The sequence below is a fragment of the Agelaius tricolor genome, unplaced genomic scaffold (assembly GCF_023055355.1).
Source record: "Agelaius tricolor isolate 1412-34295 unplaced genomic scaffold, bAgeTri1.0.p SCAF_18, whole genome shotgun sequence".
NCBI lineage: Eukaryota > Metazoa > Chordata > Aves > Passeriformes > Icteridae > Agelaius > Agelaius tricolor.
This window is the reverse complement of record NW_027269278.1, coordinates 10,044,939-10,109,116: the sequence shown is the minus strand read 5'-3', so window position 1 is coordinate 10,109,116 and position 64,178 is coordinate 10,044,939. Positions and strand designations below refer to the sequence as shown.

Sequence of the window (64,178 nt, the reverse complement as noted above, 5' to 3'; positions counted from 1 at the left end):
GCTTAAGTCCCATCCAACCTGGCCCTGCCAACAGCCACTGGCAACCTGGAAGAATTTCTCCCAAATACCCCATCCAACCCTGCCCTCTGCCAGTTTACAACCACTCCCCTCTGTCCTGTCACTACATGCCCATGTACAGGTACTGTTTGTTTGTCTCTCTTCTCTGATTAACAGTGAGGATACTGTTGTAGGTCTTGTTAGGTCTGGCCCAATTAATCTCCACTGAGCAGGGCTGAAGTGCCTCCCCCAAGCATTTAAGCAGGGTTGTTGCCCTGAGCTGGATGGGACAGGCACCCCTTGTCCTGTCCTCAGGGGCCTTGGGAATGCTGGCCAAAAAGGCAATTACACACAATATTCTACTTCCTTTTAATATATCATTATGATGGATGAAAAATGTGCTTTATCTTCCCTTGTATAAACAAAACAATTCTCTTACTTCATCGTATAAACTTGCAAGTATCTTCCCACATTAGATACTTTGAGAAAAGTCTTTTTAAGAACACCTCTCTGTTGCTGTTGCTCTCTCATTTGCTGACAGGCACACACACAAAATAAACCCACTGAATCTCAGGAGCAGAGCTATGGGCCAAGCTGGTATCTCGTCACCTGTTTTCTATTTTCCCCTCCTTCCCATTGCCCAATATTGCAGATATATGATACAGTAGATTTACAGAGCAGGAAGTCACAAGAAGTAGCAATTCAACTTTCAGGGAATAATTCAGGGCCACTTATTCATATCATCTATGTATATGAAAAATAAAAAAGAGAGATAGAAAACCTTTCCCACAAGGCATTTCCAGCTCTTGCATGTTCTCATTTTATTCCTTATCCTGCAATTTATCTTCTTACTTTCAGCAAGCCAGCAATGAAGTAGAGAACCCCTAAGAAATCTTATTCTGACATATCTTTCTGGGGAATATTCATTTCCATGCATAGCTGCATAAGCCATGGAGAAGTCTGTGGCATCACTGGAGAGCAAACCACTTGACAAGCAGAGTCTGCAGCCCTTAAAACGGATAAAAGCAAGTTTTTTCTGGCCTGCTCCATCTGATTTAAAGGCCTGATAGACGCCCAGCATCAGCACAGTAATCTGCTGAGCTTGGCCCCAGGCCATGTTGTAATGCAGGAAGAGAGCAAACGTTGGAGCATCCTGAGCCAAATTACAACTGACTGTTATTTTGGGATGCTAAGCTTTGAAATCTGAATTCATTTAGTTTATTATGATATATTGGAACTTCCTTAAAAAAAAGAATAAAAAGGAAAAAAACCAAACAAAACCCAAGGTACTCATTAATTCTGGTTGAATAGAACAGGCAGAAGAAGGCATTGCCTGCCAAAAAGATACACAAACTCCATTATGTCAATAGACCATCTCATAACCAGAGCTGTGTAGCCAGAAAGCTGCTCCTGTTGGCCTACAGACTCTGGATGAAGTTCAGCTCCCTGAGAACATGACAAAACTCTGGCTTCAGGGCCAGCCTCAGAAAGTGCCTATGTGGCTCAGAACAATAATTTCAGATTTCCACATTTTATACTGTGCTAGACCCAACATGGCAAGGTGGGAATTGCTCACAGAGCATGAGGCCTCTGCACAGGAATCTCTCCATGCATTGCATGTGTTATGGAAGAGAAGAAAAAGAGCCTTAAAGCACAAAAGTGCCATCATGTTCCCTACTTTACATTTTCCAACATATTATCCATACTTCTGAAGCAATCCCAAAGGTTTATCCAAGCCCTGTGGGTTCTTGCAGTTAGGAGCATATTAAAAATATTTAGAATCATTAAGTTCTGGGAAGGTAAGAAACTGGAGAACACCAGAGTGTTTCTCAGGGCTGCCTTGCCTTGTTTGAGTCACACCTTAAGAAGAGATGCTGCATCTAAGAGAAGAAATAGGGTTTGAAATAATAATGAAAATTTAAAAATGATTGGTATCTGTTACATGTAGTATGTAACAGCCCTGATATCCCAGTTCTGGAGAGTTATACAAGTGTTCAAGAAAGGTGCTGATGTGGCCCTGTGACACTTAGGGACATGGTTTAGTGGTGGGCCTGGCAGTGCTGGGTTAATATTGGGAAGTGATGATCTTAAGGTGATGATCTTTTCCAGCCTTAATGATTCTGTTTGATACAGATCTGACACTGGAGAGGCCCCGCACAGCTGGGAGGGAGAAAATTGAGAGATCTCTGCTCTTGGTTTCTGTAAGAGCTTGGAAAGATGTCACTGGCCACCTCCACACTGATCCCCACAGGGCAGGACTGTGTGGGTACGGGAGCAAAACAACCTCATGTGCTCTCCTGCCTGGCATCACACCATTGGCAGCAAAACACCTCCTCAGGCCTTCCTTCAGCTTTGGCATCACACTCTGAAGGTGATTCTGTACCTCAGCAGCTCCTTCATGTCTGGATTTCACCTTTTCCTTCTGCTTCCTCAGACAGAGACACCATTCACCACTGTCTGCTTTGGGGCTGCATGCCCAAAGAGCAGTGCTTTCCCCCAGCCCATGATGCACATGCACCTAGAAACCCCAAAACCATAGGGACACACACTTGTCAATGAGATATTGCAAGTCCACCATCACCATGAGGAATTCTGGGGGACTTACACCTTAATTGAGTTGCAGTGGTTTTCTCGTTACAGCTGAGCAGATAACATGACAAGGCCAGCGACTGCTTCTAGGAGGGAATGATTTAATGATATAATCTGCAGTGCTTGCAGAGGCTCCTTGATAAAGGGCCAGGCAAACCTGGAGGGGTTTGGATCCATTTCCTCACCACTGCTGAGAAGCAGCATTGCAATGTGTCAGGAGGGTTGAACGGAAAATAATTGCCTTCATTGTGCAAGTTCAATGTACAGACACATGTTCCTGGATAAAACACCTTTACAGCCAGCCAGGGCCATGTCGTTTATTTTCCATAAAATATGAGGAGCAGCATTTTTTACAGGTTTCAGTCAAGTATTTGAAGCAGGCACACTCTGATTTGTCCTGCAAGGCGCACACACACACATTTCTGAGCTCACATGCACGTAGGTTTATGGCTTTTTACAAGAGATGCACGTGTGGGAATAGGTCTTGTAGAGGATGTCTGAACATGCACCAGGACTTTGGCATAGCCAAGGCAGTGAGAAACTGGAGACATGGATTTTATAGGAGACATAGCACGTTGTAAAGCAAGACATCTTGGGCTAAAATCCAGTTCCTCTTCTTCAGATGAACTGAGCTCTTGATTTTGGTGGGGCTTCTCACTCAGAAAGAGTCAACAAACTCAGCTTTGGTCACTGATGGGAAGAGTCAGAGAAGTGATTTCTTTGGTGTGATGCAATAGGAGTTTGTATTCCCATTAGCCCCAAGTGCCTGGAAATCTGGAATTCAAATGAAGCAAAACCTCACTACAAATAAAGATTTTCTTAAAGCCAAAGTAGTTTCCACCACTACTTTTAAACAGCAGAGCTGCCAGCTACTGAGAAAGTGAGTAAGTGATGCTCTGGCCTGGGAGGATTCCAGTAGGATTAGTCTGGCAGTTCTAACATGACCAAGATGGACTAATTTCTTCATTATTAGTTTTTGATTCTTCTAAGTCTGCTTTTCACAATGGTTTGGCACTGTCCACACTCATCACTCTCCAACTCTGGAGCTGGCAAGTGGACACATTTGCTTCTTTTATTGCAGCCCAGAGAGGGGCTGATTTACACCAGGAGCCCAGAGTGCTGGCAGAGCCAGGAGGAGCAGGAGGACAACATTCCCTCCTCCAGCTGCTGCAGGAGAGATGCTTCATCCATGAGCAGGAACAAATATTTATCAGATGGGCTTTCCAGTCATATGGTCCTAATCCTTGCAGTAATGTGAAACTCCCTGGATGAGGTCATGCTTGTTGAATCCCAGACTCTCCTGTTTTTTCTAGAGGCCAGGTCAGGTAGGTGGAAGATGGAGCACACTTATCCCTGCCTGGGGCTGGCCAGGAGTAAAACCACAGGGGTTTAGGGACATGATGTGCAAATATGCACCTATGAACACGCACAAGGGCTTGCTCCAGAGCACGTCAGGGCTGCCAACACTGAATTTCCAGCACCAACTCTGGGCACTTGTTGCTCTAACTTTCTAGAACTTGGCAAAATCCAATTGTCAAACTCCCTGAAAGCTCTTTTAAGCACAAATCCTTCTCAAAAGTGAAGAGTATGATAAAACAGTTTTTTAAAGGTCATTTAAAGGTCCTCTGAGCTGATTACTGCTGGGAATATTTGTTTAGCTGGCTAAAGTATCTTTGACTTGCTCATTAGCTTTCGCTGGCCTTTGGTGATTTACACTTTAAACTGAAGAACCAGGGAATTCCCTGACCATTTTCCTCCAGTGACTCTTTGAATCCGAAATTGTCCAAATTAGGAATTGTATGTGAATCCTACTGAGGTCTGAGCTCATGGGTCCTGCACAGACCCTTATTATTTCAGCCCAGATGGTACTAAAAAAAGACCATCTCAAAACCATGAGACATCCAATGGTATATTTTTGGAATGCCATGCTTAAGATAATCGTCCAAATAATGTGTCATACTCCTAGAAACAACTTCAAATATGTTGCTCATCAGTACACAATGTATAGCAGCACCATGTCTAGGCATGAGGTTATCTTGAGCAGGACTGAACCGAGGCAAAGAACACAACCAACTTATTGTGGGTGGCATTTGCAGCTGGAAGGTTTCCCAAACCTCAGTCAAGATGAAATTTGAGTCACTCAGAAGAACCTGACAACCAAGTAGTCAAGAGGTTGAAAAGGCAGATCATGTCCCTTGTTTTGAAACAGCCTTTAGCTGTGCATTTTTCTGTAAGACTGGGTGATTTCTGAGCATGACTAACCCAGCGCAGCCCCTTTACCTGCAGCCAAGCTCGGGTCTCCCACAGACGAGCTCTGTCCCAACCACCAGCCCCCAGATCTGACTTTGGGAAATCTCTCTGCCAGTTTTTGCCATAACTCTTCTTTCTTACATCACAGGAAGATGAAGCCAACAGTTAAAACCTCTGGGTCCCATTGGCTCTCCCCCAGGTCTGCAGCAGTGGGAGGACTCCCACGTTTGTCTGGGCTCTGCTGGGGCCATCCTGCACAAAGGCTGAGCCTCAGAAGTACTCACAAAATCTGGGTGAGAGTTTGTAGCAGGAGGTGATTTGGGGTGTGGCTCAAGCTCTGCTCACCCCCTCTGTGGGGAAACATCACTGAGCCCCAAACACCCCATCCAAGAGGGGAAGGTGGCTGGGGAGCCAGAGAGGGGAGAGTCCCTGAGCTCCACCAGCCTGCAGAAATCCAAACCCTGTGGGTCTGAGTGTGTTTTGCTTTTGGCACACTGCAGTTAACTCCAATAAACAACTGGAGAATGGAAAAGCAAGAGAAAGTGGTTGATGCTGCAGAATGCTGTTGTTTACTCTCTTCCCTGAGCAGGTCCTTTATTTATTTCACATGTGGGAAGAATCAGCCCTTGGATCTTCAGTTTTCTCCTTCCACCTCATTCCCTTCAATCCATCAGCCAGGGAGATTAGCAGTGTCACAGGATCCAGACCTTTCTGCTAAATCCCTTCCAGATGTCCAGAGCCACAAACATGTCAGTCACTGACAAGAGCCTAATGACAAGTGGCTCCCTGTTCATCAGGGCTGGCTACTGTTTCCTGGCAGAAGAGCTCTCTCTGCCCTGCCTCCAAAAGCAGGGAGGGGTTTGCAGGAGGGATTTTATTCCTTCTCCAGAAACAGGGCTGCTTTCTGGTGGGTCATGAGGAGATCCCCATCCCAGCTGGTCTTGAGACCTGCCCTGGAGCTGCTGCTGGAGCACTGGCACAGGGCACCACCTTGCACGGGCGTTTTAGGATCTACAGAGAGAAAACAAGCAGCAGATCTGTCTCCAGCCAGTGGGGCTTGACAGCCCCAGGCTGTGAGGTTCTCCAGAAATTTGGTGGCCTGATTTCTGTGTTGGTAATGGCAGCCCCAGGGAGCCAGGCAGGAACTCAAGCAGGCGCTGAGGTCAGGCTGGCTTTGGAGAAAAGGAGCAGGTGGGAGGGCTGGCTGGGAGCAGTTCAGGATAGAAGAGAGGGAATTCTTCTGACTGTTCCTTCCCCACAAGGAGGAGAGCCCTGTGGTGGGGCTCTTGTCCTGCTCATGGAGAAGGCTGTGACTGTGATGAGGGGCTCTGTCAGGCACAGAACACAGCAGGATTTTGATTCCAAGCCTGCCTGCTAGGTCCTTTTCTTTGCCCAAAGACATGTCATGGTTTTCTTGACCTGTTGCAATACATCAAATTTCATCCCTTTCTTCAATTGCATTTTGATCAGTTTGTGACTGCTGTGTTGGATTTGTCTTATACCTCCATCTCCACACAAGCTCAAGAGGTGCTCTGTCAAGCTAAATTATCCTCAAAAAAAATCAATACTATCCATTGTGGAGATTTCTGAAGGTTGTATTTCCTCCTCCTTTCATTGCAGTTAATGGACAGAATTTTTGAAGTACAGCTGGACAGGAAAGACTCTTTCTTCCATGGAAAGTGCCAGTCTCCTTTCTGGGATGGGCAGGCAGGACTGATGCAACATCCTTTGCCATGCTCCCAACCACAGCACCACAAGGAAATGTAATTCAGCAGCCCAGCCCACCTTGGCACAGAGACTGCAGTGAGATGCCAAGCCAGAACTTGGGCTGAAGCCTCTGAGAACTGTTCCTTCAGTGCAGCTGCTTATTAACATGACCCTACTTGGGGAGATTTCTTCCTTTATCCTTTGAATTACAAAAACCATTCCAAAACTTGATCCCCATGAAGGCTGGGCATTGTGTCAGCTCTAAGAAGCTGAAAATAGTGATGGGTTCGTTGCAGTGAACAGAAAAACCCACTTGGAGTCTGTCATTTGGATTTATGGATATGAAGTCTGCTCTTTTGACATAATCTTCTTGATTTAAGCTTGTGGTTTCTGCACACAGTTTCCATTAAAATTAATGTAAGTCATCTGAGCAAATCTCTCCCAGGTTGACAGGATGAAATGCTCAACTCTTGGAGATTTATTCCTTGTCCATGGGCTTCAGCACTGACCTGTGCAGGACCCAGCCCACAGCTCCCTGTGTTGGAGCTCAACAGAACCCTCAGTGAGGGGTACAAGGGGCCCAATGGGGACACACAAAGCACCAGGGAAGGCTGGCAAACACTTCTGAGTGTGTTAAACTGAGTGCAGCCTCAGAACAAGCTCCAGATGTGCTAGATAAAGCAATAAGTCAGGCCTTGCTCACCTCTTTGTGCTGCAGAGATGCCATGGGTTGGGATGTTCTGCCTGGTGTGACACCAGCTTCACCACCAGCATCACTTCCACAGCAGTGTACCCTAAATGGGTGGAGCAGAAAACAGAGCAACTCAGCAAAAATCCTAAAACACAAGGTTTGATTGCAAAACAGCACAACTGTGTGCTGTAAAAGAACACAGATACCTCCTCAGAGACATTAGTGCCTCATTTTAACTCAAATCCACTAATTTTGCAGAGGATAGCTCACATCACATCCATTTGAAAAGCAGCTGGAGGCTGAGCCCTTCCCAGACTCACATCAGCCAGGGGAGCCCAGCATGGCCAGCACTGCTTGGAACCAGTCCTCCAAATTTCCTGACACAAAACCACCAGAAGATGTGTCTGTGTGACACTGAGCCCACAAGGGCTGACTCAGCTCATTGCCTCTCACACAGTTCCCAGGGATGATTTATTTCCTTTTTCCTCCACTGCTATCAGATCCTTGGCCCTAGGAGATGACCACTGGCTCTCTCCAAAACGAGATCTCAGACGTTGGGTGCTTCAGGGTTTCCCTGAGGAAATCTGGGGAAGCCCATCTCCCAGAGCCCTGTCCCTCCTCTCCCCAGCCCAAAGGTGGGTTTGCTTCCCATCCCCTCAGCCTTTCCCTGCTCCCTGCTCCCTTCCCCAATGCCCTGGGGAGTTGCCTCATAGAAATTGTTCCTTGAAGTAAATGGAAATAAAGGAAATCTCACCAAAACCCCAGAAACCTGCAAAATTGGGGTCCCCTGTGCTAATATAACAGCATGCCTCCTTTCCCTTGAGCCCTGTGCATCCCCAAGGCTGCACCCAGCACACCTGACACCCAATGCCTCCCAGCACCTCCCTCCTGCCCACCTCAGCCTGCCTCCACCTCCTCCCACAGCTCCATTGGTGATGGAGACCTTGGAGCCCGAGTGCAGCCCTCCTGAGGAGCAGACAGTATGGTGGAAAGCACAGGTGTCACCTTATTCCTCCCCAATGAAGGACAAAACCAGGAAATTATCTTCCAGTGAGGGACAGGGCTGGTCCAGAACACCCAGGAACCCCCAGGCTCTGGCTCCAGCAAGGTTGGATGGAAACAGAGACCTTGAGGGGAAAAGGAGATGGGTGAAAGTGGGGAGCAAAGCAAATGTTTAGTTCTGACACTTGTAGCAGTGGTTATTCATTTTCCAGTAAGTCCATACTGCTCTCAGCCAAAATAGTCATTGCACAAAATTGGCATCATGAGCCCTGGAGGATTTGTGTGAAGTGTTTATGGCAGAGCACTCATGTGTGGAGTGTCCTGCAGTGGCTGTGATTGCTCCATGGCCTGGGGACAGCCTGCAGATGGGGACACTGCCACCAGGAATGGCAGCCCTGGCCACAGCCCCTGACTGGCACCACACAACTCTGAAAACAGGGCTGGTGACCTCCACCAGCAAAGGTGAGCATTGCTTGGCTGGGGTAAGAAGAGCTTGATATTCCTATATATCCTGATTAGTGGATTAATCAACAACTGCATTAAATTATTATTTTTTAACAATGATTGATTTAATATTTTTTCTCCCTAAAGTTTGGAAGGCTCTAAGTAACCTAAGGGAAGAAAGGAGGATATGGGGCAACACTGATTTTAACAGGACAGGTCCAGTGCTATCTAAGTACTGCATTTAAACCAAAAATCAGAGAAGTAAGCAGGCTCCATACCTGCCATGGGCTATTTAGTTCTCATTGCTCTGCTTTCCCTGCTGCCCTTCACTCCCTTGGCTTTTACAGAGCACACACTGCACTATTGTCCCACAAAAGCTTTAGTTCAGCAAATGAGGAATAGATTGCAGAGTCTGACATTATCACAGCCCATGATTCACCTCACCCTGTAGCTACCTGTGGAATGCTCCTCACTGCCATTGAGGCTCCTTTGCATTCCCAGCCACCAGCAGAGGGGACCTGGGGTTACCTGTGGGAGGATGAACCCACCAGCAGGAGCAGTGAGAGGAGCAGCCAGGGGAAACCAGCACAGCTGCTCATTGCTGTGCCACATCTGGAATTAACCTGTCACATCAAGCTGTCACCTGCAAGCCCTGAGCTCTCTGTGCTCCCCAGACTGTAAATCCTGGTGCAATCCCAGCACCAAGGAGCTGGGGATGTCTCACTCTAAATCCTGGTGCAATCCCAGCACCAAGGAACCAGGGATGTCTCACTGTAAATCCTGGTGCAATCCCAGCACCAAGGAGCCAGGGGTGTCTCACTGTAAATCCTGGTGCAATCCCAGCACCAAGGAGCTGGGGATGTCTCACTGTAAATCCTGGTGCAATCCCAGCACCAAGGAGCTGGGGGTGTCTCACTCTAAATCCTGGTGCAATCCCAGCACCAAGGAGCTGGGGATGTCTCACTGTAAATCCTGGTGCAATCCCAGCACCAAGGAGCTGGGGGTGTCTCACTGTAAATCCTGGTGCAACCCCAGCACCAAGGACCCAGGGGTGTCTCACTGTAAATCCTGGTGCAATCCCAGCACCAAGGACCCAGGGGTGTCTCACTGTAAATCCTGGTGCAATCCCAGCACCAAGGAGCTGGGGATGTCTCACTGTAAATCCTGGTGCAATCCCAGCACCAAGGAGCCAGGGATGTCTCACTGCTGCTCACAGATCCACACACACCAATGACAGCTGAGTACCTGGCCCATGCACTGCACTAAGCCCTTGGGCATCTTCAGCCAGGGTTTTTCATATTTTTCAAGTCAGAATTTGACTTTCCTGTTTTGTCTGCCCACAGGGAAATGTCTGGCACTAACGTTAGTTCCCAGTTCTATTGCCTCATGTTCTGCTCAGTCTGTAAAAAGCAGAAAAGAAGGAATACAGGGGCCTTCCCATTTAAAGGAAAAAAAAAAGAAAAGAAAGGCAGAGTGGGAAGAAGAAAACACAAAAGCATTGAAATAGTGAAATTTAGTCTGTAAAAAAGTCATCAAGAAAATTTCCTGCCAAGTCATAGCTCCAATTTCTGTTTATCTAGGAAAAAACCCTGTTTCTCTTCCTTCCAAAGGCTATCAGATTTTTTCAGAATAAAAAGCAAATAAAGAGCCTAATGTGAGGAATCTGAGCTAATGTTATAAACCCTGTAAGCAGTTAAATAATTAGAGACCTTCACTGGTATTACATGGAGATAAATGATTCCATACAGCCCAAAGCTGAACCGTAGTCCTGCTAAGTACCTTAGTCTTAACTGCAGGAATATAGGAGTACCATATATAAATCTCTCCATCGTCTTTTCATGTGGAAAAACGAAGTGCAGTTGGTTTTGAAGATCAATGGAGTTGCTGTTTTCATTTTACTTTATTATGCAAGCATGCTACGTGGGAATTTTGGCAGCAAGTGATCCGAGAAGCCTAAAAATACATTTGTTGGCATTAGAGTAGCAAGCAGGACTTTTGATCAGTGATAAGGTATTATTTGTTCATATATATACACACATGCATCTGCACATTTATTTCCAACATGTTGCCATAAATCATGTGAAAACACAGAGCAGATGTGGTGCTGTTCTCGTGGGGCTGTCGTGCCTCGGTTGTGCTTTCCTGGGAGCTGACCCACAGCAGGCTCAGCAGAACATGCCTGGGGGATAAAGTAATGCTGCTACTGGAAAGGAACATTTATACATGGGGCTAACCTGCTTTTTAAACAGGAGAGGTGGCTTGTCTGCTTTGCCAGCTCCTGGATGAGTCAGGCTGCACGCAGATGGTTTCAGTAGAAGAGCATTTTCCAGTAAGTGGTCATTTGTCATGGTCTGTACATCCAGGTTTCCTCAGACATTTCCTGGCCCATGCAGGGGCATGCAGCAAAGCATGGTCGTGTTTGAAACATTGCTGGACCCAAAAGAGGAGCAACCAGAACAGAATGAGTTAAAAATGACTGGTCAGGAAAAACTGTTTACAGATTGAGGTTTCCATCTTTCCTTCTCATGGGGAGTTGCACATGGGGTGGAAACTGGTTGTATTTATCCCCACTGTGCCCAAGCCAAAGGATTTGTGTATCCACATCCCAAATATGCAGCCTGAGGCAAGATCTAAATAACTGTTATTTCTGAATAAACTCTTTAAATTCTGCTTGGCTCACTGCCCATATTTCTAAGGGCAGCACAGTGACTGCTGCAGAGATACATTGCTTTGCCATCCCTGTTTCCCTACACCAGAGGCTGAAGGGACTAAAATAATAATTCTCTCTATAGATACATAGCAATTTATTAGAAACTGAGGATTAATGCAGCAAAATCCTCAGCAGCAGCAAATAAAATACAGAAACAAATGCACCTTTAAGCAGCATCAGAAGGACTGTAGCACAAAGCAATTCCAGAAGTATAGATACCTTATAATACACATTTCTTAGATTTTTCCAGGCTAATCCGCCAGCACAGCTTCCATGTTTGAAAGAACTATCAAAAAACCACCATAACTGGGTATTTGTGAGGAACTGGGCACAACAGGAGACCAACAGAGAGGTCCAATAGAAAGATTTATGTATGGAAAGAGAGGTGATGGGCAAAGGAACGGGTCACACAGGGCCAGTTTGGCTCTTGGCAATATTTCCAGCAGCGTTTCCCACATATCTGGGGACCTTCCCTCAGGACATGGGACTCTGGGGGTGCCAAGAGCACATTCCAGGGGTGGAAGGGGCAGAGGGACACCTCACCCCAGTGGCACTCAGGGAGAGGCCAACCCAGCAAGGTGAGGCAGGACCACAAGAGAAATGTGGCAGAGTTTGCAATGCCCCTGCAAGTATTTTCCACTTCTCAGAGCAGGAAGTCAGCAGTGAATGAAAAATCAGAAACCCAAACCCACCAGTTTCTCTGCTGTGCTTGCCAAGGGGCAGCTCTAATTCATCCCCTTGGCCATCTCTGTTGAGTTTTCCTCTGTACAATTTGCTAAACAGAGGGATTTCCATGGCTACCACAGCTTGCCGTGGACAGGACTCCAACACTCAGCACATTTTGCTGGGGGTGCAGCTGAGAGCCCAGTGAGCCCTGCTGGGGGCACAGAGGGGTGTCAGGCACTAACCCAGGCCAGGGGTGATTGATGGGGAGAGGCTGCTCTGTCCCTGCTTCTCCTTGCTCTGGCCTAGAGACACAGACACGCTGTGGCCTCTTGCTGTGGCTGTAAACACTGGGGCTGACCCTCAGCTCCCTGCTCTGGGATTACCCCTTGTGCATGCACCAGCACCTCCAGCTCAGGCATCAGCTCAGCTCAGGGTGGCCAGCTGCCAGCATCCAAATATTTTCCCCCATCTTTTCTTTTTTTTTTTTTTTTTTGGCATATGCATACATAAACAAACACAGACATATTGCATCAGTGGAGGGTTCATAGGAGGGAATTGCTGTGCTAAATTCAAATATTTTTTTCTTAAAAACCAAACCAGTGCAATAATTATTTTCCACCAAGATCATATATTTTCCTACTTTTGATGTCTAATAAGCTAATTTCAATCAAGAGGTGGTATAATTTCCTGCTTTTGAAGTCTAATGAGTAAATTGCATGGAAACCTCCATAAAACAGAGAACTCATTAATAAATGTATAGTCTCTTTGTCCAAGACTTCCAACTTTAAATCAAATGCACAACAACCAGATGTTTTTCACATTACTGCATTTCAGGATTTTACTGGAAGTGATCTCATCATACATACTTAATGCAGGTATCCAACTGTGCATGTTATTTGTATCACGAATCAGACCTTGCAGCTTTAGGACACTGTGTGGCAAACACAGCTATTGTTTAAAGTGGATAAAATTTATGTTAAGCTTGCCACAGGGAGATGAAGGAGCCCATACTGGATGCAATATGCTGATTTTGATGAGTGTCAGAAGTGAGGAAATTGTATCACTCAAATGTTTGAACTTATTTTTAGGAAACACTGAGCCACTGTTTCTGGAAAAGATATTGAATTTAGGCAATCTAGTAAATCAAAGGCTTTTCTGTTTTTCTTTGAAGTAGGAAATTAACTGCAAATGCAAAAAAATTGAGACCAGGACAAAGCTGAAACAAGATGTATTTTTTTTCAAGGAGAGTGAAAATGAAGGCTCGCTTCAAGGGGGAGGGGAGGTGGAATAACTTTTCAGTTGGAAAATACTGCTTCATCATTCTGAAGAACGTACATACAGCTAGGTTGGGGGTTGAACTCTTTGCTAGGAAGCATGTCAAACTGGGGGAACAGAGTTTCCTTCCCTGAAGGGGTGCAGAGCACAGGATGCAGCTCAGCTTGCACACCATGGCTTCAGCTTGCTTTGGCCATTAGGGAAATACCCTAACGGAGCAGTGAACTCAATACCCTGTTGGAAACACCCACTGTGGAATCATGTTAATTGGTCACCTCTTAATTGCCAGCAGGAGCTGGCTGAAAGCTTTCCAGGACTGTTCATCAGCAGAGCAGGGCAGTGGGCAGCCCTTTGCTCAGGGCAAGCTCACAAGTCCTGCTCGTTGCAGAAGAGCCTGAGCAACTCCCCTTCTGTTCCCCTCAAGTCCAAGTAAGACTTTGAATTTACTCAAGAGTTTAGGAAATGACACAGGAAGGTGTCTCAGGGGACTTAATTTTTTATTTGTTTTTTGTTCCTTTTACTACATTTTTTATTCCTCTTTTTCCATTGGAAATTTGCTGAAACAGAGTAGCTGAGTCCCCCACCCACCATGTCTCCAGCCTGAACCAAGGGGCCACTGGAGACAAGCAAGAAGAAAACAAGGAGGAATAGCTTTGAACTGCCAGAGGAGAGGGTTAGATCAGATATTAGGAAGAAATTCTTCCCTGTGAGGGTGGTGAGGCCCTGGCACAGGTTTCTCAGAGAAGCTGTGGCTGCCCCATCCCTGGAAATGTGTAAAGTCAGGTTGGATGGGTTGGAGCAACCTGATCTAGTGGAAGGTGGCAGGGATCTTGGAACAAGATGAGCTTTAAGGTCTCTTCTAACCCAAACCATTCCATGATTTAATTTGATAAATATATGAAAGGATCTTATCTTGCCCTCCAAATCAATCCATCCCACCTGCACTGACACCACCCTCCTGCAGAGATCTCCTCTGCTCTGCTGCTGCATTCCAGGCCACCCTCAACAGCAAATGGGGGGAGTCTCAGCCCTTCCACAGAGAAATTACCTCCAGAAATGAAAATGGTGACCTTCACACAGGTCAGCTTTGACCCACAGCACCAGTAATGGGGAAACTGGAATACTGACCAGCATCTGGCTGGTTTCCTCTTTGACAGGTGTGGGAAGTTTATCCAATCTCTCAGACCATTCATTGGGATGGGGAATTTCTCATTTTCTCTTTCTAACAGGGGAACAGTGACAAGGAGCTGCTGCATTTGTGCCTCTTACTTGCAGCTGAATCATCTCACCCCACCACATCTGAACAGGTTCAGTGGAAACTTTCCAAGCCTGGTGTAAAAACAAGGATCATTTTGGCACATAGAAACACAAAGAAAGGTCACATTTAAATGAGGGAATTTAGAGAAATAATAAGCTTTTCAAACAAATTAGCAAGCCCTTTAGTGATGCCTAGAGACAGCTCAGAATGAGGAGACCAATCAAGGAGCCATAAGCAGGAGAGCTCACGGTCCCAGGCTGTCCCCAGAGCTGAGCTGCCCATGGCAGCCCAAGCCTGAGTGTGGCAGCTGAAGGGCTCAGCGTGGCTCCTGCAGGAATTAGATCACTCTTTGGCCCTCATCAGATCAATGGCCATGGCTGCTGCAGCAGCCAGGGGGGCCCTGCCTGGGTGCACCAGCACATCCAGCATTGTCCTGCTCTTGGCTCTCCCTGCCTTTGCAGGAAGAATAAATCTGGAGCATTGCTCACAACACACACACTGATATCCCATCAATAATCTCTGTAAGATCTGTAGCTCATTATGAAGAGAACACAGTCTTAAATTAGGAGGCTGAATCCAATTAGGCTGCATAGAGTTGCCATGTTGCAGGTCTTAGGGAGAGCACAGAAGCCCCACCCCAGTGGAGATGTACAGTTTACATGCTGGGTGTTCAAAGAGCAGATTCTGCAAAGCCCCTGATCATTTCTGCAGCACTCTTCATTATCCCCATGCCAATTCCTGTCAATCATAACTGGCACTGTGAAATAAATAAACCCTCAGACCACTGCAAAGAGGTTGGGAACCTTCTGGAGACTTGGCACTCCTGTCTCACTGCTCTCCACTGGGGGAGCTTGGCACAGAAGCTCCTTGCTATGAGGATATCAAGGCCTTGATCAGCACAGCCTGTAGCATCAAACCCTGGTCTGTAATCCAGGGAAATGATCCTCTCCCCTCTCACCAGGCACCAGCACACAGAGGCCACAGCCTGCCTGGGCACCGTGTGGTGAGGCTGCCCTGCTCTCACCATGGCTGTTCCTGCCTCACCTGGGCCAAAAGTCCTGCAGGCTCTTTGGAGGACCAGTGATTGGGGGCTTTTGTTCTTTTGTTCTTCTTTATTTTTTTTTTAATTTAAAAAAGCATGAAACCAGACTTTGCTGACCAAAACTGACCCCCAGCAGTTCTCTGGCACAGCTTAGCTGACCCTTGTTGGCAGGGGAATTATTCACAACTGGTTGATATCAGGATCATAACCAAGCTGATGCTTTGGAATGGCTGCCTAGAACAGAGGCTAGACAAGGTTAAGAGAATAAAGTGGGTGTTTATTAAAGGCCTTCAATAGGTTCACCCTGGGCAGTCAGAAGCCTCCCAGAGGCTCAGCCAAGATGGACAATGGACATGAGTTGTTCAGACAAATAAAAGTTTGGTCTATTTGCATATCAGGGGTTAATCTTCCAATTACAGCTTCAGGTGATGAAGTCATTCCCCCAGTTTGCTTCCTGCCAATTCACTTTTGTTTATACTTTTCAGGGCCTGAGGCTGCAGGCTGTCCTTGAGCTTCAGGCCCAGAGGAATTGTTTTGTCTGCCCAAAATGTGAAGACAGCAGCTAACACTCTATGTGGAGTTTAGAGTTAGGCACTAATGCAGTACAGGATTTGAAAAATATAAAGGCTAAAATCTTAAAGCATCAAAGTGACTTCTGAACCCAGCACCACAAGGGAGAGCTTCATCACTGTGGCATCAGGCTCCTGCCACCCAGCTGTGCACAGAGCATGGACACATTTCAAAACTTGCTGTTCTGAGGGAAAAAGCTCACATCAGTCTACAGAGACACTGGAAGGAGCAGACTTTGAGCACTGGGACAGGTTTCATTCTTGCTGTAAAGGAAAGCTAATTTTGCACAATATTTGCATTTTGGAAGCAAAAGTCTAAAGTTCAGGTGATGCACCAGATAATGGTCTCCTGTGGCACCTCTGACACTGGGAACTGGTAACATGAGGAAAGAAATATCCTGCCCTCACTACAGACAGTGCTCAGCACATCCCAAAAAGTATTACAAAGTTTTAACAGCTGCAACACAATTTGATAGATAAAGGCTTCATTAAAAAATATAAGATTAAGTATAAAAGGACTCTTATAAGCCTCCCATCTGTTGCCTATTGACAAAAGTTTCAGACAGCTGGATATCAGACTGTTTGCTGAATGGACTATAATACTGAAATATTTTTCTCCAAGATTAACTAGAGATTGTTTTTTGTTATGGGCATTAAACAACTTCAGTTTTCAGGAAGCAAAAGGGCCTTGCAATCAAACAAAAAAAGGATAAAGAGAAGGGTGGGAAGACAAGCTTCCCTAAAAGCTGGTTCTGGAGATAGGAAAAGCCACTGCACCCTCTGCTGGAGCCTGGAGAGGGGACTCCTCGAGTCTGACTTCAGGCAAGCTGCACACATTATGTGTTGTCCTGTCCAACAGAAATCAATTTTTCCTGACAATGTCTTTCCAGTTGTACAGCACAGATGAAAGCACAGCATGGCTTTCATCCCAATTAGGGATGAACAGTGGTGCAAATCGTGCTCTAGATAGCAGGAATTATAAATTCAGTGTCAGCCACACCTGCAAGGCAATAGGGCAGCAAACAAGTTTGTTTCCAGCAATAATTACAATTAAACCTCTTTTTAGCCCAAGTATCCAAAGTGCTCAGGGACAGACTTGCAGCAGCATCCAGGAGCAAATGGGGGAGATCCAGCACTACTGGTTTGGGAATATCTGGGTCAGAAATGCTGGAGAAGGGCCAGGCACCCTTTGCTGCTGGGGTGAGGAGCAGCCACAAATCAGCTGAAACAGCCCTGGGCAAGCTCCAAACACAAACAGCTTTTGGGGATCCTCAGCCCCTGATCACATCCCAGTGCTCTAGGAGGGGCATGGCCAAATTCTGAGGGGCAACAGAACAAAGCAGAGGCATCATCCAGCTCCAGAGCTGGACATGAGCATGGCCAGAGATAGAGCACTCCTAGTTTCCATTACAAACCATTAGTCCATGAGGTTTTCTAGAGCCACAGGTGTTCCCCATTTCACAATATGATCAAAGCTGTGTGTCCAAGAAGGACCTTGCAAAAAAATAGGAATTTCTTATTAGAGATGCAGGAGCATGCAGACTACCTGCAGACAATTGATTATTTTCTAAAAGGGAAAAAACCCTGGCCCATCCCTCATTGCAGTAAAGTACCAAATCCTAAGGATGTTTTAATTAATCCTCACCCACCAGTGAAAGGAAACTCTTAGCAGGAAACACTGTTTTCAGAGGGAACTCATAGAGGAGAGTTATCAGCACAAAGGTAATAAAACCACAGGGAATGATCAGTGAATTTAATGGCACAGGAAGGAATTATTTACAAACCCTCTGTTAATGGAGAAATTGAGTTATCAAACCTGGAGCACATGTTCAGCAGCAGAGTGCTGGTACCACTGTAAGTGGCATTTAAGGTATCACAAAGCAGCTGTGACCCCTCAAATGTATCAAGGGAGGCCCTGCTCATGCCCTCCACTCTGAGGGATTGCTGCCCACAATAAAAGCTTGCTGCTGGATACTCATTGGCGGGTTAAAATTAAATGAGATGTATTTTCTAGAATTTATTTTTAATTAAATTAGAACTTGGATGATTTCAATAATGCACTCTGGCCCCAGCATTTGTGGCTCTGCTGTAGAATATCTCCTCACTCAGAGGAGCCCAGGCTCATTTTCTGGCTTGTCAGCATAACCACATCACTCCTCTCTCTCCATGGCTCCCCTGTTATGTCAAACTCATCGATTCAGCTTCATTCCACAGCTCCTCAGCTCATCCCCACGCTGGTCTCCTCCCACGTGCTGTCAAACCATCAGCACCCACTGCAATCTGCCAGCCCCACTCCCCTCCCCTGGCAAAGGCAGACCCCAGCCAGTGCCCTGCCTGGCTGCCTGCAGGAGAGCTCCTGTCCATCACCCAGCTACCATCCTCATGCAGGACAGCTCTGCTCTGTGGAAACCCAGGGCACTGGCAATATTCCTCTGCCTGCTCTGGGGTGCCCTGACCCCCAGGGCAGCTCTGACTCTGACCCTCATCCATGGAGAAAGTTTCCCAGATGTCAAGGTAGACTGGAATCCGCACAAGTGTGAAATAGATTATAGAGAGCAGTGCAGGTGCATCACTTGGTGAGAAATTTAGGGTTTGGGATTTTTAGTATGTTGTAGATGGGAGCAAGATGGAGGGCACAGGGTATCGTCCTGGGTTTGTTCTTCATGCTTCTTCTTCATGGGTTTGGGTGGCATTTTGTGGAGGGATAGAATGTAAGAAAATCAAGATAGTGCAGAAGGCAGTCTCACCCCTGAGGAGTTGCAGCTGTACTGATCACCAAAGATTAGGAACAGGCCTGCCCTTAACAGGGCACAGCTGTGACAAATAAGAAGAAGAAGAGGGCTATAAAAGAGTGGGTGAGCTGGGTGAGGGGAGAGCTGGAGTTTGTGAAGAAGGAGTCAGTGCTGCAAAGATCTGCCCATGAGAAATCACCAAGAAGGTATGGGAGCTTTGCAATAAGATGACAACAGCATTTTGTAATTGGGCAGAAAGGTCCACATTGTGGGCTCTTTGGGATCATTATTGGGTTAAAAGGGAAAATAATCCAGGTGTCAGTTCTTAATTGGATAGTTTAGTCTTAAAAGACCTCGGAGCAAGAGATTGTTGGCCATTTTGGGCCTTCTAATGAAAAGCTGCTGAACTCACAGCAGTGAGACTGTTTTACTGATAAGAAATAATAAACACTTGAGTCTGAACATGAACTGCTGTCTCAAGTGCCTTCAATCCAGACCCAGAGAAACCCACAACTGGGACCCCCACACTTCTTCCCCACCCAGAAACCCTCCTCAGCTGTCCCTGTGAGTTTCCTCCTGCATGGAAAAGCCAGCTGAGCTCTTCCTCCAGTGCTGGCCACCGTGGTGTCCCTCTGCTATGTCCCTGCTGTGGGTTCAGCCCTGTGAGTCCCCTCTCAGTGTGGCTGTCACACATCCCTGCCCATGAGGGGCACGAGGGGACCATCAGCCATGGGACACTGAGTCACTGGACACACAGACAGCACCACAAATGCCCTGCAAGGCTCCAGCTTGTGGCTCTTGTCTTTGCTGTGTGAGTGACAGCCTAGCAATGCCTTCCCTGCATTGTGTCACCAAGAGGCTCCTGTGTAAAACAAACAAATCCAAGCTCTTGAGCCAGCTGTGCTGCACAGCTGGATTCCTGAGCCCCAAACAGCCTCAGGCACTCTGTATGGAGGCTGCTTGCCTCCACTCTGGGGAAATCCAGCACAGCAATGGAAATAGGTAAGAGAAATGACATTTAGACAGAGATCTACATTTCAGCAGTATCAGACTTTTCTACTTTGAATGCCAGTGTAAGCTGTTTTTATTCTTCATGCCTGCAATCCAGGCCCAGTCCCCTCCCATGGGAAAGCTGGGCAGGGAGAGAGGCTTCACTAGAACAAGCCTTTAACCAAATCTTCCCTGAATCAGGACCATAAACCTTGGGAGAGATTACTTGACCTGGAGTCAGCAACTTTCTCCACCAGCACTAAAAATACCCCTGAATGAGCTGTGGAAATGTGATAGCTCAAACATTTAGCAGCACTCCAGGCTAGACAGTGGTTTATAATGATATGGTTCTGTTCTGGGACCTGCCAGGAGGCCGTGCCCACACAGTTTGTATTTTAGTGGGGACAGGGCTCTGCCAGCCTGAAGGGGAGGGGAGAAGGTGGTGTCTGCCTATCAGCAAAACCAGCCCCACTGCAGCACCACATTTCTGTCTGCACTTTCCTAAATCCATCAACAGCTCCTCTTAAAGGGTAAAAGAAATCTGCTGAACACAAAAGAGTAGCAGTCACCACAATAGCTGCATGGCTTATTTTTATAGTCTCCTTTATGTGTTTTCATAATTAGATATCCAATCTATAGTGAAATAAGCCGGACCCATTAACAGAAGAAAACAGAAGCAAAATAATTTTGTAATCTGATTTCTTCTGTCCTTCACCCAGGCAAGCAGCTTGAGGTCGTAACCCCTGAATGCCAGGTGCTTTGGAAAAGGGACAGCATCCTTCCAGGCAGCAGCTTCCGTTTGTGATCTGTTCTGGCATTGATTTTCTCTCAATAAACACTGGGTGCTGCTTCCTTCACCAAGATGAAACATTTCTGTGGGAATGGCAGCGAGGATGCTCTGCATGGCTCCTCATCCTGCACCCCAGCTGAGCACAGCACAGGGAACAGCCCTGTGCAAAGGGTGAGCACAGCACAGGGGACATCCCTGTGCCCAGGCTGAGCACAACCGGGCACAACTGGGCACACTCGGGCACACCCGGGCACGCTCAGGCACACCCGGGCACACTTGGGCACACCCAGACACACTCATGCACACTCAAGCACACCTGGGCACACTCAGGCACGCTCAGACACACTCAAGCACACCCGGGCACACTTGGGCACACCCGGGCACGCTCAGACACACTCAAGCACACCCGGGCACACCCAGGCACACTCAGACACACTCAAGCACACCCGGACACACCCGGGCACGCTCAGGCACACCCGGGCACACTTGGGCACACCCGGCCACACCCGGGCACACCCAGACACACTCATGCACACTCAAGCACACCTGGGCACACTCAGGCACGCTCAGACACACTCAAGCACACCCGGGCACACTTGGGCACACCCGGGCACGCTCAGACACACTCAAGCACACCCGGGCACACCCAGGCACACTCAGACACACTCAAGCACACCCGGACACACCCGGGCACGCTCAGGCACACCCGGGCACACTTGGGCACACCCGGCCACACCCGGGCACACTCAGGCACGCCCGGCCACACTCGGGCACACCCGGGCACACTCAGGCACACCCGGGCACGCTCAGGCACACCCGGGCACACCCAGACACACTTGGGCACGCGCAGACACACTCAAGCACACCCGGGCACGCTCGGGCACACTCCAGCACGCTCAGGCACGCCTGGGCACACCCGGACACACCCGGACACACTCGGGCACGCTCAGGCACACTCGGGCACGCTCAGACACACTCAAGCACACCCGGGCACACTCGGGCACACCCAGGCACACTCAGGCACACCCGGGCACACTGAGGCACACCTGGACACACTGAGGCACGCCCGGGCACACTTGGGCACACTCGGGCACACCCGGGCACACTCAGGCACAACCGGGCACACCCGGGCACACCCGGGCATGCTCAGACACGCTCGGGCACACTCAGGCACACCTGGACACACTGAGGCACGCCCGGGCACGCTCAGGCACGCCTGGGCACACCCGGGCACACTTGGGCACGCTCAGGCACACCCGGACACACCCGGGCACGCTCGGGCACACTCCAGCACGCTCAGGCACGCCTGGGCACACTCGGGTACACCCAGGCACACCCGGACACACTCGGACACGCTCAGGCACACCCGGGCACACTCAGGCACGCTCGGGCACACCCGGGCACGCTCAGGCACACTCGGGCACACTCAAGCACACCCGGGCACACTCAGGCACACTCGGGCACGCTCAGGCACACCCGGGCACACTCAGGCACACCCGGGCACACCCGGGCACACTCGGGCACGCTCAGGCACACCTGGGCACACTCGGGCGCGCTCGGGCACACCCGGGCACGCTCAGGCACACCCGGGCACACTTGGGCACACCCGGCCACACCCGGGCACGCTCAGGCACACCCGGGCACACTCAGGCACGCTCGGGCACGCTCGGGCACACTCGGGCACGCTCGGGCACACCCGGGCACACTCAGGCACGCTCGGGCACGCTCGGGCACACTCGGGCACGCTCGGGCACACCCGGGCACACTTGGGCACGCTCAGGCACACCCGGGCACACTCGGGCACGCTCAGGCACACCTGGGCACACTCGGGCGCGCTCGGGCACACCCGGGCACACTCAGGCACACGCGGGCACACTCAGGCACGCTCGGGCACACCCAGGCACACTTTGGCAGTCCCATACACACTCATGTACACTCTTGTACACTGGGCACACCCGGGCACACCCAGTTCTCTGCCCTGTTAATGCCAAAGCACTGAGGAGATGTTTGTGGACTGATCCCAGAAGCTGAGGCACCCAGACAGGGGAGATTTGGGATCCTGGGCAACCCAAGACCTGTTTGAGGATTTTGATTTGTACAACTCATGGTGAGATTAATATTTCGTCCTTCTTCAAGATGAAAGCAAAGGTGCTAGAGCATGACCTTGGATGCCAGGAGGTGCAGGGATAGACAGGTGTTGAAATGGCAGGGAAAAAAAGCAATTTTTCCATTTTGCCCACAAACATCTGCTATCAGCAGGTCATCATTTCATGTCAAATAAAAAGCAGAGGAGGCAAAGGGACTTCTGCACTACACAGCCCTTCCTCAGCACACACAAAACATCCCCATAAACTTCAACACTGGGGCTGAGCTCCCCTTAACCAGGGAAGGAGCAGAATAGGTGTCAAATATATACATATATGTGTGTGTGTATATATATATGTATGTGTGTGTATGTATGTATATATCCATATATACATACACATATATACATATATACACACAAATATATATATACATACATATAGATTACAAACATACATATACACACAATATATACACACACACCAGAGACATTTTATCCCACACAAGGATCGAGGGAGGTCAGGACAGGCTGCTCAGTGGAACTGCCTTTGCCTGCCCTCCATGTGAGGGAAGGCACAGCCCTGCCACTTTCCCTGTCCCCTGCACAGCCCAGGCCATCTCAGCATCACCTGCCTGCTCTGGAGCACAAGTTCTGCCCATCCCTGGCTCTGCAGTGCCCAAAGCCAAGTCCTGGCTGGGATCAGGTTTCCACAGGCTTGTCCTGGCTGAGCCTTGATGTGCCAAGGTGAGCTCTTGCTCAACAAGTACTTTGGGAGAAAAAAGCATCCAAAAATACTCCCCAGCCCAGCAACAGGACAAGAGCAGAGACAGGACCACTAATGGGGACATGAGATGGTGACCATTAACCTGGTGGGACAGGAGGGACATCTTGGGGCTGATGTGGCACAGCAGGACACGGGGCTGTGCAGCTCATCCCTGCCATGCTGATGGGGACCTGGGAGCCCAAAAAATTCATTTCTGCAAGAAGCAGCAACCAGCTGTGCACAGAAAACTGCAGGATTTTAAACTGATAGTGATTGATGATGATCAATGTGGTGCACAGAGACACGAAATGACCCTTGGGGGGCATCTTGTGGGACAGGCAGGGGCAGCTGTCCCTCAGCCAGGGCAGCACTGGGGGCACAATTGCAATGCCAGGATTGCACACAGTGGTTCTGTTGCTCACATTAACTAATAAAAAACCACACTGTGTTTCTGCAGATTGAAGCAAGGCTTTTTGAAGAACCACAAACCCCTTCTTTTCCACAGGCAGAATGTTTCTAAACTATTTCCTGTGAAACTCTGCAGTAAAGTCTCTTTCTAAATTACACTCATTAGTTAAATTTGGTTGGTTGGATGGTTTCATTACCGTCCTTTCCCTCAGAGCCCATTACACAAGTTGGATGCTGCATTTCAGGAACCCATTACATGCTAACAACAATATATACTTTGAAAAAATCATTTTTAAAAGACTTTTTGGTATTAAACTACGTCTTATTTTTTTGAAGGTCCAAAATGTTATCAGAGAAGGCAAAAGCTGCCTTTGGACATCAGAGTGCCCTCTAGTTCATCCAAATTATTATTTATAAGCATAATCAACAGAACCAATAAGTTGTTATCCCCATAAACAGCTCTTTTTTACACTAATTCAGGCCCTCTTTTATGCAGTCTGCAGCATAAAATAGGAAAATTTTTAGGAAAATAGGAGCGACACAACTCAGAGGAAAAGTGTGCTGGCTCGTGGGATTGCAGCTTGTCATCTCACATGGTTCACGTGGCATTTATCACCAGCAAGAAAAAAAATGAGGAAAAATAAGACATTGCTAATAGGCATCTGCAGTGCTGTGCCCCAGGGCCTATCTCCTGTAAGAAATTAAACTAGAATCTTGCAAAACCTGGATATTTCCAAAACCTGACATTCAGGAAAGCAGACCACCCTCTCTGCCATCATAGCCATGGATTTCACTCTGCTTGGGTCTCTGTTTAAGCACATTGGGGTCTGTCAGGTTGTACTGACTGGTGAATGGAAGGAAACAAGGATCTCGTCTGTTGGGGCAAAGGCCAGAACAGGCTGTGAGCTTTCAGACACCTGCCTTACCAAAAGAGCACTTTTAGCATAAGTTGGGGATTCACGTCCCTTAGAGCATTGCCAGCCACTTTAGTCATGCCTTGGTACTTGGTAAAAGAGAAAGGAAACTATTAGAGCTGTTTGCATCCCTTCCATAACAGGGAAAACAAGTCTTTTATTGCTAAGTGACAGACTGAGTCAAGCACTTCCTCTTCAGTGAAAACTTTATTAGATCTCAGCATGGTTACGATTTTGGAAATTGCTTTTAGAGACTTTTATGAGTTTGAGAGCTAGAATTTAATGCCATTGTCTTTTAAATTTAATCTTACTTGAATTACATTTAATTTGATTGCTCTGTGGTGCTTACTTGCACATAAGCAGTTCACCATTTTGCTTCTTCTTCACCCCTTTTCAAGCAAGGCACCAAAACCCCCAAATACAGAGCAGTGGGAATTCCTGCCCCACAGGGTGACCTGCAAAGCCTACAGAGCTGCAGTGTTTGGGGTTTTTTTGTGATTTTTTCCCCTTCAGACAGACAGACAGACACCCTATGTAGGCTCTGCAGCCACAGCTAAGGAGAATTGCCTGTGCCTCACACACACCTTCCCCTTTGCTCAGTGGCTCCCAGCACTGTTTGAGATGAGGAAAATCCCATCCTGCCTCACTTACCTGCCACACAATTCCCCCATCTCCTTCCCAGTGAGACCCTTCACATTCTCCACCACACAGCCCCTGCCCCTGCTTTGCTCCCCCTTTACCTCTTCCACACTCCTGCCATCAATGCAAAATTCAGTAATTGCCAATCACTGCCACCTGTCTGCCAACCTTTTTTCTGCAAATTTAAAAAACCCTCTGGATCCACTAAGGAATAAGCAAACTGTGAAGAAATTGGCTGGTTATCTGCATTGCTCCAAGCCTTGGGATGTTGTTCATACACACAATGAGGCCAAACCCCCATGAGATGCAGCATGGTAGGGGCAGAGAAGGTGAGCAAAGCATCCACTGCTCTTGCACAGCTCACACAAAACCTTCATGAGTCACTCTTTACCTCCCTGATCTTTATCTCAGGGTATGATGCAAAATGTTAGCAAGCAATTTGGTCTTTTCCATGTTTAATTGACTCAATGTAAAATCCTCTCATCTCAGACAGCAAAATCAAAGAAGCCAACAATTGTCCCAGGGGGTGCCAGGAGCCAAGCCTTGCAGACCCTCACCACCTTCTCCTCTCCCACACTACTGGCAGCCAGGCAGAAATTTATTAAAAGACCCCAGACAAACCCATCTGCAGCCTGGAAATCCAGATTTCCATAGAGCTCTTAACCTGAATTTCCCAGTGTGGCACATTTTTCTGCAGCCCAGCGTGGTGGTGTCCCCTCTCTGGGGACAGGAGCAGAACTCAGCTCTGGTGGCCGCTCTCCTGTGGGTCAGAGGAGTGTCACAGGTGCCATGGGCTGGTGACCTTGCTGTTGTGTGTGAAGGATGCCCTGGGAGCTGCTGGGTTTCCCTGTGGCCTCTCGCCACCGTGCATTCACCTCCACTGCTTTGAACTGAGTGTGCAACAAGAGAGTTTTTATTTAGCCCTCATGATGTTTATTAGAAGAATTAGGAAAAAAAACTACTCATTTTCTGAGGAAACATCAAATTGCTTCACTCATTCTTTTCTCCTCTTGGATCTCTCAAACAAAATTGGTAATTAACAAAATTAATTTAGGATGGTGCAATGTTACCTGGCTGGGTTTAGCTGAGCCCTGAGCATGGAAGCAGTGCACAGAAGCAGTTACTATATATATATTTTTTTTTGCCTATATAGTCTGTCTAAACATCTTGTTTCACAATTTTACTGTCAAATAGATTTTCCCCTCTCTATGTATGACATCTGACAAGCAGGAAAACAGTGCACCAAGAGTTTCTTCTTGAGGAAAAAATCACTCAGGGATCCAAATGGGAGAGCAGGGTGTGGGAAGACAGTGAGGGCTTAAACCCCCATGTGACAGGAGCAGCCTGATGCCCCCTCTCATCTTGCTGATCTCTGGAGCTGAAACACCAGGCTCTGAAGCCAGCTCCAGCCCATCATCAGCTGGTCAAGGGTTGTGGAAAAATTTTCTTGAAGAAATAATATTGATTTAATAAGCAAGAATTAGCTGAGGCATGTTGATTAATGCCAGCTTAAAAGCCTTTACTGGACAATCAGTACAGAGCCTGTCCAGAGATGTTTCTGTGTTTAATGCATGCACCTTTGACTTCACAAAGAATACACAATTCATAAAATAAATGGAGACTGCCTAGGGCCTGGGCTCTTTTACTTTGGGAAGGCATTAGAGATTTCCTGCACTCTTTCAGGTCAGACCTCCAGTGCCAGCATATAATTTTCCCTTCCTCTTTCCAGAGCCCAAAGGGGATGGTGCCTGCTGAGCTCTTCCCACACACAAATGTCAACTCTTTGTGCTTCTTAAAGCATTGCTGCTAAATCTCTTATCATTTTATTGTCATTTGTGTTTTGCTGCTGAATGTTACAACTTTGGCAGGCTTTGAAACCATTTCATGGGAGGAAGTTTCTCCCTGTGTCTCTCCTGTGTTAACAGGATTCTGTGTGAAGATGTTTTACATCAAAACCTTTGAGTACAGTGCCCCATAGGGAGGGAGTGAGAATCAGTGTCCATGCAAAGGGTGACTGAGGGGTCATATGTCACAGACATCTTTCATGAAAAATCCTTTCCTTGGGATTTTTCCTCCTGAGAAGCTGAGAGGCCTCAGGAACAAAATGTAACCAATGGTTATCTGCTGCTGTGGAATGCAACAGGTGGATCTGTGATTGGCCCATGTTGGTTGTTTCTAATTAATGGCCAATCACAGTCAGCTGGCTCGGACAGAGAGCTCGAGACACAAGCCTTTGTTATCATTCCTTTTTATTCTATTCTCAGCCAGCCTTCTGAGGAAATCCTTTCTTCTCTTCTTTTAGTATAGTTTTAATGTTATATATATCATAAAATAATAAATCAAGCCTTCTGAAACACGGAGTCAGATCCTTGTCTCTTCCCTCAACCTGAGATCCCTGTGAGCACGGTCACAGTTATATTCCATGGATATAAGAATATTCCATATCCAGAACTGTGCCTCAAGAGATCCTGCCCCAGCTGTGGGGCTGCACATCAGGGTCAAACCTGCAGCCCTGCACTTGTGGAGCCCTGCTTGGGCACAGGCAGCCACTCCAGCAGCGTGGACACTACTGAGCCCCAAGCAGTTCCACCTCAGAAGTACAAAATCCTGGAGGTTATCTGAGCAAGACCAGACTCAGAGTAAGGTCCACACCTGCCTTAAAGCTGGTGCTGTGCCCAGTCCATCACTGTTGTTTTGGGAGGGGGCTCTTGCAGTGGGGACAGAGGATGGTGGGAGGAGATGGATCTCAGTGCTCAGCAGCCTGAGCCCTGCTGCAGCTCACTCCTCTTGGATTTCACTGCTTTCTTTCAGCCAAAAGTGAAGATTTCTTTAATAAGCCAGAAATTTCACTTGTGCTTAAACATGGAAAATCACATTATTAAAGGGCTGCCTCATTACAAATTGCTTTGAATTTCTTTGGTGCTGTCATAGAGTTTGGGCTAGGTTCTGCTTTTTTAAGGCAGCTGGGGAGAAAAAACCTGGATAAAGCTGAAACCCAAATCTTCCCTGGGGCCCATCACCAGAGCCATAAAACAACAGTGATGAAGTAACTCATTCCTCCTCCCCAGCCTCCTGCCTCAGGATTGCCTTGGCACACTCAGGTTTCCCTTTGTCCAAGTGAGGCATTTCTTTCCATCAGTAAATCAGCTGAAGACTTTCCTGGGACAACAAGCTCTTGTTAACAGGACAGGGCTTCTCAGGCCAAGGCTGCCAACTTGCTACTGGGAGTGGCAAGGGCTGAAGTGCTCTGCAAGTGCTGCAGGCTCACGGATTTCCCAGCATAGCAGGGAAGCTGCTTCTGTGGGGGCTGAGTTTGTCCTGGCAGCAGGTTTATTCCTTCTAACCACAGAAAGGTGTCTGTTGCACCTGTGAGAGGTACTAAACCTGCTGTGTCTTACTCACCCTCCCCAGGAACCATTTTAATTTTGCTGTGAATGAAAAGTCAGCATGTCCACATAAATATTCAGCCCCACCTGCAGAGGCAGATAGTGACCAGACACTGAAGGCAAGCCAGAACAATTGAGTTGTGAGAATTTGTTGTGAAAAAAACCCCAACAGTCTTCCTTCTTCTCATTTTTTTGCTTATATTTCAGCAGAAGTCTCCAGTCTTATCCAGGTTGACAAATATTTTAAAATTTATATCATGAATTTGGTTGCCCTTATGAAAGAAAGACTCCCACCTACAATTCACTTGTTTAAAATTCCATGTTCTAACACAGTTATCAGCTTATATTTAAGGAGAAGAACCCACTCAAACCCCCACCTCTCCATGCAACTTTAATGAGAACTGAGATGACTTTTGTGACTGAGCAGGGCTCTGATGCTCCATCAACACCCCAGCTTTGCCCCTCAAAAAGTAACATTTTCACCTGTCCATTAATGACCAGAGCTCAGCACTTCTCCAGTGTGTCCCACAGACTGGTTTCCCAAGCATTTTCAGGGATTCATTATTTAATGAGAGTTTTTCCAGCAGCACAGGGATGCTCCTACATGAAACCTCACAGTTTTAGCAGGGGCTGCCACCCAGCAGCAGAGGAGAACAAATAAATATCACTTTCTATTTCAGGTTACAGACCAGCTGGGGCAAATAGTATAAGGAAATTCAGTTTTATCTTCTCAGTCTATTAAAAATTAACTGGGTCTAGAGGAAGGGAAAATACAATGTGTAGCTGACTCTGGGAGGGAAATAAAGAGCTGGTAAAATACACAGTTCTAGAAATGTTTAAGATGAGGGGAAGGGGTCATGGGGGAAGAAACAGGGACAGTTGGGCTTTTGAGTGGAGAGATAGAAAACTCAGCCATGCAGATTTGTTTTGTTTCTGCACAGGTTCTGCCGAGATTCATTCCCTTCTATCCCTTTTGTTTTAAGTTTGTATCACAAGGCCCCAGACTAACTGCCTAAAGTTGCAACCCAAATTTGTGCTATGCCCTTCCATTTTTTCTCAAGCCTTAAAGGACTTTTGGAGGGTTCAGCTGCAGCTTTGTCCTCCCCAGGAGATAGAACATAGCTAGCAAAAATGTATTTTTGGCTGGTTTTTGTCCAGCCCTGCCCTTGGCTGGTCAGTGAGCACAGCCTGCTGATAGCCCACCAGAACTGCAGCCCCAGCCGTGGGCACGGGCCCAGCCAATGCTGGGGGAAAATTCCTCCCTTCCAATGATCAGAAGCTGGAATCATTGACCAGTGCAATTTGTTTGACGTTGTGCCCACTGGATTTTCACCACAAAAGCCTGCGCTGCAAGTGGCAGCAGTGAACTCTTCTACAGTCATTTTTGAAATATATTTCATTTTATAATGATGAGCACATAGAATATGAGTCATTATTCAGAGAAACAGCTTTTAGAGATTTTTAATAACCTGTTGTCCACAGCTCAGCTGGGAGATGAGTGCTCAGCCCTGACTTGTTACCACATGAAACATTGGGCTAGCCAAGAAGGACCAAGCCCAAGGTAAGATACAGGATTTACCTCTTCAATCACCTGCCAACAATCCTGGCAAGCCTACAGCTGTGAGATTGTAAAACAACCAAGAAATAAAATGCTCAGCGCTCATTTATCCAGTTCACTGGGGAACAGCCCTTCAGAGGCAGCAAAGAGGAAGGACTTTATCAATTTGTGGACGTTGGTTGAATCCAACTGTGTGCAGGAAACAATGGAGGAACCAGCCCTCAGTGGTGGGCAAGCAGAAGGGGGAGGCAGCATGGCTGGAAGGAAACCACAGGGTTTGGTGTGGGGGTGGATTGGCACTGGCTCACAGTTTCAACCTGGCTTTGCTGAGGTTCCTGCCCAAAGGCACCACTACCATTGCCCAGGCATATCTCAGTTTTCTGGGGTTTTTTCCTCCCAAAAATCTTATTCTACTCTTCTACTATGCAACTTTATTTATTAAGAGATGATGTTAATTAATGCAACTTTAATTTATTTAATTAATTATTAATTATGCAACTTTATTTATTCACATACTATACTAATTAATAATTAACCTATTAACTATCTTAACATTTTAAGGTAATTAATAAGTTAAGGGGGACTAGTCTAATGTTTGCAAGGTTTATGGACACAAGCATGGCAGGTGCCACCCAAAAGCCCTGGTAACTGGCAGCTTACACTCCTGAAATGTGGCATCATTTACACAGCAGAATCAGGGTATCTTGGAAAGGCTGACCAGCAAAGGAGGGATTTCTTCAGGACAGCATCAGGCTTAACTCCTTCTCTGCCTGTTGGGCTTCTCAACACCAGAAGGGCATGGGGCTGCTGGAGCCAGAGCAGAGGAGGCCCTGGAGATGCTCTGAGGGCTGGAGCCCCTCTGCTCTGCAGCTGGGCTGGGAGAGCTGGGGGTGCTCACCTGGAGAAGAGAAAGCTCCAGAGAGACCTGAGAGCTCCTTCCTAAAGGGACCCCAAGAGAGCTGGAGAGGGAATTTGGACAAGAGCCTGGAGTGGCAGGACAAAGGAGAATGGCTCTCACTGCCAGAGGGCAGGGATGGATGGGATATTGGGAAGAAATTCTTCCCTGTGAGGGTGGGGAGGCCCTGGCACAGGGTGCCCAGAGGAGCTGTGGCTGCCCCATCCCTGGAAGTGTCCAAGGCCAGGCTGGAAGGGGCTTGGAGCAACCTGGGACAGTGGAAGGTGTCCCTGCCCATGGCAGGGGGTTGGAATGAGGTGGTTTCTGAGCTCCCTTCCAACCCAAACCAGTCTATTATTCTGTGATTCAGTGATATCAGCCCAAAAACTCCCATTTGCCTGCTGAGACATTGCTTGGTCCATCAGAAGACCTTAAAGGGTTTCCTTACACAGCCACTTAAGTTACTACTGACACTAAAGGGGAAAAAGGGGACCTCACACCCTGTGCAAAAGAAGGGAATCAGCATTTCCCAATTTAACCCACCTGGTCCCCTCCATTTTCATGCCTGCTTACCACCACAGGGAAGGAAATGGTGCAACTGCAGCTCCCAGGACTGTGCAATGCCAGGGGTTGTTCCATATCCTTCTGTTTCTGGGTGCTAGGTGGCCAATTCATGTCTTTCACAACTGCACCCACCAACTGTTAAATTAACATCTTGAGCCAACACAAGCATCCCTCCAAGTTCAGTTCTGAGCTGCCTCGTGCCCCAGGTGAGAGGTCTGCACCTGCCAGCTCACCCAGGGAAGATGGGGAAGGCACTGACACATCCCAAATGCATCATCCTTCACTTGAAAGCTGTTCTATTAAGAGTACTTTATCACAAGTGCATTAGATACACTGCAATGGCATTTTGATGTGTTTTTGAAAGACCAGAGCAAGATACAATGCTGTTAGGATCTCTTAGAGAGAAGAAATAAAAATAAATGTACACAATTATGAGCAATTTGGAGTCAGCCCTGCACACAGGAGAGATGGGAAAAGATTGCAAAGAGCAGGCAGCTTAGAGCCATTTTACAAAGCACCAGACTGCAGAACAGGGCTTAAGGAAAACCTTCTGCAGTGTCTGTGCACCCATAACACCTCTCCTTCCTGTGCCTAGCAGCTTGGCTGCCTTTACAACAAGCCTTTCCTTCACAAGGCTTTGTAGAGCAGATTGAAGTGCTGCGATTCTTTCCTTGGTAAATTTGGAGCGTGTGAGTTCACAGGAGTCTATAAAAATCAGGAGTTTCTCAAGGCAGGTCTGCCCCAGGCTAAAGTTATCTAATGAGGTATTTAAAACTCTCCCACTGCAAACTGAAATAAATCAGAAATAAAATCTAGTTGTGAGAGATCATTATTGCAGATATCCCACTGGACACTTCTCAGCTGGGATTGGCCAGGCATCCCCTGAAAAAAATCTTTATTTTAAATGGTTTTGATTGCAGTAGGGAAAAAGCTTCCAGCAGCCAGTACAGAGCTAGCCAAGCCCAGAAACACTTTACAACCTCTCTGCTATGAAATCCTCACTGAAAATGCCACCCATACCACCTCCCCTGCTGACTCCTGCTGTTAAGGAGAGCTGAGAGGGTTTGCAGAGAGCTTGTGTCAAATGAAGGAGAATAAGCAATGAGTGTTGTTTCTGGCAAGGATCATACAAAGCCACACATCCCATCTTTCAGCTCAGGGATAAGCAGCATTCCCAAACCCTGGGTACCCACTGAGAAACTTTCCCAGCACATTGTGTCATTTAGCAGCCAAGATTCCATTATATGAAGCAAATTACAACAAAAAGCCCCATCCAAACTGGACTGAAGGGACATAACTTTTACATAAATATCTGTTTGGTGGTTATGAGTGTGGAAACCAGCAGCTCTTCCTGGCAGCATGGAGAAGAAAGCAGCAGGGATAAAACCAGCCAAACCACTTGTTGTAACCCCAGGGAGGGTGAAAAGATTGTTTGGGGATTAAATATTGGCTGTAAAGAAAAGCTTGGAAATGCAAGTGAAAAATTTGTCTCCAACTGCTTGTTCCATGAAGGCTTTCAGAAAACACAATGTACAGATGCTTTTGCAAACTGGAAGTGGGGCAGAGACACATCTGTTTCTTCTCTGAATAAAATCTGTGGGACTTCTAGAGGTTTCTGTAACTTGAAATATCAAATAATTTATGTGAAAGCACCACGACTCATTTAAATTTCATATTATCCAAGACATGTCTGTAAAGAGAATCTAATACTTTTCTGAAGGATTACCAGACACAAAAAGTACAATTAGTTTATTATTTATAGTACAATAGCTGAAACCAAGAAGATACTGAAGGCATCACTTTAAAACCTAGAATTATTGAACTCCGGGTCAGTTTTGCCTATGCAACGTGCAAATGTTGTTTCAGAACTTGAAGATGTTTTGATAAGTATTACACTGTTAAAAACCCAGGGTTTCAGTGATCAGACTTCATGGATTTAAGTGAAATAAATGACAATTTCAGCTGAACCAGAAAAAAAGAAATGTTTCGAGGCAAAAGCATCTGATTTTCTTTGCACAAGTGAATATTCAACAAGTGAATGCCAAATGCTTCCTGTGCTCTCAGTCACAAAGCTCAGGTGTGCACAAACACCCAGGGAAAAATGAGCAGCCAAGGACAAACTGGTGACCTCCACTCTGGAGCTTTGGCCACCTTTTCCCTCCAGCTCAATCCTCTGAACCACATTTGTGGTTCCTACCATTTTTGGCCTAAATGTGACCTTTCTTCAGGAAGGGGAAGAAAAGGTGTTAAGAAACAGCTCAACCAGAATTTCCTGAAATGTGGGGTCATTTCTCTCTCTTACTGTTAAGAGCCCAATTATTTTATCCATCTTTCCCAACCAGCTTTAACAACTGTCAGAGCCTGCAGACCACCACAGTGCCCAATATGGCAACACCACCAGCCTGGAGCTGTAATACTTCGCTTGAGACTGATTGGCCAAGACAACGGACCTGGGCTTTCAAAAGCACATAAATACCTCAGGCAGCAGCTGTTCAATGTCTTTGACTGGATCAAAGAACACAGGTGACACGGCCCCAAAATGCCAGCTCTCAGTCTGGTCACTCTGGTCAGCTTGGTGTCCACTGGTGAGTTGAGATTGTTGCAATGCAGCTGGGCTTCACTGGGTTTAGGCGGGCAGTAATGGATTATTGAAATTCACTTGAACATAAATAATGCTGAGGGATTTTTTCCCTCTAGTTTTATGAGGAATGATGGTAATGTGGACAGTTATGACTATTATAAAATATGGAATTAGGTATGCATTAAGAGACGTATATTGCAGTAGTTGAAGCTTTCAGAAAGAATCATAAAATCATTATGGTTTGAAAAGACCTCTAAGATCATCAAGTCCAACCATCAACCCAGAACCATTAGAAAGTAAAAATTATTTATTTCACAAATTATTTTTAAACATCTTTATTTATAGCTTTGCTTTCTTTTTGGTGTATATACCTTAAAGAAAGACGTCAGGAAAAACTGGTCAAACCTCTACAGCAGGTTGTGGAATGTCCTTCTACCTACAGCTTCTGAAACGACAAACTCCTCAGAGCTCATGTCTTTGCCTTTAAACACCACATTTTGTACCTGAACTCTTTCTGTTGCACTGGACTAAGAACATGGTTGATTTTTTCCTGTTTTTCCTCTCTTCCATGTGAAGTTTTCACCAAGCAGCTGGATGCACACCCACCCCAGCAGCATCATGGGCACTGGGCACAGATCTGCAGCGGGAACCCCACCAACCGCATCCGCGGCTGCGACAGATATGGCTGCGGCAATTTCGGCGCTGACAGGTAACACATGTGACAGGTGACACATGTGACAGGTGACACTGCTGACAGGTGGCACTGCTGAGAGGTGACACTGCTGACAGGTGACACAGCTGAGAGGTGACACTGCTGACAGGTGACATTGCTGACAGGTAACACAGCTGACAGGTGACACTGCTGAGAGGTGACACTGCTGAGGTGACACTGCTGACAGGTAACACAGCTGACAGGTGACACTGCTGATAGGTGACACACCTGGCTGACAGGTGTCACTGCTGACAGGTGACACTGCTGGCAGGTGACACACCTGACTGACAGGTAACACAGCTGGCAGGTGACACTGCTGAGAGGTAACACACCTGGCTGACAGGTGACACTGCTGAGAGGTGACACTGCTGAGAGGTGACACTGCTGAGAGGTGACACACCTGGCTGACAGGTAACACAGCTGACAGGTGACACTGCTGACTGACAGGTAACACTGCTGACAGCTAACACTGCTGACAGGTGACACGGCTGACAGGTGACACTTCTGAGAGGTAACACACCTGAATGACAGGTTACACTGCTGACTGACAGGTAACACTGCTGACAGGTGACACAGCTGACAGGTAACACTGCTGACAGGTGACACTGCTGACAGGTGACAAAACTGACAGGTGACACAGCTGACAGGTGACACAGCTGAGAGGTAACACAGCTGACAGGTGACACACCTGGCTGACAGGTAACACTGCTGACAGGTGACACTGCTGACAGGTGACACACCTGGCTGACAGGTAACACTGCTGAGAGGTGACACACCTGACAGGTGACACTGCTGACAGGTGACACAGCTGACAGGTAACACAGCTGACAGGTGACACTACTGACAGGTGACACACCTGGCTGACAGGTGACACAGCTGACAGGTAACATGTCTGACTGACAGGTGACACTGCTGACAGGTAACACTGCTGACAGGTAACATGTCTGACTGACAGGTGACACTGCTGACAGGTAACACAGCTGACAGGTAACACAGCTGACAGGTGACACTGCTGCCTGGCCACCAGGGGTCACCTTGCTTTCCTACACTAAATGTGCAGGCACCAGAGAGAATACAGCTACACAGAGCTGACACTCCAAATGAGAGGATACTGCTGTCTGCAGCACCTCTTGCTGATTTTTGGGATTTTCCTTCAATCTTACAGAAGCACAGTGATAACCACTGCTGACAACAGATGCAGGGGTGAAAGAGCAGGACTGTTACATGAATTATAGACAGAGTGAAGGAAATGGAAGTATTTCAAGGATTTGTATCATTTAGTCTGGTTGCTTATACTCTAGAAATTTAACCAACAATCAGCAACAGCTTACAGGAAGCTGAGTAGATTCAATTACACAAACTAAAAATCTGTCAGCATCACTGTCTTTAAGTAGGGACCTTATACAACAACAGGTTATATTTCTCTGAAAAAATGCTTTTATATGTAGAACGACTCCCGCATTTTCTTGTCATCTCCTCTCCCCAGACTCTAAAAGGGTTCATCTTCATTATGCAACTTTCAAATTTCTAAGTGAGAAAATGCCAGCCAAGATTCTATTTTACATGGCACACATGCTTTTTGGGGATAAAATGGTACTTTTCCGTAACAGTTTGAAATACCCTATGAACCTGGGCAAGTAAAAAATAAGCTCAAATTTGAAATTTCATCTCACTCTGAAGAAGGTCAGAGTAATGTGAACAATTTGCAACAACAACAACAACAACAAAAAGATGCTTCAAACCTGCTACTTCTGTTCAATTTCATTGCAGGTAAAAAATGTTTGTTAGAGAAGCTCCAGCTATCATCCTGCATTAAGTGACCACCTGAAACATAACATTAACCTGGAGAGATGTCCCTAATTATGTATTTCTGCCTGCAGGCACAGTGGCAAAGGGAAGCACGTGGGTGTGGATGTCATCTGCTCTGATGGAGCCACGGTGTACGCTCCCTTCAGCGGGCAGCTCTCGGGACCCATCCGCTTCTTCCACAATGGAAATGCCATTGATGATGGAGTCCAAATCAGGGGATCAGGCAAGTAATTAACAGCAGGTGTGCTGAGATGTGCACAAGTAATCACTTTATTTACTTGAGCGAGGTTTCTGTGGTTCTTCAATTCAAGCACAGTGTTCATTAGTCTTACATCCTCTCTAGTATGCTGAAATACTGGAACACAGCACCAGCAGGATGTAGCCCTTTCCTATGCTTTTCTTGGAGAGGAGGGAAGAAAGGAGTTGAAAAAAGGTAGCAGGAAAATAACAACTCCAAATAAAAAAATAGGAAACAGTAAAAATAAAGCACCGGAAATATATCCTCAGTTTTGCTGAGAGGATGTTTTCCTGTCTCTATTTTCCAACACCCTTTTCCCTTTTTGCCCTGGCAAATATAGTAATTTTGATTTCACCATTGTTGGTACCTCGACTACATTTCTGCTTCATCCTAACAGTGTCCAGTAAGAGGCTGGCAGGGAATGCTGCTTGCTCACCCCAGGAGAAGATGCAGCTGATGTTTCCTGACCCAGCTTCCTCTCCCCCTCTCCCAGGTTACTGTGTGAAGCTCGTCTGCATTCACCCCATCCGGTACCACGGCCAGATCCGCAGAGGGGAACGGCTGGGGAAAATGCTGCCAATGCAACAAGTATATCCTGGCATTATTTCTCATATCCACGTTGAGAACTGCGACCACTCTGATCCTACTCATCTGCTTACACCTGGTAAAAAATCCCATACCAAAAAGCACAACTCAGAACAGAGTAGATTTGTACTCCAGGACTTGTGATACTCTTTTTGAAATTTTGTATTTAATGCATTTTCTTCTATGAAATAACCCTAATCTAGAAATGTTACCATCCAGCTTAGATCTACATTCCATTTACATTTCCTAAAGGATTACAAATTTTATGGAGAAAAATCCAACTAGAAGCATGGGATGTAATGTCAGCATGTTCTTACCTAACTGCAAATCAAACACAGCAGTTGCAAACATGCCAGTGATGAAACAATCTAGAAGTTAACATTGATGTGCTGTATTCTGTGTTTCAAAGATGTTCCACCACTGCCACAACAGGACGGGCGCTGGGCTGCGGTGTGTTCTGGGAACCCTACCAATGAGATAAGAGGCTGTGATAAGTATGGCTGTGGATACTATGGAGCTCCAAGGTAATACAATAATTGGAACACATGGGGTTTCCTTGTACTTCCACTGAAGTAAGAGTTAAAATTTTGCTTAGGTCGCATAAAAATTACAGCTTTGAAGGCTTGGATTGGACTTGAGAAACTTTTAGGCTGCCCACATTGTTCATGGCATCTCTCTGCTTGGAGCTTTTTATCAGACTAAGCCATGCCTGACCTGACCTAGTGTTGGGAACACTCCTGACTCAGGTGGAGGGTTGGACTTGATGTCCTTCACACAGCCACACTTTCTGTGACTCTATGGTTTTATTAGACTCGATGGTCTTTATTTAAAGACCTGGAAGAAAGGCATTTTTCTGCAACTCTTAACAGGTCATCCACCCTTACATGACACTACCTCACCTACACCTTTACAGACCCCTCAGCCAGTTTGCTGACACAGTTTCTGTCCTAACAGCCCATTTCCAGATGTCCCCATGTGCTGCCTAAGCCCCCTCTGCAGCTCTGGGCCCGAGCAGAGGTTTCTGTAAAGATGTGTTTGCTTTCAGACGCAATGGCAAAGGGAAGCACCGGGCCGTGGATGTCATCTGTGCTGACGGGGCCACCGTGTACGCTCCCTTCTCTGGCCAGCTCTCTGGGCCCATCAAATTCTTCCACAATGGAAATGCCATTGATGATGGAGTCCAAATCAGGGGACCAGGTAAATAGCTAGCTGTCATTTAATATTTCTTTGGTTTGAGCTCATATAGGATGCATTACCTTGCAGTTAGCCACGTAGTTTACCATGTTTTCTTCTATCCACTTACATTCAGAACTTTTTGCTCCTGCTACAATGCAAGTAATTGAGTTCTGCAGAATGTCTTCAAGCTTTTCCCTTTCCTACAGCACAAATTCCCACCTTCTCCTTGCCTTCCCTCTTCTACCAAGTCAATGACCTCAACCACTACCTAATTTTTATGACCACAGTATTGCTGCTATTTCAGTATTTCCACTATTGCTATCTCCGTGCAAAGGACAAGACAGACATTGTTAATATTTCTGAAATACAGTACAGAAGAACAAATGCTCCTCAGTCATCTGAGGTTTTCCCTCTTGTTTTTTTACCAGAGTTCTGTGTAAAACTACTCTGTATCCATCCCATAAGATACAGTGGTCAAATTTCCAAGGGACAAGTCCTTGGGAGAATGTTGCCAATGCAAAGAGTATTTCCTGGGATCACATCTCATATTCACGTTGAGAACTGCGACCACTCGGACCCTACAAGCAACCTTGAAAGGGGGAAAGGGCAAAGAGAATGAAATGGAAACACAGTAAATTCCAAATAAATCCATCTCAGCATCCAAAAGTTGTTTTTCTTCTCATGCACTACAGTTTATGCTATCACCTACTCAATATTTTGAGCCTTACATAAGCAGTGTCTGTTGGATGGCAACAGAGACTCACAAAACAAAAAAAGATTTGAATTTTTCTTGGAATTTGCATTTACCAGAGAATCAGGAAATTACCAATGACTAGCTATAAGCTTTCTCAAAGTCTGAAAAATGAGCTAAAATGCAGAGTGCTCACTCCCTCCTGTGGCAGAGAAGGCACATTCCTGTCAGCTTCTCCCCCAAGCACCAGCTGGCCTCACTTGTTCAGATCAGGGAGAACAAATGCTCTAAAAAATCCCAACATTCATCAATACAGGCCTATTTAACTGGAAGCTTGGAGCTGGAACAAGCTGATATTAAACAGCCACATTTGATCACCTTCAAGGTCTTTTCCAACCTCAGTGATTCTGTGATTCATGGCTTCACAGAAACACTGCCTTTGTGAGAGGGACTGAGAGGGGGACAATATTCAAAGCAGCCTTTTAGGAGTTTCCCCCTGAACTGCAACTCTGTCAGCACTGTTTATAAATACACTAACACCGTTCTGTTGGCTAGAGCTTTGTCCACACTCCATTTTATGGTCTGCAGATCAGAAATCAGCTTTCAGACACAAAGGTGAAATGACAATGACCAATTTGCCATGCTCCAGTCTCTCCCAAGGCTTGTCACATACATTGCTTCTAGGAGAGAACCCCAAGAGGACTCGGTGCAACAGATGGATGAGTCTAGTGCATGGGTTAAACCACTTTATTCCATTTCCATTTGAAGCAAACCACACATCTTGAACTAAATACTGTTTGGAAATATTTCAGTTTTGTGTTTAAATTATAATCCCCTGGATTATGGAAGTGCTCAGCTCACAGCCTCTACTAACCAGAGTCAGACAGATGCTTCTTTACTGTGCAACAGGCAATAAAGCATTACTGACTCAGGTGTGTGTAACCTTGAATCCTTGGGCTTCCAGCTGGGAACAAACGTGTCCAAGAAAAGCGTGGTTTAACCCTTGAGCTGCTGTTTTGTGGAAGTGGGGAAGAAACTCACTTATTCTCTGCTGTGAATGTACTGGTTCTAGCTGGGGTAGTTCCTTTGTGTCACAGGAGTAGAATGGAGCTGTGGATTTCTGCTGGAAACAGCACTGGTAACACGGGGATGTTTTTGCTGAGCAGTGCCTACAGAGCTCAGACCAGCTCTGTGTCCTGTACTGCCCCAGCAGGCAGGAGGCTGAGGGTGCACAGCCTGAGGTGACAGGGACAGGACAGCTGAGGCCAGCTGACCCAGGGGACATTCCATACTGTGTGACATCAGGCTCAGCATATAAAGCTGGGGGAAGGCGGAGGAAGGGGGCAGTTTATGGGGGATGGAGCCCTGCTTTCCTGGACATGGCTGAGGGAAGTGGTGAATGGATTCCCTTGCTGGGGGCTGCCTGCCTGTGTGGCTCTTGCTTTACTACTAAATTCTTTATGTCCAGCCATGAGTTTTCTCACTTTTACCTTCTGATCCTCTCCCCCATCCCTCTGGCTGTGAGGGGCTCAGCTGACAGCCAGGGTTAAGCCATGACACTGACAACCACCCCCAGCAAATTCTTGTAGACTTCTCATTATCAATAGGAAGATGCAACAAGTGTGGCACCAAAATCATTACAGCAAAAATTTATATACAATGCATTTACAGTGTGCAAAATGTTAACACAAAAATACATACTCTAATTTACATCAACTCACCATGCCTTTCCCCTTTTAAGAAAATAAATATAATACACTCTGTCTCAAAAACAATTAATAGCAACAAGTATTAAACAGTCCTGAAATAAAAGTTTCAGGATTACTTTCAACAAGCCTTTCTCTAGAAATCAGGGCTTACACAAAGCTCTGGAAGAAACAAGTGAGATTACTACAGTCCATTTAGTCCTCTAAGTGACAATTTTAAGTGCTATAAATTCTTGATTCCAAATAGAAATTGATCAAAGACAATTGTATTGCCTTTGATCTTTCCTTCTTACCAGCTACATTCATGAAATCTTTCTTATTTCTCAGCAATGAAAGCATGGAACAGCATTCAGACATCAGTCTCTGATTACAAAGACGTGAGCCCAAATCCAAAGCTATTCCTTATTGTCCTGACAGTTTCCAAAGTGCTTTATTAATCACTCAAGCAATCAATCTAGAACCAAACTTATAATCAGTAATTTTAACAAAATCTCTTTCTCATCCTTTTAACTCATAAGACAAAAACAACATACTGTACAATGCATTCCCTAGTTTCTGTAATCTGACAAAATTACTTAAAGTGCAATTTAAAGCTGGAAATTTTTTGTAGGCATAAGCTTATTAACATTTTATTATACTGCCATGAATTTAAGGTAGATTACATCTGATTAACCTGGGATAGTGTATTTTAATATACAAGCTTTTACAATTAAAACATGAATTATTTAAAAAAATAGCTATATAAAACATCATGACAAATAATACTGTACTCAAAGTTTTATCCAGCTTTCCACAGATAGATTTCCTAAAGGAAAATAGCTTCTCTTCTGACTAGATCAGAAAGAGTAAACAAAGACATAAAAAAAAACCCCAAAGCCCAAACCCACTTTAAAGTAAATGGAATGTTTAAACTGAAGCTCAGAGAAGCCAAAATTCATTGAAGTTTAAAGCACCTGTAAACCACAGACATACTTTCAGAACCGTTAAGTACACTTAAATCTATTTTCTATTTCAATATATAATTAATATTTTAGAGTGTTTTGCTGTTAGTCTAATAGAGGTTTTCTCAAGGAAGAAAAACTCAAATCTGGAAGAAAATTTTCACATTTGATTTTTATATTTTTTTATTTGCATAGAAAGCAGCACCCCGTTCCCACAATTTTATCCACACAGAGAATTTACCACGTGGGCATCATATCAGGAAACCACATTCTTCCAAGGTGTTTGGAGACTTCCAGATGGAGCCGATCCAAGCTGTAATCACTATCTGGAATCAGCACCTCCTCCATGATGGAAAGCTGAGTAAGCCTGCCCCCACACATCTTGACAAATTCAATAAAACCTCTGCAGGTGACCTCACACTCCCCCAGCCCCATGGCAGTCAGGTTCTTGCAGCGCTCAGCGATCTGGATCAGTTCATCATCCAGAGGCTGAAGCCCATTGGCACACACGACCAGCTCGATCAGCCGGGGGCAGTTCATGCCAATGCGGCCCAGCATGGCCTTGCTGACTGCACGGCCGAAGTACAGGTGTGTGACAGGTGTTTCCTCTCTGAAGAAAGCATCAAATTCATCCTCATACAAGAAGAAATACATGACAATGTTGACTTTGGGGGAGTGTTTAACAAGAGCGTCCCAGCTTTGTTTTTTAATGGTGTGAAATTGAACTTGTCCGGGATTTTCACTCACGACGTCAATGCGAAGGTGCTCCAGATCAACGTGCTTTTCACTGGAAAGAGCCAGCAGCAGTTCATCACTTAATATGTAGTAGTTCAAAGCCAGCTCCTTAAGTCCATGGCACTGATCAGCCACACAAAGAATGCCTGAGGAGCAAAAAAATTTACTCTCTAAAATGAAAAGTGAATATAAGCACAATTGCTCTCTGTAAAGTTGGCTTGAGTTTTCATGCTTATATCCAAACCCCATGAAATGCCCAAGTTCCAGGTATCCAGAACAATTTACAGAGTTCTGGCCATTAACACTTTACAGTAAAAGACACAAGTCACATTCATCTTGGATCTGCATATCTCCTCTTCATCCCTCCCTATGCAGAATTTCCCCAGCTTCGAAGGAGCAACTGAAATCAAGTCAGATTCAGCTGAAGTTGCTGCCATTCCCTTCCCTAATGCTCATTCCTTCAACTTTCAACTATTTAAATCACCACTACTCAGTTTAACAGCTACAACCTTCTGTGAATTAACATCTAAATAATGTTAACTTCTCCTGATCTGCTGGAATATGAAAAACACAGATTAAGTCCTCTCTTGTGGACTCCAGAAAAGAATAAATAAATAGACCAGACCCAGACTCCCTTTTCCTAGCACTAAGAAGAAAGGAAAGTGAGAAGGGATCCTGAAGCCCTCTGAAATTTCAGCAAGGCTGTATTCTGAAGTGAGTCCTTCACCAACCATTGAGAAAGTCACCAGTCCCAGATCTGGACACATGAGGGCACTCTGGAAGCTGGAAACACTCACAGTCTAACACCACAGGATTCTGAAATTTGTACCCACTCTCAGCACTCTGCAAAACAATTACTGACAACTGTTATAATCTCCTTTATCCCACCAAGCAGTGGCTGATCCACGGATCAGGGATTCTGTGGTGTTCCCAAAGAACAGCAGTTAGTTAAGCTTACAAATCTGCACACACATTAAGGAGCCATTTGGTTACCCTCACATGGTACAGCAATGAACATCATATCCTTTGAGTCTGTGTGAAAGGCTAGCACTAATTTTGAAGGCTTTTCCTCCTCCAGGCCTATCACCAGAGGTGGCAAAGCAGCTGGAGAAAATGAAACAACATCCCCAGGATTCCAGAGGATGCCATCAAGTGAGTAGCACTCCCACCTTCATCAACCCAACTCATTCACTAACAACAACCTTCTTCTTCACCTTCCAACCGTCCAAACTCAAGACTAAGTCAATTATGATATTTTACAACTCCATTTTTCACATGCATTCAGTACTCACCAGCAGGTGAAACGTGAGGACAGCTGCTCATTTTTAGTAGTTTTAGAGTATCACTGTTGTTAGCAACAAGAACCTTCAAGGAAGGATCATCAAGGGGTGTGTCATCTATCTTGATTGATGATAATGACTTGGAGTTCACAAAAACTACTGTCAGTGCTGATGCAAAATGAGCCTATTTAGAGAAATTGAAAGAGGGAAAAGATTCTTATGAAAAGATGAGCAAAACTTCAGGGCTTTGACCTCACATTCTACACAGGCAGAAAGTACAAAAATAAACACTTCCCATGGATCCCCTTTTTCATGTAACAAAGAATTATTTCAACATAAACAGAGGGGATCTTTCTTTAAAAACATGCTGCTGCATGTGACAAAATTAACCTTACACTCATTATTTGTCTACTCTGATTTATCATTTCAGTGTAATACATTGATAACTACAGGGAAAACTGGATACAATGATGAGCCTGAAGTATCTGGAGTTTTTCTGCAGAAAAAAAAGAAATGGCCTTTATTTTCCAGAAAGTAATTATTCTGTTATTACAAAGTAACTAGAGACTGTTTCATAAAATTGCCATCAACTTAAGAACAGAGCATTAAGAAAGCTAGAGTGGTTTAGAAGTGAATTAAAAAATGCTAGTTACAGTTTGTAAAACTTTACCTTAGAGACATTCATGAAGCTTGGTTTTGCTGTAGAGATCAAACCCAGTGTTTTGATAGAACAGTTCACCAACTGAGAAAGGATGTCACAGGCTGCTTCTGCTGACTCAGTACTACTATCAACCTATAAAAGCAATTTAAAAATAGTGAAGTCATTCTGCAGTATTATTTAGAAAACAGCACCATGGATACCCAAAACTGCAGATTCCACATCTATTCAGCTCCTGACTGCAATCATCACAGGCACAAAGAGCAACACTGACTGAAAATTTCAAGACCAGAAAGAGTTCAGGGAAGTTACTATTAGAAAATTTTCCTGAGTGTGACTGTTGGGTAATTCTAGTATGAACATAAACCTTAAATCTAAGTCTTGTCTTCAAATAACCTCATGTTACTGCAATACTGTAACAGTACTGGTGCTACAACACACAGTGATGTGTATACATTTTTTTTAAATGCCAATTTTTAGAGCCCAAAAAAGACTTGACAAAGTCCTTGCTCCAGCAAACAAATCCATTTTATCTACATGGACAACACTTTTGCATCTTAAATAATGAACTGATTCAAAATTTGTAAGCCTGAAGAATAACTGTGAACAAATCTCTTACTTTGCCTCACCTTCCACCTCTGTTTCACACCACATTCACTATTTCTTACCTCTGCAGAGGTTAGAGTGTACAAAATTGGATGAAACTGTCTGCACAGGTGGAAATAAAATGTTGCAGTAGTTGCATTTTTAAACATTTGACTTGCCAGGTACAACCCTTAAGGCAGCTGACACAGAACAGCTGCATCCCTCGTGCTCAGTGACGTGGCACTGACCCACAGCTCAGCCACAGCTTACCTTGAAGCTGACGTACTGCAGATGGTCAGCGTGCCTCTTGATAATCTGCTGAATGAGATCTGGATGTGTAGACTTTAAATAAGAAGTGGCTGGCTGGCTAAGTTCAAACTCAAACCTCCTCCAGAGATCTGGGATGTGAAAGACTTCATTCCACCTTCGACAAACAGAAGATGCCCTGGCTCTATCCACTAAAGTCAGGAACTGAAAAACACGCAGGATCACGTGGTGTGGAAGGCTGCCCCAGTCCATGGCGGTGCACGGGTCAGAGTCCCCAAACCCTGAGTCACATAAACTAGTTTTCTGTTTTTTGCTTGTCTGTGATGTTCCAGGAGCTTCAGTTCCAGCCATCACCTTCTGCCCAGCTCTCTTCATGGTGAAAGTTTCAGAATGTAACAATCCAAGGTATTCAAACTACACAGGTTTTCTGAAAGGTCTCACGTACAACAGGTCTCTAGAAAAACACAGAAGATGATGGGAGGAAAGGAGAAAGGCCAGTGGAAACACAGTAAGCAATAACAAGTTAATAACATTTAAATACAGCACATTATTTTGAAAAGAAGCATATCCATATGTCAATATCCAGGGAACAGATGTTGGCAAGGACCTTCTCTTTCAACACCTTTTATTTTGTACAACTTGGATGTTGTTAATTTAGAGAACTTGGACTTGTTAATTTACCATGTGTAGTTTCATGTAGTAGTATTTCATAGTACATAAAGCATTTTGTAGGGATCAAGAAGTATTTAAAAGTAATTTAATTCAGAAGTAGAAAATTGATTGTTTAATTTAGAAGTAGAAAATGGATTGTTTAAATTTAAACTCAGTTGACAAACTATGGAATCTACTCATGATCTCTAAAAAAGGTTTATCAACTAAAGGTTGGTAACTAAAAAAGGTTCATCAACTTAAAAACCTAATTCATAAACTCCTTTTTTAAACACAGATAAACTTGGAACAGACATGTTCAGAAGAGTCAGATTGAAAAGTTTTGCCCACCTTCCTTAGTTTACTTTTTTTCCCAAATAATGCAGTGTCTGCATAACTAACAGTAAAAAACTTCAGAGGCCACCTATCAAAGCAGGGCAAAGTAACTGAGGTTCACATGCTGTTTTTCAGCAGGAGAAGGACAGTGACCTTGGAAATCAGCAAACTGCACAGATCTGGTTCAGCAAGGGATGTCTGCCTCACGAGCCAGAGCTCAGAAGAGCAGCATAATAAGAGAGCTCTGCTTTCACAGGCTGAAGCAGTTCAACCTAACCAAGTCCATTCTAGACTGAATTCTGTTGTTCAGTCAATTTTCAACAACTGGCTTTGCCACTTCATTTTCACAGAGGTTGAAGCCCCTTCTCAAATGTCCCACTAACCAGATGTTGATCCAAACCTTCTCTCTTCCCAACCTGTGTGAAGTGAGTATTCTCAAACCATGCATTTTTCAAGAAAGAACAGAGCCTATTATCTATTTTTACTGATAAACAAAGCCTATTATCTATTTTTACTGTGGGGGTTCCATGGCAACCCCCAAAGCCTGCTTTTTCTAGACTGAAAATTTTCCATAGTATCTTTATTATGGAGGGGAAGGGGAAAGGAAGAAAAAAAAAAAAACAACCACAAATCCATGTATTGCAAAAACAGCTGCCAAAAATACATACTATCCTCTCAAAAATTTACCTGGCATTCTCCCTAACCTATAAAATCTGATCTGTTTGGCTCATGAATGTCTGATAAACTCCATTTTTATGAAAAAAAAAGCATGTGCATTCTTTGAGAAACTGGAAAGGAAAATACAGCCAATTTATTACGGGCTGTCCATATGACCAGCTTCAACTACTGCTTGACTTCCTGACAAATTATCTCAATCACCAAGGAATTCATTTTAGCAGTTGTACATATTCACCCAGTCTATTTAAATTTCCATCAGCAATATATGCAGACAGATAAACCAGCAACACTCTTCAAATTCTATTAAATAATAGTTTTTCTTCCCTGAGTAGACACATGGCTTACACTAACAGTGTTACTACTGTAATGAAGATGCAGGCTCAGCATGAATAAACATTTTGCTATTAGACCATCAAGTTATCAACTACACAACCACGTTTTATGACTTTAGACTACTTTAAGTCACACAACAAATGGGCATTCCAAACCATTAAGTGTGGATGTAGTAATTAACCATTACAAAACTCTCTCTCATAGTTGATCATAGCCTTGCTAAATTTAGCAAAGGCTAAATACCTTTTGAGTCAAATACACCTGCTGCTTGTTTTTCTTCCTCCCTACTTCAGAGGAATTACAGACTTGGCTATTTACTAAAGCAAAAGTCCAGAATAAAAAAATGAAATTGAACACATCCTATTGTTTGAGAAGCTTCTCCTTGCTGTTCTCATGCAGATCTGCAACATCTTGGTTAAAGATCAATCTCTGATAAAAATGGAAATTTCTCCTATCTTACTTGAAACTTACTTGAACTTCATGGGTGCTGATTTGGCTCCCACAAGGAAGCTCTGACATCTGAGAACAACCAGAAAGGGCATTTCCCTAAACAACAGGTCAAGCAACAGACCAGAAGCAGCACTCCAGAGGTAGGAAGAGAGGCAGCATGGTGGTATTGCTGGTATACACAGCATCTATGCTCTGCCTGCTGGAATTTGGCCAGAACTTGTTCTTGTTGCTACAGCCTTCAGAAACTGCTGTCTCCTGAATTTCTATGTTTAGTATTCTAGACTACAGTCCTTTATATCTAGCAAAATGAATTCCTATTATTCAGCATGGGATGCAAAGCCAGAAAACGGTACCACTGGTTATGCATTGTAACACTTTAACAAACATGAAGCCCCAATATTTACTGCAATAATAAGAATACTTATTTCATTCTGAATCCTTGTGAACAGTGTGTATTTTAAAGCACAACCAAAGTTGGCTAAATGACAGTCCCATGTGATATAAACCAGGCAGCATTCAAATGAGAGATTTACACGCACACACACACAGCCCTACCTCCAAAGAATGTGGAGGTTCCTGTCAAGTTACCAGCACCTTTCTGGTATCTGAACATCCATCCCACTGTTGAGTCATCCTGTATGTGTGCATGGATTCCTTAACCAGAAGGCAGGGATGGGTCCCAGAAGATGAACCGACCTGTGAAGCCACCAACCAAAGAAAAACTGTTCTGCAGTGTCTGGGAAATCCACAGAAAAGATTGACATCAATTCTGGAACAGAGACTGAGATGAACAGAACCCACTGCTCCAAGGGCAGATGTGGAAGCAGAGCAACAGAATGTAACCAGCACATTAGTTTTACCAAACATTATCTGAAAAATACCATTTAACTAAGGGGAAGGTGTAATTGTTGGCAAAAAAATAGCTTTTGCATTATCTACAGTTTTAGTCACATAAGCACTCTGTTGCAACAACACAGATACACCTCTGAACACTCGTGTATTACCCAAAGAACACTACAAACCTTGAAAACAAACATTTAATTTTTTTCAGCCTATATACAGGCTATGTTTTTTCAGTCTATACCAAAATCATGTGAATCAAAAGTTACACTTAAAGACAGGACCTCTGATACTTTGACATTTAAAGACTCTTGACATTAAACTTTACTCAATTTTTCTCCAAAAGTATGCTTACTGCACCATGATAATCTTGACAGTAAACAAACAATTTTGGCTAATTAAACTGTATCTGGAAAAAATATATCAATAATGTACAAATGTCCTCCCACATACTAATGAAGAAACCATCCTGTGTCTTAGTATGACAGAGTATCTTGGTGCACTATAAGAAAATAGACCCAAACCCCCCAAAACCAGTTACCAATTTTACATTATCTGAAGATGCTTTAATGGAAAGCTACAAGAACAGCAACGCCCACCTCACTAAATCATGACAGATTGTGGAAACAGAAAATGTTTACCAGGTATTGTGTTCAACCAGTAATAACACCTACAGAAATCTCCCAACGCTGAACTTCTCTATTTTTCTTTAAAAATTGGACAAGACTCTAGATTTTCCCAGATCATATCATCATCTTTAGAAAAACTACCAGTTAATATCAGCTTTATAGCTGCCAAGCTTAACAAAGGTGTAGTATACACTATTTATGAATACATGAGAAGCAGCCCCCATCTTCCACACAGAATCAAACTGGAGTACTGCAATCTGTGCAAGTAATGCTGCTGCTCAGCTCACACACCAGAACATTTAGAGCTGAGTAGTCATGCTTGTCTATAAAGAGAAAGCTGATACTCATTAGAAACTCTGTTTGTGGGTGGCACCTGAAGAAATCTGTCATTTATGGTGGCCTTGTATTGCACAGTCTGCAGGTATCACATGTTCTCTCTCCTGTGAAATGAGCAGAGTCTGTACAGCACCTAGCATTCATTTTCATAAGTACTGTCAGTGTCTAACAAGTAAAAGGTTTATAATGCCACATATAAACAGAATGCTTAAATTAACGTTATAACTGAGAGCATAAAACACTGAGATGCAATTTAAAGATTCAACAGAGAAGTGTATTAAGTTTATAAACCACATATTTTGAAGCAACTTTCTTACCTAAAGAATTCTTCCAAGTTACAATGGGCAATAAATGAGTGAACTGAGGCAGCTGCAGCCATGGGGCACTCACATGCATCTGTCTGCTTTCCCCTCCTGTCCAGATAAAATGCCACAAAAACCTGTGTTAGTTTTGAAAAAAAAATAATTTCATATTACATCCAATGCAAAAATGATGGGGAAATACATTGACATCCATTTATAAATTTTCTTGCTTTTGTAAAGGAGCTTGAGGGGGGATCATCTTAACACAAGGTAGCTTATCCCACAATGCAAATATTATCACGGAAAGAAACATGAGCTCAGATTAAGCATAAAAGTGATGGGAAACAAATGTTGCAACTGCATTTACATTTACTGGTCAATAGTACAATGTAAACAGCAAGTTATTCAGTATTTGCATTATCATTATCACTACTAGTGAAACTTGGTAAACAACACCGTAGCTACCAAAGTAATCTAAGAGTCATGAAAAACAGAGGGAAAAAAACCCACCCAAATGTTTTTTCCTGCCTTCTTCCCCTGTGTGGCAAGGCTGCCTAATGGCCTGTGATGAACACACAGAGGCCACATGGCTCAGCTGCCCACCACAAACGTGCACAGCCCAGGCCTGGCTGCAGTCACACGGCAGGAGCTGCTCCCGACAACACCAGAGCAGCCAGGCCACAGGCACCTCCCTGTTTATGAGCTCCTGGCAGGCAGGTGACAGCCCGGGCCACCTGGCCAGGTGCAGCACAAGGCCAGGTGCAAGGCCTTCAGATCACAAGTCTCTTACCTCCCTCCACATTGTTTTCTTTTAATATGACATTACAGGAACGTTTATGTTCCAGTCTTCCACAACAAGTAATCATTCAAAGCTTTGCCCCCAGGAACACAACAAAAACACAACAAAACCCTGAAATCTTTGGTGTGATAAACTTTACATTGCTTTTACATACCCCATCATGGGGGTAGGGGATGAGTACCCTTCCACCTGCTCTGAACTCAGGATTTCAGTATTCTTCCATGTGGCCAAAGCCCAAAGTAATTACTAACAGTAAACTGACATCTGAAAATCAAGGAAAGGAAAGAAATATCCTTTTGTAATAATAATTGTATCAAATATAGGTAGTCAATAAAGACTACCTACAATGCTCAGCAGGCTTGTGAATTTCACAGAGATGGGACCTGTAAAAGGCAAAGGACCAAGAGTATCCTTGAGGAAAAGAGCTTCTCTTGAACAGACCTGTCCCAAGACCCCTCAGAAGAGAAGGAAGTTCATACTTTTACACTGCAGATAATAAGTAGCAGAATTTTAGATAATACATTAAAAAAATGTTACTGGAAGTGACTGTTAGCAGTAAAAGCTCAATCAGATGTACATCCAATGTACATCTGAGTGTCTAAGGCCAAAAGAGCCATCCAAAGCAATGCAAATATTAGCTTATGTAAGCAGAAATGTATATAGTAAAATATTACTGTTATCAGAGATGCAATCAAATACAAGCTTGTTATGCAAACAACAGTGAATTGTTATCTAAGGTAGTTATCCAAATGATTATCAAAGATAAACAGCAGCAACACAGTCACTGAAATTAAACACTTTGATAACTGCTGAGATGCACCAAATCTATTAATATCCTTATTTGTATAAGCAAAGAATCAAAAATTGGTGCATGCCCCCCACACAGCTCTACCTGTGATCCAGTATTTTGACAGCTGCACATTATCCTACTCAAACTACCTCAAATGCACTGAAGCCAACAGGATTCAGAAAAAATCAAGTTAATTAACTGTTTCTGCAACTTATCCTGCCAAGAGCTGTAAACTTCTGCTAAAATTAAGACATTAAAAGCTCTCCCGTGGCATGGGGGCTTGGTGGAGGATTTGAAAAGTGGTCAGCAGTGGCTCTGTTAAACCAGCCTTCAGTAGCTGTCCACTACCACCCAGGCTACAACCTAAGTTCAAAAAAAGGTTTCATTAGTGTAAACAAACTTATCACAGATTCAAGCCACAAAGATGTAACTGCTTCCTCTGATTTCTGGATTTCCCTTCCAGTTCTTAACACCAGGATTCAACAGGAATTAATAAAACACCATAAAATCAGATTTCTAGTAGAAACAGTAGCAACCAAACAAAGGCAGCAAAAATTCAGTTCCTGAAAAATAAAAACCCTTCCAAATAAACAAGCTTGGAAATATTCTGGGACAAAGCTGGCATCTTTATCATTAAGCTTTAACTTTCTAACATCTGAAAATTAATGTTTACAGACCTGCTTTACACGGCTGAAATACCGGTCCCATCAATCATAGTGTCTTTAAAGAAATCGCAGTTCAGTGACAGCACCCGAGGCCACCCCCTCACCACGTTAAGGAACTCGGAATTCAGAGTCTGGGCAGGCAGCCCTGGAAAACTGCTGCCACCACAAATTCAACCACTGCGTATGGTGCAAAACATAGGTAAAAAACACATTTTAAGCCGAATTCTCAGAAGATCTAGTCCTTCAGGATGATGAGCTCAGAGATTAAGCTTTTTCTTCATCTAGGGTTTATCAGACTTTTAATGGGTGGCATTTTTGCTTCTGAAGAGGATTATTTAGTTTTTTTTTAATCTGTCCTTATTTTTTCTCAAAACTGAGCCTCTGACTCAAGGGATTTACCACATTTTTAGTACGTTTATGACAAACCCTCAGAGTTCTAAAAATAACCACATTCAGCTGAACATCTTAATGCTTGCATTAATTTTAACTCAAAAAATACAAATGCATTGCCACTTTTAGTACTATTTCGGTGGTGAAATGTAGATATTGGACTTCCAGTGATGCATTATATTTAGAAGGAAGCCACCCCCTATGCCCCATGCCCAGGACCCCTCGTTTTACTCAACATCTAAAGCTGCACAGCTCTTTACAAAAGCTTTCTTGTGGGTCCACCAACACGCCCACGGCAGGAATGAAAAACAATCGTTACTTCTATAGGTTCTCTTGAAGCCTTCCTACGCGACTTTAACAAGCCGCTGAAGCTGTTTACACGGGAAAGCAGCTCCCAGGCACCGCGCTCGGTGAGAGCTCTCGGCATGGCACAAACCCAGGGCACCGCACACCGAGCCCCTCACGAGGTTGGGCGCTCAGGTTGAATTTAAGCCTCCAGGCGCGGAGTGCGCCTGTCTGTCCGTCCGTCAGTCTGTCCTCCCGTCTGTCTCCGCAACCCGGGCCGCCCCCGCGGCCTGTCCCGCACCCCCCCCCCCCGGCCGCCGCGCAAGGGCCGGTCCCCGCGGCCGCCCCGCCGCTCACCGCCGCCGGTGCGCGGCTCCCTCGCAGCGTGAGGCCGGGCCGAGGCGCCGAGCAGGGGCAGAGCAGGGCCAGCACCGCGCTCAGCCCGCAGCGCCCGGGACACGCCGAGGGCGGAGCCGCGGCCCCGCCGCCCCAGCGCAGGCGCCGGGCGAGGCCGCGGGCGGCGGGCACGTGACGGCGGCGCCATTTCGCGCCCGCCGCCCTCGGCCCGCGGTAAAATGGGGGGGGCCGAGGTGTGGGCTTGGGGCCGCAGTGGCCGCCGACAGCCCCGCAGGGATGCGCTCCGCTCCTGGCCCGCAGAGCAGAGCAGAGCAGAGCAGAGCAGGAGGCCGTCGGTTCCCCTCACTAGGCCTCCATCTCAGAATTACACAGTCACTTAGCTTGGAAAAGACCTCTGCGATCATCAAGTCTGGTGTCCAACCGAACACCAACTTGTCAAACACACTGTGGCACTGATAGGAAGGATGTGTGCTCGTGTCTTTCCGAGCAAGTCCGTGGGTGAGGGTATGGGTGTTAACGTCTTCGAAAGAGGTCTTAATGTTTCTACCCACATCAAGCCATGGGTTTGTTACAGAACCCAGATGGTTTGACTCCTGAAACAGGGAAAATGTCCAAGCCTGAGTTTCTGAACTTTGGGGTAAAAATACAGGTTCGAGGGGGGATATGGGGTAGGTGGTTGGGGAAGGCTGTACCTTCCTACTGCCTCAGCCGAGGGGGAAAGGAAGAGGGCAATGGGCAGACAGGAGTTTAGCATAAAAGGAAACTGTGTCCACCAAAAGCTCAAGAGAAGGAAGACTCCGTGGGCCTGTGCCCCAGTGGCCTCTCCCCCTTTACTGGAATGAAGTTTCCGGGCTCCTCTCTCTCCTTCCTGGACACTGGCTTTTCCTAGCATGATTTTTGGTACAGCACTGAGTGTCATGTCTAGCTTTTCCTTTAATACCACCAGGAATGGTGACACCACTGGGCAGCCCATTCCAATGTCTGATGACATTTTCTGGGAAGAAAATCTTCCTAATGCCCAACCTAAACCTTCTCTGGTCCAGCTTCAGACCATGTCCCCTTGTCCTATTCTTGGTTGCCTGGTCCCTGACTCCCACCTGGCTGCACCCTCCTGTCAGGGACTTGTGGAGAGCAAGAAGGTCCCCCTGGAGTCTCCTCATCCCCAAGCTGAGCCCCACAGCTCCCTCAGCTGCTCCTGCCCAGAGTTGTGCCCCAGACCCTTCCCCAGCTCAGCTGCTGTTCTCTGGACCCACTCCAGTCCTGCAGTGTTTGTGCAGTGATGGCACCAGAACTGGACACAGCCCTGGAAGTGTGGCCCACCAGTGCCAAGTGCAGGGTCAGTCCCTTCTCTGGTCCCAATGCCGCACTGTTGCTGATACAGACCAGGTCCCATTGCCCTTCTTGGCCATCTGAGTACACACTGGCTCATATTCATTTCCTGCCACATGTATTTTCCATCATTTCCTGACATGAAATGCCTGTAAGCCCTCATCGTCCTTGAGCCTAGCCTTGGAAATTGCCCTACCAGCCTCTTCCAGGGCTTGCTCCCTCCAGGCAGAGCCGTCCCCTGCCTTTCCTGGGGGAGCTAGACATAGAATCAGAGACTCAAAGAAGGATGGTGTACAAGCAGCTATTACTGATTTCCGAGCAATCTTTTGGCCAAAAAGGACCCTATCCTGAACAGCAGGGCTTTCTCTGCTTGCTGTGTGCATCCTCTCTGGGACCTCTCCAAAGCACCCTACTGAGAGAGGGCTGAGCACTGCATCATGTCCAAGCTGCAGATGCCCAAAGTATGCCTTTTAATGTGTTAACTAAAGCATAATTTTTAAAAACCTTGCAGATTTAATCTGTGCAGACACACTGCAGAACAGTGCATCGCTAATCAGTGCCGCTTTATTATTGTAGTTATATCTTGCTGTATCTGAGCAATGGAGCTTTTATTACCAACTGCAAAACACTTGCAGCCACAAATTTCCTGGCTCTTGCATATAGCGATAATAGACCTTTAAATAATATTTTTATGAAGAGGTAATGCTAAACATGTGCAGCATTTCCATGGTAGATTATATCTGCCCTACATAAAACCAAAGCTGGCAAAAATTAACTGATTATTCATGTGACCTCAAAATACAGTTTATTCTCACAGATCCAGAAGCCTAGAAAATTAGCATGTTGAAAGGCTAATGAAACAAACTGAAAGGAATATTTGTCATACAGTCACTGTAACGTCTTCAAATTCCTCAATTCCTCAAGTCATCTTCAGTTTCTTCAAACAGAGAGACAAAATGCACCACATTCTTAAAATCAATATAGTTTAGAAATTCTACCAAAATTACTCTTACCAATATGGTTCTTGACTGCATTTTTTCAGAGTTTACAGGAAGTAGGAGATTAGGTTCCAGGTAAATTTTTCAAGTATTTGTACCTAGTAGATGATTTAAAACTGATTTTTTTCAGTATGTACTGCTATGAAAGCCATCTTCAGCTTAGTAGTTACTCTCTGTAGACAGTAGTAGAGGATAGATTGTAAACAGAGATTAGTGCAGATTTGCAGCTACTATCTAAATCCACCAGTCATGGGTTTCTCTGGTGCATTGCCAGTAACCTTTTGGCTGCTGTGCAGGAACAGGTTCAAATGTACCTTAGTCAGATTCATATAGGTTAATCTCTGAGGCTTTCTGTATAGAAGAGTTTCCTGTTTTGATATGGTCTAGCAGAAAAACATTTTATACCTAAATGTGTTTATAAAACACATTTTATACCTATACTTGTCCATTTTATACCTAATGGACAAGTATAAAATAGTGTAGAAGAATTCTATGCATTTTATAGCTGTAGTCATGATTGCTCAGATGCTTACAGGTATATTTGAATTTTAAAAAATTCAGCTATGGATTTGACAGTACTGGAAGGAAATAGGCACAAACATGGGCCCACCCAGGAGATTCTGTCTTCTCATTCTACTCATACCCCAGGGGCCTGACACCAGAGCTTGGTGTCTCCAAATCCTTCATGTCATACACAAGATAAAGGGAAGCTGCATCCCTGGATCATAGAACCACAGAATGGTTTGGGTGGAAAGGACCTCAAAGGCCAGGCTGCTCCAACCCCTTGCAGGGGACACCTTCCCCTAGAGCAGGCTGCTCAGAGCCCCTCCAGGCTGGCCCTGGCACAGGTACCCTGCATCCAGGCTCTCCTTTCCCGAGCCCTTACTGCCCACGTCAAAGCCACTCACAGCCAAGCTTAGCCTTCCTCCTGTGGTTGTCTCTCCTCAAACCAGATTCACAGAAAGATACACTTCTCGTGTTTATGGTGTTTACAGGAATGTTGTGCATCGTAGTTCCCACAGGTTTCATAATACATACTCTTTCTGCCCTTTGATCAAGAATGATACTCAGATTTTTTATCACTGGGCTTTGAAGTAGTAATCAAAAAAACGGTTTGAATAAAGCCATGAGTTAATTAGTATAAGAAAGCATTCAGGAAATCAAAATTTCCCTGAGACCAAAGATTGAATATGTGTCAATTCAGAATCTGTATGCCATGAACTTGAAAGCTTTACAAGGACTGTGTGAAAAGTCTAGAAATTATTGGCCATTTCTTACCTAGTTTTTAACAGACAGTCTGCAAAAGTGAGAGGAGAGAGTTCAGAAAAAAAAATTAAGGAAATTAAGCTGTTTATTGTAAAATCAGGCAGGAAGCCATACAGTACATATTGCTGTACAAACCCAGCTCATACAGAGAGGTCTCAAAAAGAACTCACCACCAGCTTTTTTGACACACATACTTTGGCATAGCTGAACTTCATTGCAGGACTTATCTTAATGCAAGCTCTGCTTCATTTTCATTGTGATCATGATTCTGACAAATCTGCATAACCAAAGGACACAGTTCTTGGGGGAGTGCTGTCTTCAGCTCTTGGAAGATGACAGAAGAGGCCATGGTGCTGGGCTTTGGCTGGAATTCACACAGGTCCCATCATTTCCATGCTGAAGGGTATTCAGGGTCAGTCTTAGCTTGGCTCTGAAAGCAGTTGCATTTGTATCAGTGTGCTAAGCCAAATAAGTCCTATATTGTAGCCATTCCTTTTAAAATTGTAATTATAATTCTTAATTTAAAACCCAAATACTTAAACTTTTTGATCAAATTCGGCAGCATTAACAATTTAAACCTAACACAGCAGACTGGAGCAGTGAATGAGGCTCCTGCCCAGAAAGTGGGTTAGTATGTCGTGTTTGCTGGAGGCTCCTGGGCTGCTCTGCTAGACACCAGCTGCTGCACAGGCAGGCAGCAAGAAACAGCCTTGGGAATAGAAATCACCAAGTTATTTTGTAAAAGTTCCTAGTGTACACACTGAACTTGAAATACAATCAGGAAAACAATGGCCTATCTATATGCCTCTTTGCAAAAGCGTTCCTTTATAATTATGAGATAAAACATGGGTTTATATGACCAAATCTTTATGAGATGCACTTTTAGAAATGCAACAGCAGTCTATTATTGTCTCTCCAGAAATAAGAATGAGTCACTGAAGGGAGTAACTCTAGGTGTGTTGCAGTCCAATACAATCCCATTGTTTAATTCTGTGATTCTATAAGATATTATATTACAGTTCCTATATATGTATTTATGCTAGACATACATTTTAGACAAAATTGTTAATAGGTACAGTTAACAGTGCCCATCAAACTGCAAAACAAGATAAGAAAATTATTGATAGAGGTGCTGTTTGCACTTTCTGTGGAAAGAGCCAGCACAAAGGTGTATTAATAGTTTATAATTTGTCTGAAAATAAACTGTGTAGAGAAACTGCTGTATCCTATGGTGTACTGTAGGGATGCTGTTCAAACCCCATTGGGCCAATGTGTTTTATTCTTTAATTCCAATACATATATCTGTATAGTTATAATCTCTATCTAGCAAAAAAAAAAAAAAAAAACGAACAGTTTTTCAATCATTAACTTTTTGATGAAGGTTCCAGTAAGATGAGGGCTGGCTGGGAGCCAGGGTCTGGCACCCAGCTCAGCAAGGCAGGTCCACAGGTGACAGCCAGGCTCAGCCACACCATGGAGCAGGTCCCTGCAGGTGGGGCAGGACTCCTGGGCAGGCTCAGGGGTGGTGATGGTTCCAGCACAAGCTCCTGCTTTGCTCAGGGAGGGGTTCACAGGCCAGGGCTGAGCTGTAATGGGCACTTGGGGCCCTGGGGCAAGGCTGGGGGTGAGGCCTGGGCTCTTCAGGGCTGTTGGTGCCTATTAGGTTATTAATGTATTAGTGCTGTGACACTTTCAATGAGTAACTGCCCACTAATCTGTAAAGCACAGGTTATTTGATCCTCTGACTCAATATTATCTAAGCAGAGTTAAAAATAACCTGCCAGCTAATTCAGCTTCTGTTTATTGGTGTTGATATAAAGATCACAGTGTCTGGCCTGAGTAATGAAATCCTCTGAAATGGCCATATCCACTGAGGTTCTGATAAATGTGTTTGAGTTGAGCACACAAAAAAATTGTCTTTAAGATGCCATCTGTAATACTTTTGATTCTGATTACCCTCTTTAATAAATAGATGCCCTTCACACTGAGCAAACACAGGCCTTAGAGAACTAAGGCTGTCCATAGCAGGCAGCTGAATATTTGATTTGATCAGAAAAATAGCTGGTAAAAGAAATACCTGTTAAGTCAGCACCTGATGTAGTGGCAAACATTTTGAGCTTTAATACCAGAAAAAGCTGTGTAGTTTTATAGCTGAGTTATAGCTTGGCAAAGCTGCTTATGAAGCCTCCAGAGCCCTCTTTGGAAAATTTCAGAGCAGGTAAGAAAATTTTGGATAAGGATGGTGCATACATACAAGACCATGCTTCAGATCAGAGGAAGGGATTCAACAACTGTGCAAGTTCCCCTTCAATCCTATATTGCAATCTTTCATGCTCTCTTTATGTCCTTATCTTCTTTTTCTGCCATTGCCAAGTGCTGGGCTTTTTTTTCACAGATTTGAGAAAATCTGTTCACCCATTTGGCAGGAGGAGGAAGTAGGTTTGTTGCAGTTCCTGTGCCAGGAAGGGAAATTCTGACAACAATAAAGGTTATAGAAGGGGTATCAACCATTTTCCTCCACTTTATTTCGATTTTATCTGTGGGGTCTAGGATTCATGCATAGATAAAATAGTATCTTAGCTTTAGCATCCTCATCTTGCTTTTTAATTCATTTTACTGACAATCTTCTTCACAGACATATTCCAGTTCATTCTTTCCTGTACTATGCACAGATGGTGTTTTTTTTTTAATTTCTTTTTAATGTTAAAGCAATGGCTGGTGAACAAAAAAGAAAAGCAAAACTGATGGATTTGCTGCAGTTTGCATTGTTTCTTTTCTCTCTTAATGTGTTTTTTCAAACACATTCTGTGTCCTTTCAGGTATTGCTATAACATCACTTGGTCACAAGAGGGAACTCGCATATCAGTCTCTGGGATTTATTTTTATATTAGAACTTGGAGCACTCTGCAGACTGATAAAGAGATAGTAGGATATGCATATGTGCCAGGGGTGTAAATGTGTGTATATACATCTACATTTATTTATATATTCATGCCTTTTAGTTACCAAAGAAGGGAAGCCACTCATTTAAATAAGGAACAATGCCTTACCAACATACCCTAGCAGGCATGGCAGTAAAAAAGAGCCTTAGAATGGCCCAGAAATAGCTTTTTTATGCTCATGGGTATATATTTACACTCATAGATATATGCTCATGGGTTATGGCTTATCTCTGTTCCCACTGTGCAGTTCTGTAAATCTCAAAACCAGTACTAATGGTATGAGGGTGGAGCAGAACATGCTTTGTCCATTAAAGCCTGACCAGCAGGGATTGTTCCCACCAAAAAGTTTGAGCAGCCCTTTATTTGAACTATCTGCTCTTCATCTCTTCAGAGAGTGATTTGCTAGCCAAAACTTGACAGTACGTGGGATGTTTTCCAGAATTTATGGTATTTAATGTATATGAATATAATTTGATTGTAAAATGCATTTGCTGAAGGAGAAGACTCAAATACTAATTAATTCCAATTTCTGTTAGGTGCCAGTGACAACATCATGGATTGTTATCCAACCTGCTCAAGGTTCATATTTCTAAAATAAATTAAGTTATAAATCCAGAGCTTTCTAACCTGACAACTAATGTTGTCCTCAGAACATCATTGGTATCTACATCTTTCTACACTGATGTTCCCAATCAAGAAATTGCCCAGTAATCCTGCTATTGTATTTGCAGGTTCCTCAAAAAAAGCACATGTTAAATCTCCCTAATAAACTGAGCACAGTATGGGAACTTTTCTTTGAACCTTGCTGCTGCTTCTGTCCAGCTCCTGGAGGACACAGCCCATGCACAGCTTGCAGTTGAGCATCTGGGTTTGCTGCTGTTTGAGCTGTGGATGCTCAGGGTGGTTGGTTTCCTGGGAATAGGAGTCAGCTTCCTCTGTGAACATGGGCCCCCTTTTCTCACCCCTGGGGTGTGTCTGGTCCCTCACACATATTAACAAATACAACAGCACTGCTGTCAGATTGCAGTGGCCTTTTGGCTCATCACGTGGCAGTGAAGCACTGCAGTCCCACTGGAGCAGGGGACAGACCATCAGGTGACACTTGCAGCCCTCAGGCAGACTGCTTGATTTGTCTTTCAGGTGCACCATGTCCTTTTTGCACATTTTCCATTTTGTCCTGTGACTCCATGGGTTCCTGAGCTCCCTTCAAGTGTTATTTCTGTTCAAGTGCCACCCTTCAACTGCAGCCTTGTGGAGAACATCCCCACCGTGGCTGGAGACACTGCTGCACGTGCAGGGGCTGTTGGGCTGCACGTCACTGATGTGCTGCAATGGATTTGGGGCCCTTTGAGAAAAGAGGTGTCCTGCACCAAAGGGATGAGTAGAAGATCTATTACATGTTTTGGGATCTGGGAGGAAATGTTTGGATTCAAGAAGCCCAGAGTTGATTCTATTAAACTGGTTCTTGTTTATTCAGTGAAAGCCACTAAGGATAGAAATCAGCTTTCCTAACCTGAACTTGCTTACTGATCTGTGAATCACAGTTGATATCTGTCAGTTTTGATAGATAATACAGCTCCTAGCCCTGAAACTTCTAAGAGAAGGTAATGCGTAAGTAATCATTATCTATAATCTCTACATCTGATTTATTAGTCTAATTACCTGTATAGCTGCACCACACCTGCATGCCATTATCTTATTAGTTTGATTTTGTGGGATAACAAAGTTTGCACAATCTAATTTTCAAAATCTTGAAAGACTGGGATTAGTCCAGAAAAACTACAAATAATGTTAGACCTCAAGCCAGGTGTAGCAGCCAAGAGCGTGTCTCATACTGTTAGAACTTATCACATCCTTTGAGAGGAGGAGGCTCTGGGGGGACCTTACCACTCTCAGTAATAACTGCTGAAAGGAGGGTGCAGCCAGGTGGGGGTCAGCCTCTTTTCCCAGGCAACCAGCTGATGAGAGGACATTGTCTTAAATTGCTTCAGGGGAGGCTTAGGTTGGACATTAGAAAGAATTTCTTCCCAGAAGATGTGATTAGGCATTGGAGTGGGCTGTCCAGGGAGGCAGTGGAGTCACCATCCCTGGAGGTGTTAAAGGAAAGATGGAACATGGCACTCAGTGCCGTGGTCTGGTGACATGGTGGTGTTCAGTCACAGGCTGGACTCAGTTATTTCAGAGATCTTTGCTAAATTTAAATGATTCTGGGATTCTGCAATTCTGTGTGTGTGGTACCACAACCTGGATGTGGGCACAAACACTGCTAGAAAAGGGAAGAAAGACCCTCTCAAGGCTGTATCTTTTAACTGCTATATTTTTGTGTGCTGCTGATTCTGGAGTTGATTTGTGTCTTGATACACTTTTAGATGCCCAAATTACAAGCCAAATTACAAGGCTGGGTGGTCCTCCTTGGAAAAGGGTGTGTGTTATTTTTGAGTCTGGGCTCTAGCTAATCTAATCCTTGTGGATTAATCTGCAATAACTGATCTTCCAGCTTCATCAGGAATTTCAGTAGGGATGACTGCAAATTTGTAGTGTGAAGTAAAACCAAAGCACAGCAATAACTGAGCTTCTTTTCAAAATGGAGCCAGAGGAGTGACAGCTGTAGAACCACATGACAGATTTGCTTGATTCCAAGAAATTTTGAGGAAAAATCAAATGGGAACAAGAAGCTTGTATTCTTCATTATTAATTCTCCTAAGGTTTTCTCAGAACGCTTCATTGAAAAATAGGGGTTTTTCCTTAGTTTTCAGTTGCTGAAAATGAACAACATTTCTGAAAGTTTTCATTAAGAATATAGTTATCCAGTAAGAACAGATAGGTGTTGCTTGAAAATAGTTTTGTTTTGAGACACAGACACTTAGGATGAAAGGATTCATCATAGATCCATCCATTATGTTTACTGTATCAGATAAGACTTGTAAGGAGTGATAATTCTGCCAGATTTCCTTTCATTACTGATAAATCTGAATGGATAAAACTTGCTGCCACAAGTACTTACCTGGATGTTGATTGAAAAGATACCTTTAATGAATGTACTTAGAGTTGGCCTTTGTGAACAGAAAAACTGACAGCTTGTCCAAGTATCATTTAATGATATGCCTAATCTAATTTCAAAATACACTTACTTAACTGAGGGCACCCAGTGAGTCTCATTCTTCTTTGCCCTCTCCCTCCTGTGTGAAGTGTTGGATGGAAAATGAACAATTATTTTTGGGTGGGACAGTTTTCCATCCCACACAGACACGTTTTCTGCATACAAAACTGTTTAGGTACAGCCACCTTGTTCCAAAGTCCCAGGCCTTTTGTAGTCACCCCATCACCTCCTGGGGTCAGTAGTAGCAAAGGTGTCACTTGCTGGTCAGTATCTTCTAATCACTGCTTCTCTGGAGAATTTTTGGAGCTTCTGTTTTGATATTATAGTCAGCCTATAATATCTTGCCAATAACTTCAGATACTTTGTTTATAGCAGGAATTCTGTCTGTATTTTGACTGAGTACATTCTAAATAATTTCATAACATATTTGTATTGAAGAGCATGACCATTCCTAGGACATGGTCATGCTCTTCATTTATTTCCTTGGATAAATATCTCTAGTATCAAACCAGTACCAGGCTAGGCTTCTGTATGCCTCCATGGCTAGTGCCTAATGCATCTCTCATCCATACACCCAGACAGAGGTTTTGCTCATGAACTTGGTAATAGTCCTTCTTCCTTGTGTTAAATAAGTATAAAATCAGAGTAAAGATTCTCTGTTCATTTCTGTAGCTGGTATTGCCTTGCTGTCAGCAGTCGTGGGGTTGGCAGCAGAGCATTCCTGCACCTCTTGCTTCTGCTTCATCCACACTGCTCCACTGCCCTCGTGGGCTTCCCTTCATGCAAGGGGAATTCTCAGAGCCTGGGAATCTCTGG

General features: G+C 44.9%; 2 protein-coding genes across 4 annotated transcripts; one reads left to right on the top strand and one right to left on the bottom strand.

Moving 5' to 3' along the window:
- The first annotated feature begins 34,464 nt into the window (after positions 1 to 34,464).
- On the top strand, positions 34,465 to 39,676 carry LECT2 (leukocyte cell derived chemotaxin 2). The gene is made up of 7 exons (XM_071443790.1): positions 34,465 to 34,510; positions 35,083 to 35,215; positions 37,099 to 37,250; positions 37,759 to 37,929; positions 38,260 to 38,374; positions 38,896 to 39,047; positions 39,455 to 39,676. Exons 1-7 carry the CDS (start codon positions 34,465 to 34,467, stop codon positions 39,643 to 39,645), a joined length of 960 nt encoding a protein of 319 aa, XP_071299891.1. The 3' UTR covers positions 39,646 to 39,676.
- A 1,675-nt stretch (positions 39,677 to 41,351) lies between these two features.
- On the bottom strand, positions 41,352 to 53,885 carry LOC139597682 (F-box/LRR-repeat protein 21-like). 3 transcript variants are annotated; one of them, XM_071443250.1, is made up of 8 exons: positions 53,728 to 53,879; positions 52,708 to 52,872; positions 50,457 to 50,552; positions 48,890 to 49,030; positions 45,893 to 46,343; positions 45,050 to 45,172; positions 44,392 to 44,563; positions 41,352 to 43,245 (listed from the first exon to the last, which is right to left on the bottom strand). In XM_071443250.1, the coding sequence occupies exons 5-8, from the start codon at positions 46,262 to 46,264 to the stop codon at positions 42,602 to 42,604; spliced, it is 1,311 nt and encodes a 436-aa protein (XP_071299351.1). In that variant the 5' UTR covers positions 46,265 to 46,343; positions 48,890 to 49,030; positions 50,457 to 50,552; positions 52,708 to 52,872; positions 53,728 to 53,879; the 3' UTR covers positions 41,352 to 42,601. The 3 variants fall into 3 exon arrangements, with proteins under 3 accessions (XP_071299351.1, XP_071299348.1, XP_071299350.1); XM_071443247.1 differs by lacking the exon at positions 52,708 to 52,872 and having other exon boundaries at positions 53,728 to 53,885; XM_071443249.1 differs by lacking the exon at positions 52,708 to 52,872 and having other exon boundaries at positions 50,457 to 50,578; positions 53,728 to 53,880.
- Positions 53,886 to 64,178: the final 10,293 nt, after the last annotated feature.

Excerpts from the sequence above, each read along its gene's own strand:
- LECT2 (XM_071443790.1), top strand. The coding sequence starts at position 34,465 with ATGCCAGCTCTCAGTCTGGTCACTCTGGTCAGCTTGGTGTCCACTG. Across the intron at positions 38,375-38,895 it reads GGATACTATGGAGCTCCAAG|ACGCAATGGCAAAGGGAAGC; the intron begins GTAATACAATAA and ends GTTTGCTTTCAG. Across the intron at positions 39,048-39,454 it reads AGTCCAAATCAGGGGACCAG|AGTTCTGTGTAAAACTACTC; the intron begins GTAAATAGCTAG and ends TTTTTTTACCAG.
- LOC139597682 (XM_071443247.1), bottom strand. The coding sequence starts at position 46,264 with ATGAAGAGAGCTGGGCAGAAGGTGATGGCTGGAACTGAAGCTCCTGGA. Across the intron at positions 45,173-45,892 it reads TGCAGTACGTCAGCTTCAAG|GTTGATAGTAGTACTGAGTC; the intron begins GTAAGCTGTGGC and ends TTGCTTTTATAG. Across the intron at positions 43,246-44,391 it reads TCCTCACGTTTCACCTGCTG|GCATTCTTTGTGTGGCTGAT; the intron begins GTGAGTACTGAA and ends TTTGCTCCTCAG.